General features: G+C 37.4%; 2 protein-coding genes across 3 annotated transcripts; both read right to left on the bottom strand.

Moving 5' to 3' along the window:
- Positions 1–358: 358 nt before the first annotated feature.
- socs5b (suppressor of cytokine signaling 5b) lies at positions 359–21825 on the bottom strand. Of its 2 annotated transcripts, none has more exons than XM_044135858.1 (2): positions 21788–21825; positions 359–8765 (listed from the first exon to the last, which is right to left on the bottom strand). In XM_044135858.1, the coding sequence occupies exon 2, from the start codon at positions 8726–8728 to the stop codon at positions 7058–7060; it is 1671 nt and encodes a 556-aa protein (XP_043991793.1). In that variant the 5' UTR covers positions 8729–8765; positions 21788–21825; the 3' UTR covers positions 359–7057. The 2 variants fall into 2 exon arrangements, with proteins under 2 accessions (XP_043991793.1, XP_043991792.1); XM_044135857.1 differs by lacking the exon at positions 21788–21825 and adding an exon at positions 19423–19995.
- An 8907-nt stretch (positions 21826–30732) lies between these two features.
- rhoq (ras homolog family member Q) lies at positions 30733–53109 on the bottom strand. Its single transcript, XM_044135860.1, has 5 exons — positions 52434–53109; positions 52085–52143; positions 37342–37506; positions 33390–33485; positions 30733–31705 (listed from the first exon to the last, which is right to left on the bottom strand). Exons 1-5 carry the CDS (start codon positions 52573–52575, stop codon positions 31544–31546), a joined length of 624 nt encoding a protein of 207 aa, XP_043991795.1. The 5' UTR covers positions 52576–53109; the 3' UTR covers positions 30733–31543.
- Positions 53110–53836: the final 727 nt, after the last annotated feature.

A 53836-nucleotide genomic window follows, 5' to 3' on the forward strand; every position in this document is an offset into this window, starting at 1 on the left:
CGCTAGTCTAGCATGTCTGCTTTTGTTGTATTTACCCAGAATGCCCTGTGTTGTATTTTTTCTAAAACAGAATGATTTTAGGAAAAACAGTGAAGGCCTTTTTCTGCCTTCAGTGTAGCTAAATAAAACTTTATAGCCAGTGATCTGGAAAAAAAAAAAAAAAGTCATAATGTTTATAAACAGCCAGTACAGGAAATGTGTAATAAATTAGTTGAAGATTATTTTAATAATCGGTTAATCATGATTAATCATTCCACCCTTGTTCTATTAATGTTATAAAGGCCAGAAGCTTCGTTTAACTCACTTGTTAATCAACAATAAACGCATAATGACACAAAAACACACAGAGATTTGTATCTCTTGGGCCAGTGTGGATTACACTTAACAGTTTTATTTGGAATATTAAGACAATGAAGCATAAGCCAAGCACCAAGAGTGACAGCTACAAGTGTCGCTTCGTACGGCTCTTATTAAAAATGAACAGATTAAACGACTGGATTTTTTAAAATTCTTTCTTAACTTGTCTCGAATGGTTAAACGGATAAACACAGAACGGACACTGAAATGTGAGACTAATAATGCCATTTACACGCTCCACATCCTATCAGACAGCAGAAGAAGAAGAAAAAAGGAAACAAACAGTGAGAGGAAAAGAAGCAGAAGAAAGGAGAGCGGCGGTTTTCGTCTGCCTGCGGCGGCGGCCCCCCAGGTTTGAATGACCATTAGCTCCCATCATCGTCAAGTCCTGCATCCACACTGCAGCTACTGTGCATATGCAGCATTAAAGTGACAGAGGATTGCAACCATTGTTAAACTACACTCCATTGCATATCAGGGAGAAGGAAAATAACTTTCATACATATTTTTCTTTTTCTGTTTGCATATAACCAAGCTGTTTTTATTTATTTTTTACAATATATCTTTGTGGGAAGGTAAGAAACAAAAATCAGAAGACGTACTGTTGCTTTGTGGCTGGTGGGGGTATTGCTGTCACTTTCAAGCTCAAATAGAGCGACCAAACTGTGTCATAACAGCAAAAAGTGGGAAAACAAACAAACATACAATAAGAGCTTTTATTTATTTTGTTTTGATGGTTCGACGTGTTTTGTACGACCGGGTTGTGTGTAAGAAGAAAAGCAGGTGAGGATAAAGTCCTTTTCTGTAAAACTTTCTGCTAAACGGCGAACGTGTGCTACGGTTAATGTCGGACATTTCCCATGGGGAAAACTGGGCCTGAGGGGGAAACGACGGGGAGCAGAGAGGTTCACAGGGGTCACGGAGGTCACCCCTCACTTCGCTGGCTCCGTCCACACGCCACACACACCGTGAAATATTTCTGGACCCCCTGCCTATTTTATCCACATGGCAAAAAACACCAAACTGCACCAACTCTGTTTAGTCTCGTTTCTAATGCAAATATCTATTTAGACTTGAAACAAAACAAAACTAACTGACAAGAAACTCTCCAGCAAGATATAGGAGCTTGTTTAAGGTAAATTCTTCCTTAACATTGAGGAAAAAGTTCAATTCCCCTGGTACTTTGGCAGATAAATGTACTGAAGACAATTCCTCCATGTTTTACGTGCAATAATCCGACAATGGAGCTGGCTCTTTTTCATCAATATTAAGGATAAAACAGGCGTCAAACTCTTAAAGGCCAGAATGTATTGATAAAACCTGTTCACAAATTGTTAAATTAAATGATATTATTGATCATCTTTTCGGTCCCTCCAGGATTTCATGATTCTTTTTTGCAATAAAAATCCAAGTGTTTGGAAATATGGTAGTAATTTGGAAATATCTGCAATATTTCTGGCAGTAAATGCAACTTTTTATTACTCTATGTAAAGATCAAAGATTATAATCTCAAATTAATTAAAGCTGAGGCAGCTGTTTAGTACAAATAAAGTTCTTGACAATTTTTGAGAAAAATCTGCAATAAACTCCCAATTATTAGTTCAGATATGCAGGAATTTGTTGATTTTGCATAAATTTTTACAATAATTGTCAGCAAACTGGAGGGACTGATTGATAAAATTTGGCAATAAACAGATAAAAACTGAATTGATTTGATTGATAACATTTAAACACACTTAATGTTTAGTCTAGAGTGTAGAAGGCCACATAAAAAGCTGCAGTGGGCCGGTTTTGGCCCACGGGCCTCGAGTTTGACACATGTGACTTAAAACAAGCTTCCTGATAATTTACTTCCAAGTTAGTTTAGTCTTAATTGAAGTGTAATAAGATATTTGCACCAGAAATGAGATAAATACTTGGTAAGATTGTGTGTTTTTGCAGTGAACACATCTCATGGTTTCAGCTCACGGATTTGGTCAGAGAAACATTTTCGCCGCTTTGTTTGCTCTCTGCTGGATATTGGATCCGTAAACTGAGAAATTATGGTAAAATTATAATTTTTCTTTCTTTTCTAGATGAGTTCAAGTCCAATATTCTGGGGATTAGAGCAAACAAACGACAAGCGTGGCTGACTGAACACTTTCAGACACAAATACAGGATTAAAGTGCTATTTACTCAAAGGAATCTCTTGCCTTCTATCTATACGATACTACACACACTTTGTTGCTTTTTGACTGAGTTTTAGGACCTACCTGCATTTTTTATTTTTTATAAATAGACAAATTTAGGTGAAACAATTTTAAGAACACGCCAAAGTACCAACAGGATGCAAAAACCTGCAGAACACAAAAGGCTTCATGTTTGGACAACGCAGTCGCATCGGCCTCCCCGTTGAACAACAACTAAAGATTTTTTTACTTTAAATTATAAAAATAAGTTGCAATATCAGAAGAATGTTGAAAGATTACAAGAAGAAAGTTGTTTTATGACAATAAAGCTTTGATCCTGATCAAGTCCATGTGTCTATTTTTAAAGTTTGGCCACTGATAATTTGAAGCTGATGTTTTAAAAGATTATTCCTCATTTTAAAGTTTTTGTTGTAGAAGTTCCTGAAGTATTATTACTTTATTATGGAATTATTACAACTATTGTAATTTACAACTTTATTCTAGTAATACTACAAATTTATTTGTGTAATTTTCCAACCGTATTCTTGTAAAATTCCAACTATTTCTGTATCACAAGTTTATTCTTGTAAGATTATTATCGTAATATTACCACTATTATTATTATTATAAAATTACATCTATTGTACGACTTTATTCTCATACGACTTCGCTTTTGTACATTTTATTCTTGTAAAATTTCAACTTTATTCTTGTAATATTACAATTTTACTCTTGCTATAATGCAATTTGATTATTGTACAACTTTATTCTTGTTTGACTTCATGTAATATTACGACTTTAATTTCATGATTTTATAAACGGATCTCAGGAGTGCCATGAAAAAAGAGACCGGTGGACGTCAAAGTGTCACATTAAAAAAAGTCAACAACTTTGAACATGATGAAGTGTGAACATAAAGCTGAAAACCGGTTCTGTCCGGTTCAGTCTTTGCATGACGTATTACTTTATCTTTAATTAAAAACATAATAAAATGTTACAAGTCTGATGAATAATTTAATTCTGTATAACTTTCTTATTTCCATTTATTTAGTTGTTCATCAGCCGACTGATTGGGATCAAGACAAACTTTTGATCTGAATCTGTAATAAAAAAAAAAACTGCTTCGGTAACGCTAAAGCTTTTCTTTAAACATAAGGAAAATATTAAAATGCATGCATCATGTTGACTAAAAAAAGAAAGATGGCGTTTTCCAGACTTGTTTTAAACGGATTGCATGTTCACACATCCTAGGAAGTTTCACTTTTGCATTTTCTTGAACAGTTGGGGGAACCAACACGGTTTCCTCATGCAGCTCAGTTTTTTACTGGGAAAATACAGTGAATTCAAACAAACCTGCTGCTGTATTTTCTATAATACTTGTTGAGTTTTACATTATTTGGTTAAAAACGCGCTCGCAGTAGAGGATAAACTGCGTTTGTTGTTCCAGCTGCAGACCAGAACCTGTTGGACCGCAATGCCTACAGCAGAACAGCAACCTACTGACCCACTAACAACCTAACACTATGTGACAAAAGACTAATGCATGCATTAGTGAGTGACAACAGTAACAAACTAACCTAATTTAACGATCAGCTCCTAATTAGACGTAGCACCACTAAACTCCAATCTTTAATGTGCAAGAAAGTTAGTGAGCTTAAAGCTCGCGCACCTCTTCACGGTTATTCGACCGGTCTCATCTGAACGGACCGAGTTAAAGCACCTATTGCTCCAGGTTTAGACTATCAAGCAATGAGACCGATGGCTACTGAAAGGCACAAAGGTAAAACTTATTTACAGAAGTGACAGGGCAGCCAGCAGCACCTTCAGGCCAACTCACACCTAAAATGTTTGAGGATATGCTAAAAAAAATAAAAAATAAAATCTTTAGGTGCGAAAACAGTTTGGACTCAGAGCTATACTTTGATTTACAAAACTCTGTTTTCCAACATTTTGCATGTAAAGACGAATGTAAGAGCAGAACAAAAGCAGAGAGAAGGGATGTTTTCCAAATAAAAGTCTGAAAAGTGTGGCGTGTATTTTTATTCTGATACCTCTAAATAAAGACCAGTTCTTCCACAAGAATCAAAGAAGTTATGTTTCACTTTTTCCTCAAATCAGGTTTTATCTATATTAAAATAAAAGTATTCATTGAATACAGGCAGCTATGTAAATAATTTTTGAATTGAAAACTTGTTTCAAGACGTTTTTCAAAAGAGAAGTTATAATTTTAGATAATAACTACTATCCATATTTTTCTAATTTAAAGTAAAGAAACATAAAATTTTGCAAAAAGATTTTTTTGTGAACGGTAGAAAATGATATAAGAAATAAGTTCACATAATTTCCATAAAATAAAATCATTACTGGTACAAATTCAATGCAGATATTGCAGGAAAAACTTAAAACCCTGCATTCCTTATTACATGTTTATTTAAATAATTAGTTAGGTCTTTATAATTTTTAACCAACGTTATAAAGAGCCATTGTGGAAGGTCCAAAGACACACTCAAAGCTTTGAAATCGCAGGTTGCTGACCTCTGGTCTAGTCAAAGTCTAGAGCTAGAACCTAATGAGAAGCTGAGGCACAAGTTAAACGCTGTTTATAGTCGTTCTCCATCTGATTTGCATGAAGAATGGAGAAAAAAATTCAGTCTGTAAAGTTGGTAAACGTATCATTAGATGCAATAAAGTATTCACTCAGGGGGGGCAAATACATGCCACACTTCTCAGATTTGTATTGTTTAAAAAGACAACAAAAAAACAATAATAATTGAGCTGCTTTCTGCTTGCCTGTCACACAAAATCCTAAAAGAATACTGAGGTTTGTGGTCATAAGGAGGCAAAATGAGGAAAAAGTTGAAGGTGTGTACATGACGAGACCCCGGTTAGCAACGTTAAACGTTCTCACAGAAATGGACAAGAATGAGAGAAATGGATGATGTTACAACCCAAAGCCACAGCGGTTAACTGCCCAGAGCCACACGACAACCTCAGGGCGAACCCTGCTTGGGGTCAAAGGTGAGATTTTCTCTTTGAACGATGGTGGGTCTGACAGAGGCGTTCCCAATATCATGGCCGACTGGCGTTGTGTTAACTTGGCAATGAGTGGACGAGATTTTTGGGTCAAGAAAGCGGAAATGAAGGCTACGCAACAGCTTGAGACACACAACACTGCAGAGTTCCTGACTGTTGGACGATCAGTGAAGATATGACTGTCATAATGAAGAGAGGTTCTGGAATAAATCAGTTTACCGATCTGAATCCCTATGCCTGGATTTTAAAGGGGACCTATTATGCAAAGATTTTGTACTTCCATTTGTGTCTCAGCTGCTTCTGAAAACAACCAACGCTTTAAAAAAAACAAACAGACGTTTTATGGTGTCGGGAAAATGAGCCATTTCAAAAACCTCCAGATTGTTCAGTCACATTCCACTAGCACTGTGCTGCTACCTAGCAACTCCATCCCCGTTACCTAGCAACCCAAGCAGCGCTGCAGCACGTTTGGTCAGCTGGTTTTACCGCTGTATTTTTTGTTGTTGAGTTACTATTCAGAAACCACTTGCCACGTTCACATTCTTTTTGACTTCTGCTTTTCAAAGATGTACAGTTGTATAATTGTGCATCTGTTTGCAGCCATTTTTACATAAGAGTGTAAAGATTGAGTTGGGGGGGCAAAGGGATGGCAGACAGCAGCTTATTTAGATTTAAAATGACGAGAGACCACAAATCAGCTCATTCTAAGCAGAACTGAAAAAAAAGAGAAAGAATGGAAATGTTTTGTATAGACCAGGGAATGCCCAAAGTTGGTCCTTGAGGGCCAGCATCCTGCATGTTTTAGATCACTCCCTGCTGGTAGTAACAACCTTCTCAACATATCAATGCTCTTCTTAGGCCTTCGAATGAGCCATCATTTGATCCAGGTGCGTTAAACGCACCTGAAAGCATTACCTATGTACCTGAACTAAAACATGCAAGATGCCGGCCCTCGAGGACAGACTTTTGCCACCCCTGGTATAGACCATAGATCTATCCTAACCTATTGAAGGAAGTATAATAGGTCACCTTTAAAGTGGCTTAGCTGATCTCATGCATGCAGACAGGAGGCAATGAGTGCATCATAAATAACAGGAGGCGCCTGCAGTTGCCCTCTCCACTCTAGTAAGGTGCTCTATGAAGTGTTTCTGAAGGTAAATAGGGACGCACAAAGTGAACTGTTCAGCATGAAATAGTAATTTGCTATGAAGAGAGAAAGGGGGGGCATGCAGGCAGGTGTACGAGTGGGTTGGTGGTCGTGGTGGGGGTTCAGCACAGACGTTCAGCACAAAAATAGGAACCTGTTCAGCTTAAAAACGTGCTCGACAGACAGCGTTACACCGAATATAATCATGTATTCTCAGTGATGTAAGTTAATACCAAAAACAGAGATTAGAATGAACTTTAGCTTGTTATACTTGATTCTATTCTCCAATAGAGAGGAAGCCAAGTCAGTATGACCTGTCAACGGGTGAAGAAGTTCTGTAATCAGCCCGACTTATTTCACCTTGAGTGGCGGCTCCCTCTCTAGCCAGCGGACTCGTACTTTCTGTTTATAGTGATACTCCTTGAGGAAGTCCTGCAGGGCGGGAGGCAAAGGCAAGGAGCCAATCCCATCGTAAGTGGTCCATCGGCAGATGGCGGCGCGGGCCAGGTGCTGCAGGGTGAAGGGGAAGGTCCGGTTGAGAGGCACCGTAAGCAGCGGCTCGAAGAACATGCAGGCGCTGGGGTCCTTGTAGTGCTCCAGAAGTCCGGTGACGGTGGAAGAGTGGAAGACGCACGGGTCGTGGGCGTCAAAGCTGAAGTTGTGGTTCCACTGCTCGATGCGGGCGTGCAGCGATCGGTTGTAGCGCCGGAAGCTGACGGAGAAAAGGTAGTCCTCCTGGGCCGAGTCACGCAGCAGGAAGGTCCCCTCCGGCCGGCCGTCCAGCAGTGCCTCGGCCTCATAGCGGTCCATCACGCCCCAGTAGCAGGGCAGGGCGGTGATCTGCAGCAGGTCCGGCACCAGGCAGTGGATGTAGTCTATCTGGGTGTGGACCTTCCAGGGCCCGGGCTGCTGCCGGCTCTGGTGGCCGTCTCCGGAGGCATGCCGCTGCTTCGGCCTGCGGGCTTGAAGACATAAGGTGGTGGAGTCTTCCTCAGAGTCGCAGTCTTGGGACGCCGCCGTAGCCCCCAAAATCGATCCGCACGCCCCCGATGATGCAGCGCCAGCTGAGCCGGACGCTCCGCTGGTGCGCGCTTCCCCAGAGACCTCGCCGATGCTGGGAGCCATCTTTGGTCCAAGTTTGTAGAGAGAGGGGCCCGGCACTGAGGCCTCCAGAGTGTGAATCTGTGCATTAGGAGGTGGGTCAACGCCTTCCTCGATGCTGAGCCTGCGGCGCTCGCGCAAGCGCTCTTCTTCGTCCTCCGGCGATGGGTGAGCCGGGTCAAAGGCGTCCAGCAACGCAGTGGAGGAATGAGGGCTGACTGGCGCCGTGTGCTGCTTGATCAAGTGCCACTTGTGTGCAAGGTCGGAGCCCGGCGGGAAGGGGCAGGTCTCCAGCATAAGCTCGGTCAGGTGGATTTTCCGTTTGGAGTTGATGGGGTTCTTAGGGTGCGAGCGCTGCCGAGCAGGTAGGGGCAAGCACAGCCCGACCGTGTCGCTCAGCCGCTGGCGCAGCGAGCGAGTGTTCAGGCTCCGTCCTCCGGATACAGAGTCGTTGATCTCCTGGATGGAGCTGATTCCGTAACGCCGGTCACGGCGGTTCCCACAGCCTCTCAGCCGCCCAGAACGCCGGTCCGCCTCCAGAGAGCTCTGGGTTTTTGTTGAGCATGAGTGCTTCTTCTTGCCCCCCCAAGGAGCATGTCGGGAGTAAGAGTCCCTCCGTGCCATCGGGACACCACCAGATGTTCCTCTGGCATCCTCCGACTCCTTATCGATGGAGATCTCTACGATCTGAGGGATGTCCGACACGCAGTTATGATGGCGACGTCCTGTAACGACCACCGGCACTGGCATGAGGCTCCATGACGGGCTGTCGGTGGCGGCGGCAGGGCCCCGGGTCTCAACCTCATTGTCTGCCTCACCCAGATCCACCACACACTGGACTGTTTCTACCTCTACTCTGCCTTCAGCCGATCCCGTGCTGTGGAAGAGAGTCTGGCATCTGCTCTTCAGGCTGCTCCACATGTTGCCCACTGTCGTCAAGAAAAGGAGCCCCTCAGACCTGAGAACAACAAGAGATGAGGCAGATTAACTCACAACTTTATCCAAAGCAACAGCATAGAGGTGCATTCACATCAACCCTGTTTTGTCCGCTTTAATCCGTTTGCCAAGAAAGTTTGGGCATTCGTTTGGGAATGTGTAATCGAAAATTGATGCAGACCACAAAAAGCGAACTCTGGTCTGCCGCTAAATCTCTGTCGATTCGGTCGAAATGAACTCTGGTATTTTTTGAATGCTTATGTGAATACCAAGCAGACCAAAGACCGCTCTAGAACCAAGAAGCAGCCCAGCGTAAGTAGGGCAGTCACAATGACAAATTTTGCTTGATGATAATTTGTCTCAAGGGTTATTGTGAGAATATTGTTGTTTTGAGACCATTTTCAAGTAATATGATATTAAACTAGAAAAAGTTTTCATTGACCCACAATGGGAATATTTCTGTGCAACAGCAGCAAGGTGAAAGGCAATCGAAGCAAATAGAAGCACACAAAGATATTGATTTTTAAAAACAGAATAAAGAATAAAAATGCTGTACGGTATTGGCATAATAATTCAAGCACACCCTCTTACAGATAAACTTTCAATTTAACAAATATTTAACATTGGGACTGGAAGACCTTTTAAACCAACTAAAACAAAAAATAAAATAGATACTGAAGTCTTTATACAAAGCTGCACTTCAAGAAAGTCTAACAAATGCACCAGTCTAAAGACTTATTATGCTATCTATTAGAAACAGAAAGAACAAAAAACAGTCATGCAAATGGAAGTTATTTTAATTGATCAAGCCTTAGTGTGCGACAGGTTTAACTGCAGGGCATTCTGGGTAAATACAACCAAAACAAACACAGGGGTCAATCGCTAGCGGGAGAAATGACTCATCGTTTTTTGCTGAAAACAATAAAGAGAAATTTTACAACAGCTAAAATCTGACTCTACTCCATATTTATTTACATTTCCTAAATCAAAAAGTGTCTCCTTCAGAAGCTTTTGTGCAGTTTCCTTCAGTGGTTCTTGGTGCAGTGCCCCCACAGGCGAGGAGGGGAACAAGTTTTTCAAAGGCTTTGGCAGTGTGAAAAAGAACAGCAGCAGCTGAAAATGTGACAAATGTTGCAACTTTGGTCCCAATCAAATCAAGTCAAAGAAGCGTGAAAACAGCCTTAAACTGCACAGAAGATCCAGAGGAATTCCTCCGTTTCACTCTTCAGGCTACTGTGTGTGCAGTAATTAGACATGGTTGAAGTGTAACAGGGCCAAAGTGTCTGAGAGGTGGGGGAGCGGTGGTGGTTTTAACAGCAGCAGATTTAGGAGTTGCCAGGCAGACGTGAAGAGACACAAGGCCACGGCTATAAATGAACCTGGGATCTGCTCACAGCTGATCTGCTGGTATGTACTGTATTACAGAGCCAGTCTAGACCTGACCCGAAACTTTCTCTGCAGCAGCAGACAGACGGGGCACAATCGCATGCTTTCTCTCCGTCTGCCCCCTCCCTTTCTCACACACTTACTGCTGATTTATGACATTCATCGCCATTAAGGTTTGACAGGGATTTGGAGGGAATGAGACGAGACTTTTCTGGGAGCGATACTTTTAACATTTTTTCCCCTCATGAAGTGAATTTAGTTCATAGGATTAAATTCTATGAAGGCATTCAAAAACAGTGATTTATTTCATTGAAAATTAACGTGAAGTAACAAGCTTATAGAAAAAGATATAGTTACCAAAAAATGACAACTACTGAACTATTTTTTTGCATGAATCAAACAAATTAGTGCATGACTGTAAAGTGGAAGGAAAATAATGCATAGACTTCAACATGTTACAGACTCTAAAGTGTTAATTTAAACCTTTTTAATACAATTAATCACATTTTGTTTTCTTTTCATTTTCCAAACAAAAGTTCCGGTTGGAACTTTCGTGTTGCGTTTCTGGTACGCCAGTAAATCTGACGCACATATAGATAGAGAACCGTTACTGATACTATTACAGGAGCCACTTTCTCCACTGTGAAACACGGTGGTGGCAGAACCATAACGCGGAAATGCTTTTATTTTATTTTTTTTGCAGTGACTGGTAAGCTAGTAGCACTTAGTGAGAAAAAATTGAAGAAAATCTGTCAGGAGGTGGAAACAAATAGAGACTGGATTTGAGTCGTCTTCCACATGCAACAGATCAGATGCATGTGAGAAATATCTCCAAATATTAGAGGCGAAAAAAAAGAAAGAAAAAAAACAAACCTTCCTCTCTTTCCACGTCACTGTTTTGTGATAGTCTGTCAAATAAAATGCAAGACATTTGTTGCGACCAAAGTGTGAAAAGGGCAACGTATTTGAGTAAAGGTTTTTGCAACCTTCAAATTAAGTTTGATAACTAGGTAGGTTGTGTTCGCTAAAACATGCTTTAAATATAGAGTAAAAACAAGATGGCAGAATAGCAGAACTGAAAGCAACACACTTGTATTTAATATTTAACTCTTTTAAAAAAAATATATAATTTATAAATAAAGGAAGATGGGACAGATTGACCATGGAAAAGATCTGAACATCTTTAATAAAAGATATAAATGATAAAAAGGATGGTTAAGAATTAAAAACAGTGACATAGTGGTGCATAATAATATAGAAATTCAAAACTCAGAATTTGACTCAAAAAGATTATTTGTTTTTATAAAAGCGCTATAATGAATTGCCCAAAAAATTACATCAAGTCATGCAAGATTCTCACACAAATACAATAAATTCCTCCAAGTTATGGGGAGTATCAACCGCTAAAATATATGTTTATATATTTCAATACTGATTAAAGTTGACCAACTTATTTTTTGCACAGCAAAAAAGCAATATGGATTATCCATCCATTTTCTCCCAGGTTGCATTGGGTTGGTGCTGTTGTTAAAGGACAGAGGCAGAGCCTTTCAGATGGAAAATACATTTTTAACAAGGTATTTTCAATAATTAATTAATAAAAGCTGTGTTTAGATTAATATTTGAGAGGGGATAGGGGAATCTGCTATTCTGCAGGGTTGAATTATGCAATCATTTTTTGGAATTGCTCAGTAAAGCTGCAGTGTTTTAGAAAAACATGTAATTCCAGTAACGTTGTTGTTACTAAAACCTCTGAGGTGTTTTCACCAATACATTAAAATCTTATCCAGCTGGCTCAATATATCTGCAAGCAGAAAATGAATGAATTATCCCTTTAAATCTAAACCTACTAAACCTAAAACTGGTATTATTAGACACTTTTTAAAATGGGTAACCAAAAAAGCAAAATATGGATTCAACATAAATAGAAACCACTTTGAGTCAAGTTAAAACTGAATTTTTTTCTAATGTTGATGAGATAAAGTTTTAGTTCTATCAAATAGAACATTTTGGAAATGCTTTTAAACACCTTTTAAAAATGTTTAATGTTCTCTTGAACCACTAACGACAGTAAATGTGAAACTCTGGCTACAATTCAGTCCATAATTAAATAAGCTCTGGGTTGTAAAATATGGTTATAACGGAAAATAAAAACAGAAAAAGTCAAATTTCGAAAATAATAAAGTGGATTTCATACAAATGAAGTGATGCAGATATCTTCTCCAAATCTATCCAAAAAAACCTTCAGTGGGGTTGCAGGTGTGGGTTGATGCACAATCTCCTTGTAATTAGTGATGGCTCAGTCTGCTACACTAGCTATGATGCGAGCCCAGTAATCAGATTATGTAAGGGTCAGACATTATTGACAGAGGAATGTTGCTAACTAAACTGACTGAAATCCCCTCTGCTGCCACAGAACAGCGTTATTCTCAGGCCGTCAACAAATCAGTTTGATCTTTATCATGATTTTGTGATTTTTACAATTAAATTAGCAAGATTAACTGGTGTCGTCTCCAATAGAAGTCAGACATAATCAAATTAAGAACAAAAAATTATTGTCTGACCAAGACGCTGTGATGAACTGGTTGCTGAAATGACAGGATCCAATAAGTGCCAATAATCTGTTGATATTAATGAATGTAGCCTAAAAAGCAACAGAAACTACACCAAAGTTATAGCTTCCAGGTACAGAAGTTTCAAATTATAATAGACTGGAAATCAATTTAATGACTCACCTAGTCGCAGATTTTTCCGTAGAGAAAATCTAAAATATCTAAAATATTTAGAAGAAAATGCAGAAATAGAACAAACATAAGACACTAGATATTGGCTTTGATGGTTTTCACTCTGCGCATTGATACATATTAAGGTATATTTGGTGTTTGACAGATAGCTATAAGTCCTATAGCAGATCTTCATGGTCTGAATCTCAACCCTCTGCTCCATAAAGGTGTTTTTTTAAAACCCACCCGTCCTTAGCATTAGCGATGCACCAACTTATCTGTCAGATTGAATTCGACAACCTTTCCTCTTCTTATCAATGATTATCAAGTCAATCTGACTTTTTGCCTTGGATCAAACAATAATTAAATTTTCAGAGTTTAATAAAAATAAGATCAAATCAAAATCAAATCAAACTTTATTTGTATAGCACATTTCAGCAGCAAGGCATTTCAAAGTGCTTTACATCAAATCAAACACAAAAAAATACAATGCAACATAGAATCAACAATAAAAACAATATCAAGTCCGATTCTGTCAATGAATTTGCAATTGATTACGTTTCAAATAAAACTCTAAACAGTTGGGTTTTTAGTTGAGATTTAAAGGAAGTCAGTGTTTCAGCTGTTTTACAGTTTTATGGAAGTTTGTTCCAGATTTTTGGTGCATAGATGCTAAATGCCGCTTCTCCTCGTTTGGTTCTGGTTCTGGGGATGCAGAGCAGAACCAGAACCAGAACCTGAGAGGTCTGGAAGGTTGATACAACAGCAGCAGATCTTTAATGTATTGTGGTGCTAAACCATTCAGTGATTTATAAACTAACAACAGTATTTTAAAGTCTATTCTTTGAGCTACAGGGAGCCAGTGGAGAGACTTTAAAACTGGTGTTATGTGCTCTATCTTCCTGGTTTTAGTGACAACGCGAGCAGCAGCATTTTGGATCAGCTGCAGCTGTTTGATTGATTTGTTGGACAGGCCTGTGAAGACGCCGTTACAATAATCAATACGACTGAAGATAAACGCATGGATGAGTTTCTCTAGATCTGGTTGAGACATTAGTCCTTTAATCCTACAAATGTTCTTCAGGTTATAGAAGGCCGTCTTTGTGACTGTCTTTACATGGCTTTGAATGTTTAGGTCAGAGTCCATCACTACTCCCAGGTTTCGGGCTGATCGCTGGTTTTTAGTTGTAATAAGCTAAGATAAGCTATGGACCTATGTGCTGATGGTTAAATTGGGATAATCTTGCTATTCCTTGAGATTCTGTTGGATACAGAGCTGCCACTTCTGGCAAACAATCTGAAAAACAGTTTTACTCTTTTGTGCTGTCTCGTGTTTGAAAAATATGAAATTAAAACCAAAATCCAAAAGGTCAGAGCTGAAAGAAAACCAGAAGTCTATTTCGGGGAGAAACAGCCTGATTGATGGAGGTCTACTCAAGAAAAAGAAAAAGTTGCTTTAGTGACAAAAATGACCAGGAATCAAAAAGAGTCAAAATGATAAAGCTTTGAAATCTTTTAACTAAACTAGAAATTATTTGATTATCTAAACAAGCCATAATGCAGAATAGGAAAAACATAAAAGAAATCTTCAGACTAATCAAAATATTTGTAGTAAGTTGTTTTTTTTTTTTTTACTCCAGCTATGATACGAATAGATTTACTCCCATTAAAAACATACATTTCCATAAACTACAATATGAACTACGGATTTCTCCGACTGGTAGAAAAGGATAGTTTCAATTCTTTATAATTAGGGATTAGTTTTAAGAGGCTTTGGCAGCAACAGACTGAGGTCAGCACAAAGTTGACTTGAAGAAGCAGGAAGGATTTGTGGCGGATCATCCATCCTGATCAAAGGTCAGAATAGATGATTTTTCAGCATCAAATCTCTTCCTGGGCGTCAGATGTAAAGTTTAAAATAAAATAGCTTAGAATAATCTGCATTTTAACCTCTAAAATGCTGATTATTTTCATCCAGGTGAAGAATCTCATCCAGTAGACAGTCACTAACTAGACACAAATCAAATTGGTCCAAATCTCCTTTCTATTAATGATTGACCATTGATAGGAAGGTCAAATAAAGTCAATTAGTTTTTCTTTCCTAACCAGCCACAATTTTCTTAATTTTGGTAGAGAAGTGATTGCCCAATACTTACTTGTGAAGCTGATCTTATCTACCTGTGAGGTTGGTCATCCCACTGTTGCCAACTCAGCAACATTCTTGCTATATTTAGCAACATTTCAGACAAAAAGAAAAAGTGCATCAGCAAAAATTGGAATTGGCAGGTCAGGCTTTTAAAAGTAATGTAATGGGCGATCGGCCAGAAAACTGCAATCGTTGCACCGCTAAGAATCATTAAATGCAACCAAAATGAAAATCAGGTTTTTGAGTCTGTACAGAAGACAACAAATAGTTGTCTGATATCTCATTTTCTTTCGCTCTCCCTCTTTCTTTTTGCCCCGGCTGCTAAAACTGGCAAATTTTAACTCCTGGCGGGCCACAAAGTTAATTAAATAAACAAAGCAAAACTGGGTTTATTGGGGTTTTTTTATTCCTTTTTCTTTAGCTTTGCCTGCTTAGCAAAAGGCCTGTCATGACACATTTTATATTGTTTCAGAAGTTATTGCAATAAAAGATGAAGTTGTTTGTTTGTTGTTTGTTCTAATTTATGTGATTAATTGATTTATTGCTTATTGTGAGAGGCGTACTTAACTATAAGCAAAAATATTTTAAACCTAGATATTATTGACATAAAGGCTTTGTCTTGTAGAAAGAAAAGTAAACAATTTCCAAATTTTTTGTGTCATCAATTACTTTCCATTTTGTTGGCCAAATTTGTTGCCATCTTGACTTGTGCTCAAGGGACGAACAAAATAATTTCAAGGGCCACACATTGGACACCCTTGCTTTAGTGACCAATTATTTGATGCTTTTAGTTTTTGCCATATTCATGACTACAACCGAGGAACTCCGACATCATGGTCAACAATCTGTTGTCCTTTTGGCGTTTCAGACAACTTTATGAATTGAGTATGATCTACAACAACCATGAAATCGTTTCTGTCAACATACATCTACGCTGAGAGAAAGCCATTGTTCGATTCCTCCTAAACAACCATGACGGTCACCAACAGCCACAGAACTCGTTGCCCGATCTGGTCCACATTCATTTTGAGCCATCCTGAAACTGAACCAGGCTACTTTTGTTCTCCAGCAGCCCAACACGCCCTTCCTCCTGGGAGCACAGCAATCTAAGAGAGGACTGGTGAAAAGACGAGATTCAGGGAGAGAAAACGCCTTCCCCGCTCACGCCAGAGTTAATGAGAGCTCTGCGGATGCCTAACATTTTTATTTTTTAACAAATACACGAGATGGAAGAAAAACATCTGGAGTAAACCATCTAGTTTTTATTGTGTGCGTCATGGAAATGTCATCCAGCAATAGTCGCTTTAATAACTTCACATTTTATTTAAATTGATATAAATGTTGAGGATGTAATAGCAAAAGTTGTAATTTGTTTGCTTACAAAACCTCTTAAAACATGTTATTCAACTTAAAATACCTTCATATTAGTAGATTATCATCGTTCATTTGATCCAATCTTATTGGAGACACGTAGTTCAATATTTTCTGAAAGTAGAATCAGATCTTTCAGCCTTGAGGTGGAAACTTTCTACTTTAAGTTTAAAGTGTGCTTTATACTGCATGTGAACCATTTTCTCAGTTTTAACATGATGGACATTCCTAATTTATTGGGTATAAACAGCACATAATTTTGTTTGGAGATACTAGTCTGGTCATTGACTTCCCATGCAAGTTCCCTGGATTCTCATCTCCCTTCAGCACTCTGTCTGGGATTTCTCCCATTAATCTAAATTTCTCCAGATGAATTTCATCCTGGGCCAATCAGTGAACAGAAGGAGAAGTTCTGAATGATGACGTCCATTTTCTGTGCCGCTTTTGAATCATAGATTACCGGTATAGAGTTGTAGTTTGGTGACGGCAGCGGAGGAAGTGAACAAAGCTGTTTACAGCGATGGCAAGATGACAGAGTTCGTGTCCCTAAAATAAATTTTTGTTCCCCTGTTTTTTAATAGTAAAAATGCTCTAAAGGAAAGAATCTTTCCTTTTGCTTCAGTAAAATGAAATATTAGCAGTAATTACATATATTACAGTTGGTGGATGCACTTAAACACACACACACACACACAAAAAATCAATAGAGTTCTTAGTTTCGATGTATTTTATCAACAAGAAAAAGCAATTATTGACCTGCCGACCATCAGAGCTGATTAAAGAAAAATACCTGACTGGAATTCAAAGATTTTACACCCAATCTGCCCTAATCAATGATCAAAAACAAATAATCACTTCTAGGTCTGGGAGATGCAACATTGGATTAAAAAAATCCCCTCAATTCTCTATTTTCCATATCAGTTTCAATCAGAAAGTCAAAGGAAGCATAAAAGTGTGTCTGGCTGTTTCAGCGCAAATAGAGCTGCAGTGATTTGTTGACATAATCAGTGAAGTTGACTATAATAACACATTAACACAAAGTTCAATACATTTAAACTGTTTTTCTTTAAAGATGTAACATTTTCATTGTGGCTTTGTAGCCATCCTGCATCACTGAAACACAAATGTTCCCCAAAATAACAAAAATCCCAAAAGGTTGAGAACAGAACAAAACTGCAGCGATTTTGTTGTTTTTGGGGAGGATTTAGAGAACAAAAGGTACTTAGAGAAAATATTATTTTCCCTAAGTCAGCAAATAATTAACTAGATGCTTAAAACTACATGACGACCACTTAAAGTCAAAGAGTCGGATCAGAAACAGGGAGAAACGCAAGCTAGCATGCTAACCCTCAAACATTCAACTAAATCAGTAAAAAATTATTTACTTGGAAAAAAAAAAATCGCAGGTTTGTGTATTTTTATGAGATATAATTTGGTATCGAGTTAAACTAATGGCATTAAAACATGTGAGATCATTTGATTTGCACACAAATAATCATGTTCTACAGCAAAATATTTGTAATGTTTTGCAAAACCACAACCCTTGTGTTTCAGTGATTTGTAAAAGTGGAATTCAGGAAAAATTAAACTGAAGAAAAAAAACAGCTGACTATGGGAAGAAAAAAAAAAAAACATGTCCCTACATGTTTATGTTCACCTGGGCAGAGCAGGTGAACATACGGTGGTAAGCACTTCACATTTGTAAAGTCCTTAGAGAGGCCAGTATGACTAGAAAAGTAGTACATAAAGTCCAGCTAATTTACATGTAACAAAAAAATTGAGTTTACTCTAAATTGCTGTGTGAAGAGAGTCCCCTGGTGTTTATACAAGTGTGTTTATAAGTGTGTTTAAAGCAAATGCTTTAAATCTTTACCATTTGTGAACGATTGTGATCACCAACCCTTGATCATTATATTTTAATGTTACAATTTCCAATATCACATTTCATGTAGAAGATGTAATTAAAATATTTTATGTTTTTACTTGGAATTGCACTCTCAACTGATACAAAGACATGTGATCACTCTGAATGTTAAAGATTTTTTAAGTTGGAAGTGCATAAATGATTAGGTTTAAAGCACACATCTCTGAAATGCAAAATGTAATTTTCAAACAAAAGTAAAAATGCCCTTTTTTGAGCATTAAACTTGTCAAAAGACAAGCTGTAAAAACTTGTAGATGCAGCAATTGGACCATTTAGAAACATCAATATGCCCTGAGAGTAGGATAAAAAAAGGAAAAATGCATTATCTGTTGAAATCTACATTAGCAAGTCTGAGCTTTACAAAAAAAAATGGTGCCTGGAAATCCCAGTTTCTTGCCAGATTAACTGCTGCACTCTACTTTTCCTAACTGAATGAAATGACTAAAATCACTGATGTAATATAAATAGGATTGATTTGAATGTGAATCCAAACGTATTGCATTGGAATGATTTTAACTAAATCAAACACATTTGGACTGAATTGCACTGCATTGCATGCAACTAGGTGTGCATTTAAGTTTGTCGCGTAAAGTAACCAGACATCACTCACGTTGTGAATTGGTGCTTTATAAATAACCCGATTGTCAGTAAAAATATCTATAAAAGACATGAAGCGATCATAGCGGGTGTACAGAAACCGTAGGGCGGCCTTCGGGTTTCTGGAGGCCCCATTTTCCTCCTGTCACTTCCAAATTAGCAGAGCTGCTAACCCGTTAACGACCGACAGCAGTCCCAGCACACCACTAAATGTAGCTACAGACCTAAGATAACATTATCGGCGCTCGCATTCGACAAACTAGCCTGATCGGTTCAGACAAACGCATAGAAACAGCTCCGTTCAAGGCCTAAACGGGCCTTAAACTTAGCAGTTAACAGTTAGCATTTCCAGAATAGAAATTTCCTAACATTTTAGTTAGCTTTAGCTAGCGAGGTTAGCATGCTAGCTTGTGACAATTATCGACAGAAAAATGTAGAAATTAAACAAGCCGGTGTAGAGTGGTTTTAGGTTGTCAAGGAAACAAAGGTGACACGTTAGACAGGTGAGATGCTGATTGAATTAGTGACTCACCCCTCTCTTTCTGGAAGCCCTACTCAACGGCTCTCTTTGTCTGTAAAAAATGGCTATGAAGAAAAGTCGGGCATATATCCCCCCAGAGGACCACGGCGTCTGACGAAAGCGCAGAACGAACACTGATTCTTGATGGTATCATCCCGAATATTAACAAAATAAATAGTAAATCCCTAAAAACACTGGTCAGACCGATCTGAACGCTAAACTGATCTTTAACCGCCACGACAGTCCGTTCCTCATCATGGTGGGGCTCCTCTTCTCTGCCTGGAGCAACCAATATGAGGGCTGTCTGAGTAGACACGGAGCCGGGGAGGAGGACGGGGCTCAACGTGAGGCAGCCTCGACTGACAGGGGCTCGGGCCAATGGAGGGCCGCGCTGGGGTGACTACTTCCTTCGGAGCGGATAGGGAATGCCCGGCACCGGCTGAACTCAGGCGTGCCCGGCCACCAATGGGTGTGAGGCGGGGGAGGAAGCTCTCTGCTGGCTGCTACTTGGAAACGTGGAGCGGCGAAGGGGATACTGGTTCCTGCATATCCAGGCCAGGCCGAGGGTGATGCCAACAGGGGCGGTCCTAAGGCACTTTTACCAGGGGCCCCAGGGTGCGCCCAGGATTTTCTGTTCTGTTTTTATTTATTTATAAAAAAATTTAATTTTATTTTTCAATTAACTTCATGTGGGGCACAAAACAAAGGACTCAAATACATTTCAAAAAGTCAATATTTAAAATGAGCATTTTGATATAATTCTCTTAAAACAGGTTTTTCCAACTTTATATATCCTTTTTATTTGTTATTTTTGTATGTTTCTTATTTTTATGTATGAAATTAGGGCCAGACAATTTATCGGCGCTAATTTCCTTAATTTGGAGGAATCAGTGATCGGCCAATCTGCCTGAATTTGATATTTTGTAATCATGTTATTTCATTATTTTAAATAATTTCACCACAACAGCATTAATTTTAATGATTATGATAAAATTATTTTGTTGACAACCCATTTTTTATGATGATAACGAGACAATGACAAAAATTATGACGTGTCATTGATGACTATAATGAGAAGTCTGCGAGTTCTTGTTGACGAGACAAAACTGGACGAACATTTTATGCTCTGTTAGATATAGGACATTTCAGAATAATATAATTAGAATTTTCAGGCAGTCCAGGCTAACTGGTTGACATATTTTGTTATTGTTGAAAGCAAAGTCAGAAAAATAGACGTTTGAGGAAAAGTAAAATCTGTTTTTTTAATGTATACAGTATATATTCAGACAATAATACTTGTAATCATTATACTCCTGTGAATGTGACCACATCTAAAATAAATAAAAGTTGTATTTTGTTTGAATTACCTTCCATGTTTACAACATTTGTTTGTAAAACTAAAGGAATGGTAGTATTGTGTCTTTATTCTGCAAATATTATGACTTTATTGTCTTAGTTTAGATTAAAATCTGTAAGTTTGGCCTTCATTTCAAATCTGTATGTTAGGTCATACATCTCTTCTGCAAAAACATCTTAAAGACCAGAAAATAAGTGATAATTGTTAATAAACTCTGAACATTTCAGTCTGCCCTGGTCCTCTAAACAAATGAGTGAATAAAAAAATCATTCAATGTATTTTCTTATCAGATTTTTCTGAAATTTTTGCAACATTTTGCAGCAATAAGAATTTGGTTAAAAACTTGGGAGAAATACAAATAGGTGTCAAAAAATCTGGTGACATCATCTTGTGTGATGTCAGTCACCAGAGGCATAGAAAATGGTACATCTTATCCATCTAATTTTGAGATTAATCTCAGAAATTTCCTAGAAGAAATGTGGACATTTCTGAGCTTTAAAAGCCAAAAATAACTAGAAAACATTCAGATTTTTTTTAAATTAATCTCAGAAATTTTTCTAGAAGGAACATGGAAATATCAGAGTTAGAGAAGTCAAACATTTTCTAGAAGAAAGATGGAAATTCAAAAGTCTACAATTTTCCACCATTTAAACAGAAAATTAGATTAAGCTGAAAAAAAAGTTTTGGCAAGAATTTACAATTTTTTTTCTATCGTTAATGAGCCCAATACACTGTCATAAAAACAATTCAAATCCATAAGGGTAGAAATACTTTAGTATTATTTAGTAGTAAAGCGGGGCTGAGGTGGAGAGCAGAAAAAACCTCCACTGGTCAGAACAAATCAACTTCTACATATCACTAATACTGATCTGATTTGTGTGTATGAAAGAAAAGAAAAAGGAAATTGGATTAGCACTAATTTCTCCATTAGAAGTAATTTACACTATTTTAGTCTCAATGCAGATCTCTCTGGAAATGTTGTTTCGTTTCCAAATCATCCATTATAAAAGAATGACTCACCCGGTTGATGCAGAGGCAATGTTAGCAGCATTATGGACTCACACTGTATTTATTTTTAAACTTTAATTGAGAAATGCATCTCTAAATGTCCAATCATCAAACAGCTTATGCTTCCAAGACACCTTAACTGACCCTCACAATCAGAAGGAGCAATCTAATAATCTTTTATCTATTGCAGTAAGCATCTAATCCACCTTCAAATAAATACATTTAAAATAATTAGTGCTGTCAGCTAACATTTGTCCCTGTGTATTCACTTAGCACAGAAATACATCTGGATCCAGATCAGACGCGATTTGGATTAAAGGCCTAAAATAAAATTTTCCATTCCACAAAGTAAATTTCTGTATAACAGGGTTTTATTTTAGCAATATTATATATATGTAGTTTGTCAGAATTGGCTTATTTATTCTTTAAATAAATTTTGTTCGGTAAAAAAGTTATTTTCATCTCACATTGCTGCTCTTGACGGATGATGGTTACCATAGCAACCAGTAACTGACAGCTCGTCCCCATATTTCTGTCGGTCATAACCGCGTTTCCTTTACAAGTGTTATATTTGAACACGTATTTTATTTATACTCAGAATTTCGTCTGTAATTTTGCCATGTTTTGTATATGTTTTTAACTGTTAACATCACTACTATTGTGAGTTTTAGCTGTTTAATTTTACAACCGTTAGCTGCTGTTAACTGACGTCAACCAACTACTTGATTTTCTCTCTTGACGTAATATAAACAGTGAACCTGAGTATGTTAGTTGTGAAGTCAGCCTTCTGGACCTGAAATGAACAAAGTCTCAGGTCTTTATATACAGTATATAGCTGTAGATATTGGAAATAAATCAAATTTAATGATGTCTATGAAAAAAAACAACAGGATATAAAATAATGTTAGTTATGGTGTTTTTACACGCCATAACTAACATTATTTTTTCACAAATGCCATTAGAAACAACATGAATGAATTAGCTTGTGAAACAGAGCTCCCAGAGGTCTACGCTGTGGTAACAAAGCTCCTGTCGCCATCTTGTGGCTCTAGAATGGAAACATTTTCAGGAAAGTTTTAATGATTAAAAGCAAGTTATAAAGAATATTTAGTAAGGGTTCTAAAGTAGGGTGACCAGACGTCCCCGATTTCCGGGGACAGTCCCCTGTTGTAGATGGCCAGTCCCCGGCTGAAGACGTCCCCGGAAAAGTCCCCGATTTTAGCGTTTTATGAATGAGAAAAAAAAAAAGCTTCCAATAGGTTGTTATTACGGTAGGCGCAGACTCCATATATGAGGGAGTAGAAAGAGCGAGTGAGCGTGTTGCACGCAGCAGTTATGGTAGCTTCTTGCGCTACTGTTAACGTTACAGAGAAGAAGAGCAGCAGAGCCAACCGCCAATAAAAATCAAGAAGAGCAGCGCGCGCTGCCAGAAAGGACGACAAGCTGGAAGAGGAGAGCTGGAGTTTTGACCAGCTTCGAAGGGGAGCTAGCTTGATAAACTGAGGGAAGCTGAGGGTTAATACAAAAGTGATGCGATGTAAAACTACTATAGATGTTCTCTTTATATTGTACTCTATGGCCTTATCTCCTGCCATAAGGGATTTGAATATTTACAGTCCTCTTAGTGCAGCGTCAGGGCTTATTTCAAGAGGGAAGTCTGAAGGCGCTCCGTGGCAATATGTAGAAAAGTAGTTCCCCTCTAAATCAAATGACTTCTTGTGTCCCCCTTGGCAGCAACAACTGCCATCAAGCTATATAATGCTATATACTGGCAATAAGTTTCTAACCTCACCGGGGAATTTTAGTTCAGAGAAATGTTTGGGTTAAAGTCATACCATAAAAACTCGATTTGATTTTAAGTTAATACTGCAAAATCTTATGAAAAAGTACTAGTGCCATAGGCAGATTATTTCACTTCTAACAAGACATTTTCCCATGTTATAACTTCATGTATCTCCCAATGAAACATGTTTTTTCATCAAAATTAAAAAGTCATTGACTTTATATCTGCTAAAACGTTACTTTTAAGTAAGTTTGTCTTATTTCAAGTATATTAAGACATTTGTCCGGGAAACTAGACCAAAATACTTGGTAAGAGTTTATGTTTTTGCAGTGTAGTCTTTGACTAGACCACTTCAAAAGTTTCCTGTTGTTTTTTCAGCCATTAAATGCAGCATGTTTTTTATTTAATTTTTTTGTTACAGGAACAGTGCATATTAATAACAATTCTGTAACTGTGCCAGAGTTAGTCAGAAGAATATTTTTCATCTTCCTACACTGAAAATAGAGAGTACAACTCCATCTTTAAACAACTGAGTTAATTTGCTGCATGTAATCAACTTAAGTTTTTTACACTAAATTTACTTACGTTTCCTTAACATGACAACTTAATAAACTCAATATGTTTACTTGGATAAACTTAATTTGACTACCTTTAACAAAATAGCTCAACATTTTTAAGTTGAATCACTTACTTTTTTTTTCAGTGCAGATGAAGGGATTAAAAGTAAAACTACATGAACAAAATAAAGGATTGTTGTCATGTGCTTGGAAATTTTGGTATTTTAAGGACAAAAATGACAATAATTCATATAAATAGCAAAAAATAAAATCAGGCAAAAGAAAATTTTTCAAAATCATTTTCTTTCATTAAATAAACTTATGAAACTTAAACAAAAACTGCAAGTGTGTGTCTGAGTCTGGTGAGTTTTAGGCCATAAAATCCAGAAATTTTACTCAAATAAGAGTAGAAATACTTCATAATGAATTTACTCAAGTAAAAGTAAAAAGTACAGCATAGTGAGAAACTCCTAAAAGTATATATTTTTTTCATAAAAGTTACTACCCAACTTTGCTGCAGTGCCTAGGAAGAGGTCATACATAGCTGCATACACTGCTTGTCTTTGGTGTAAATTACAGGATGTAAACATAGGAAAACTCAAAAGCACAAAGTCATGAGTGCTTCGTCTCGAACAGTGATTGAAACTTTTCAAACGGTAGATTTTAAGACCATTTTGGTTTTGCAATTATCATTTAAGCTTTAAATAAACAAACATTACTAAATTAAGCTGAGGAGTTAACAATGACCCTTGTTTAAATAATAATAAAAAAAGAAAGTGCAAATGCAGTATATGTTTTTGTTAGTTGCTTCTGTTGCTTTTCAACAACGGTAAAACTGGCTCTTACTTCTGCATGATACATGCAGGAATGTGGTCTCTAAAATTATGTTCACAGATACTCTAACACGGTACATGAGAGAACTGAGGTCAAAGTAATTACACTTCATCATCTGAGCTCCAATTATCTCATAAAGCCCACCTGTTGGGCTATAATTATCATTATTATGGTAAACATATAAACCTATTTTAGAGATCCTGCAAAAGAGGAATAATAAACAGATGTCCATCAGACATATTTGACTAAACCGAGCTGATGATAAGGTCATTTGAAATCTAAAAACAGGTGTGCAGTTTGAGTGTGTGGGTTGTAAAGACAGGTCCAGCACTGAAATATTATATGCATGGGGTGATACATGCACTCTGCCACAGCGTATCACTCTTAGATATCAATGTAGGAAGTGCTCTGTTTGAGGCAGATGGTGCAAGCAAGAATTTCGAAAGAGGAGGCAAAGCGCTAACTGCTCACAGTCAGAGAAATGATGAAACTGCACTTACCACATGAACCTCAAGAACATCCACTTTTAAATTTCAGCTGCATACACTGAAAAATCACCAACTTTTAGCAAGTATTTCTGTCTGTTTTCTAGAAAAATTGTCTTAAAACACTTGAAATAAGAGGGTACTAACTTACTAGTAGCTCTTCATTAATACGTCAGAGCTTGTTTTAAGTCAATAATTCATTAATACTGATAAATAAAAGTACTAGTCCAAATGGCAGAGTTTTTTCACTCTAGTTTTAAGTGACAGTAATACTTTTGTTTTTATCTAAAGTTTCCATTGACCATATCATTGCACAACTGAAACTTTGAAAAACAAATTCACTTTGTGAAAATACACCTATTTTGAAAAAGCTCGCGTTTTTTGATAAAATGTTTTTTCAGCAGGATGAGGTGGGTTTTTTGGCTAGTATTACACTAATTTAGTGTAATTACACTATTAGTGAATTACACTAAATTAGTATAATTTTATGTAATTACACAAAATTTGTGTAATTCGCAAAACTGCAATGGAAAAACTTTTTTGCATCACATAAGTCGCATAATCAACGAGCGGATGTTACCACTGGCAAAAACGACAAACAAGACAACAGGAAGTGGTAGGAAGATGATGGCGCTGGATGTTTTCTAATGACTTATTGTGTGAACAGAGTTATTTATGTGTGATTTTAATTGAGTTTCTTATTTAAGAAACAAAATTCTTAAATAAAAATTGTGTTTTTTCAACATTATCAGAAAATCATCAGAGTTTTGTGTACATTTGTAACGGACATCCAGGTAATGTTAAGGAATTGTTGACTTAGAACAAACTTCTATATTGTGCTAAAAAGTTACTTGTAGCTAAGTTTTGTCTTATTTCAAGTGTACTAAGATATTTGCACCATTAATTAGACAAAAGTACATGATAAAATTTTATGTTTTTGCACAAAATTAGTAGCCAGTTAACTAAACCAAAACCAATCCACAAATTGAAAAACATGCAAACTTCACCTATAAATATAGTAGCCCTTTTAAACATTTTTATCTGTAAGACACCAATTAACTGCTGCCCCCTTTGTCTCTTTATGAACAAGAAAATCTGCATTTCCAGGAATCTTCACAGCAAATGTCATAATCACTCATTTCCTGCAGCTGATCGATCTTTTGCAGAATTAACCAAGGCCAAAGCCAGACTGTTAACACAGGAAACATGTTTATTGAGAAAAGAGGATCGTCAATGGGAGAATGCATTGCTGGCTGTGGCACTTCGGTCCTTGATCCTGAGGAGAGGGGGGACCTTCACATGACAAAAGCGAGCAAAACTGTCCGAGAGGCTCGGCCGCTCCTCGTGCAGTGATCAACGCCGCTGACAGGACCGTTACACAACACAGGCTGGGACAGCAAGAAGAAGCACCTTCAACGTTAAAGCTTTAATTAATCATATGAAACAAAACAACAAGGAGAATTGGCACCTTTGAGAAATGTCTTTAAAAATGCTAGAAAAATTAAATGCTTTTTAAATAAAAAGGGATAAACCTTTTAATATTTGGCTGGCCAAGAAAAAAAACATCCCTTATAGTTTCCACTATAAGTTCACATCTTGTTTCTGCCTAAATTCTGTTGAATTGACGTTCCTAAATTGGATAGCACCAGCTATTCTTTTAAAGCATTAGTTTTTGATTATTATTCAAAACTTGTGATTTACAATTACACCAATTAAAAGCAAAAGACAAACAACTGACAAAAACAAAATGGGATTGCTGCTGTTGGACAATATTCAGTCTTTTCAAATCAAAAACATGAAAATTAACGCGTTTTCTGGTAACTCGAATTCATTGAGGTGTGGATTTTATTCTCCAATGTTCTTTCACAATAGCTGATAAATCAGCTCTTCCCATTTAAAGCGTATGCTTCCATGGTTGGTGGACTGATGCATTATAATCCTGAACAGTGAATTAATCGCCATCTCATGGAATGAGAAAAGTGTCCAAATTTATGGAAATGTGTGTTACTTTCTTTGTGCAGTTGTCTTTACGAGTTTTATGGTGATGGCATCAAACAAATAATGGTTTCCTCAAGATTTCCCACTGAAATCTACTTCTATTCGGTCTGATTCTTTTTAGACTACTGGAATACGGGGTTATTTTTGCCCAAAAGTCAGTTAATAGTTCCAGTTAGGCTCTTTCTCTATTTTAAAACCAGAACCTTCTTGTATTCTTGTTGGTCGACAAGCTGGAAATTAAGACAAAGGAAATTAAGACACGACAATGTCAATGAATGGTTGCAAATTTGTAAAAGTTCATTTGTGTGAGAAGAATAACCTTACTCCACATGTAATACTCCGAATATAGCTTTCATGCCCATTCTACTTCCTATTTCTATTCTACCATTACAGAAACTCTAGCATTAAGAAGGATCCTCACAATTTGCTAATGTTTTCTAAATATTTGAGAGGTTTCTGCTCTTCCACCAACAGTTTCAATCTTGATGTGAAAGAGGAAACGTTTATATACACAATTTGGAGGTGTGTGCGCACCTCTCCAACTCAGAGAGCACACCAATCTCCATGTCCAAAGGAGGACAACATGTGTTGTTTGTTTCAGTTGATTCATAAGGTGATGTTTTTTGAGCAAGAGCAATGCCGTGATAGTATGTGAAGAGGAGCTGGGCTACTTGTTGCAATTTCGGACTGGTGTGGGCGTTATAAGGATGTAGCCACTTCACAAGACCAAGACGGCCATTTCTTATTTAGTCTAGTAGATCTGGTCAAGTTTGAGAACATTCCACAAAGTAAAACTAAAGACAGACCTTCCAAGATTGATGTTTGTTTATCTTTTTGCCAGAAACAACTGTAACCTATATAAAGAAAGAAAGCGCTGTTTTTCCAAAGCAAATGTGTACCAGTACTTATGCTAACCCTAATCTTTTAACTTCTCTTGATTATCATTGTTAATATGATATTATGTGTTGAAATATATCTTCATTTTATAGAGCCTTTTGACATCATAACTTTGTCAACTACATTTTAAAACATACGGTAACTTAAGCTGAATTGGCATTGATTAGCTAGCTAGTTATCATTTGGCGCTAACAAAGCTAACGATAGCTTTGAAAGTTGTTTCAGTTAGCTAAGGTAAGGAGCTAAATGCCACCAACTAAGTTTTTAGGTAAATACTAGTGAAGATCTGATATTCATCCAAAAGTGGTGATTGTTTATCTTTTTGCCAGAGGTAAAATATACATACAACTGTAATCTATAAAAACAAGAAAGTGTTTTTCAAGGCAAAGAGCTAAACTGTAGTAATGCTAAACCATACTCTTTAACTCTTCTCTGTTATAGTTTTTGCAATATTTTGCGTTTAAATATATTCTGATTTCATAAATGTGTTTTAGAATAATTTGACATCATAACTTTGAACGCTACATTTTAAAACATACCGTGAATTATGCTGAGCTTGCATCGACTAGCTTGCTAGCTAGCATCAGGCGCTAACATAGCTAACATTAGCTTTGTTAGTTGTTTCAGTTAACTAAGGCTAAACAGGACCAACTAATGTAAATATTTTGGTAAATACCAAATGAAGAACTGATGTCTGTAGCAAAAGCTAACTCAATAATATATTAAATGTTATTGTTTCTAGCATTTAGAAAGCCAGGTTTCTAAATGTTTAAACTGTAACTCATCAGCTTATAAGGCAACCAAATTTCATTTTAATTGACATAGGACTGTTTCAATTAGTGTCTTTACTGTATTTGGTGACATTGGAGATCTACAAGAGAATCTTGTTGCAGAATTTGGGCATAGAGAACCTCTGATTGTTCTTGCTGACATGGTGTGCTATTCCTGCTGTGCCTGACAGAACCGTGTGCATCTTGTGTGCTTCAGACAGCTGTTCCAGGGACAATGGGTATGTTGGAAAGCCCAGGGAATGTGCATTGTTGTGCTGGGAAATGGAGCAGCAGCAGCTGTGCTTCATTGTTGTGCCGTAGACAGTATTGGGTCATAGTAGCCAGATGATTTTAAAAGGCATATATCATCAAATTTTAGAGGCAGAAAACCTAAAAATTATGAAAGAATGAAACAGAAATAAATCACAATCAGCATTCGGATGTTTTCTAAAGTGGATTAGTGATTTTGAAACACAATTTTCCCAAACAAAAATAATTTTTTGAGTAAACTAAAATTGATAAATACTAAAACAGAGGATGACTTTGGGATTCAAGGTCACCTATGCAGTAGAGTGGAAGTAATTGGGCAAAGAGAAGAGATTGCTTCTCACCCACAAAAACGGTCCTTCTGCCAGAAAACTTTTCACTCTGTGCTTTAAAACTATTTAATTTTAAAGGATGATCCAGAGTTTATGCTTTTGGCTAGGACAGCTAGCTATATTATGACTTTATTCAATTTATTACAACTTCATTCTTGTTTTTTCACATAATATTGACTTTGTTCTTGTACAAGTTTGTTGTGATAAATGTATTACTTTATTCTCGTGAAGTTTTAAAACCTTTTTTTAGTATAGCCCTAATACTCTGTTGTAATACAAAACCTCTGCAAATATCTGCAGACTGCATAAATCTAAGATTATTTTTTGATAATCAATATTTCTAGATATTTAGAGACAAAATTAGCTTTGTTAGCCATTAGCAATTGTTTTTTGTTTATTTATTTTTGTCTGAGCCAAATGGAAAAAAATGTCTCATTACAGCCGTAGTCTGACTATATGTCAGTATTTTACCTTTTATATCTTGATTGGTGTAGCATTAGCTTGACGTGACATTTTAGGGCAAAAAAATACAATGTTGTAGAAAAACTTATCTACAGAAAGGTCTATAGAGTCTGAGTGGCATGAGAGACCTCAGAGTAGCATTTTGACAGAATGATTATATGGAGAAAAGTGAGACTTTCCTTAACCACGGTCTCACACAGTTGGGAGAATTGTACTTATATTTGCCTACAAACAATAACAATACAGGTCTGAAAAAGAGCAGAAATTCTGGCTTTCTGAATGCCGAGTTATTGGCACAAGCAGAAATTTGAAACAGGATAAAATTACAGGCAGACTCAGCTTGAGACGGATCACCTTTAAATTTGTTTGTAGGGTGCCGGTTTGCTAATTACTCAAGTTACAGTTTCTCTAAATTCCTTCTTCTGACTGGATAAATCGGTGGATAAATTTGTTGAATTCAAACTTGAGCTCAAGACTTTGCCATCCCAACTATCATATGATGATCTTTATTTTATGCTACTAAACAAAATTCTTGATCAAAAAGTTTATAAAATGTTTAAAAAATATAAAAAAAAAAACGATATGAAAAACTTATGATATATGCCCTTTAATGAAAGATGTGCATTCTTTGGGAAATATACGAGTTAGTCTACAATTTCTCTCTTTAAATTGATAAAAACATAGCAAGTTACTGCATAACAAAATGTTATTTATCAGCTGATAAAATATGATCTTGATGATATTTGATTTAGTGATATAATCTTACAAACTCTAGATAATATAGTTTCTAAAAATGGATAATAAACATTTTCATTTTCTTGTGAACTCCTCAGTTTTGTTCTACCTTGGAGTATTTTGGCATGCCACACTACAAAACAACCTTAAAAATAACGCAGCTGTAGGTCCACAATTCGTCCGAATTTAAAGTTTTGAAATTAAAAATGTAAAACTGAGTCTCCCATGACAAAATTTCAAAGCTAAGAACTTCTTCTCTTCCATAATTTTGGAGATAAACTTAAAAGTAATTTCCAAAAACAATAGAAATACTTATGAATTAAGCATTCATATTAAAGCTGAAATGTCTTTCCTGTAACGGCATACAGCGACAGAAATAAACAAAAAAATGATTAAAATGGTTATAAAAGAAGGTACTTTTGAGGCAAAAGTCTTGTAGAAGAAGAGAATGATGGGTTTTGAGCTCCTTTGGTAAAAACGGCATTCTCAGCTCAGGAGAGACTTCTGGTATTTCAAGAGTCTCAGAGCTAGCTCCTGTTTTGTCCGTCAATCCTCCTGGTTTTTGTCTTTGCATTTTATCCATGTTTTGCCGTCAGTCCATGTTTGGTTTGTGGTCTTTCACAAGAAGGATTTGGAGGAGCCGCCACATCACGTGATCAAGCAGCAGTTGATACAGCGGGGTCCCAGTCTTCTCTTCATGGATCCCTTCTTCCTCTTGGGAGCCAGAATGGCGATGATGGCCTCGTCAAACACCGTCTTCAGGCCCTTCTGGGTCAGCGCTGAGCACTCCACGTAGCAACACGCCCCGATCTGACATGGAAAACAGGAGAAACCGTCACAATTTCAACATTTCTTAACACATAAGAGCCGACACAACAGGTTAAACTGTAATAAAGTAACACAGGAGAGTTCAAAGTGCGGCCCAGGGTCCATTTGTGGCCCTTGGACGGATTTTTTGTGGCCTCCAACTGCAGATGGAGGCTTTTTATTTGTAATCAGGGTAAAATTATGAACAACATAATTTTTGGTATGGAAAACATTTGGTTCAACGCAAAGTATTTGTGTTTTTAGAACCAGAAAAACTGTTTCTGATGGCTCCAACTTACATTTAAGACCTTTTAAGGCTCTTTAAGACAATTTTGAATGGAATTTAAGACCTATACCTCCACAAAAAAGTACAAACTTTCAGCCAACTGTGATAAATTTGCTTTTACCCATTATCAACACAAAAAGCTAGCTATCAAGGGTATATTGGCAGCTAGTTAGCGGTAGCCTCAGCCATCTTGAGTCACAAAATGCCATTCCGGCAGGTTTTTTTGCCTGATAGAAAAGCCCTGCAAGAGATAAACACACACATAGTTCTGTCAAGACAAAATTTAAGACCAGTACTTTATGTATTTAAGGCCAATTTATGCTTTAAAAATTAAATGAAGACATTTTAAGGCCTTAATTTTAGATACATGAATTTAATACTTTTTAAAGATTTGCCAGCACTCTGTAATATCTGGAGACTTTTACTGAAAAGCTGACAGCTGCACTCAGGTCAGCTTTTAATTTATTTTACTTGGCTAAATATAGCAAGAGTTTTGAAAGAAAGAGAGAAAGAAAGAGAGAAAGAAAGAAAGAGAGAAAGAAAGAAAGAAAGAAAGAAAGAAAGAAGGAAAGAAAGAAGGAAAGAATCTTTGTTTTCTTGACTCAAGTACTTTTGACTTGATTTAAGTACTTGACCTCTGACCTCAGATATGCAGCAGTCAGAAATTGTTTAGTTTTTTTCTGTGGCTTTTGAAGGGGAAATATTATTTTTATACTCCCATTTGGGTCTCAACTGCTGGGAAGATTGCTATTATTGTATTTTAGGCAATAAAATGTAAATTTTCTTATTTAAAAAGGAAGTAAATTATTTGAATGTTTGCATCTTTTAATGTACTTTTAATATTGTTTAAGTAAGTGGTTAAATAGAAATATGTAGAATGTGCCACATTTTAATAATTTTAAACTCCTGCTTTTATAAAACAAGTTATCAGGTCAAAGGTTGATTCAGTTTTCCTCACACAGCATTCTCCATTTTTAATGTTTAATAACAACATTATGGGAATCGGTTTTGCTGTCTTAAACACTTGAAGTTAAATAAAATAGTTTTTTAGGCCAGACCTTATTTTGGCCTCAGTTTTCCAGAAATGCATGGCGTGGCGAAGGAAGCTTCATAACAATTTATTATTATTATTTTTAAGTGGGTAATTCTTTGCAGACCAGATTTAGGATTTATATCCTGCAGCCCTGAACTCTGCTGGACGTCCATATTGACCAGGAATGTTTTCCTGGACTCATTTTACAGCAAAGAATGCTCAAAAGTCACATTCCAGAAATTAAACTCTTATGTTAACATTCCTGCATCAAATTCACACGCAGGAATCTAACAGAGGCCATCAGCTCCGTTCTGTGACAGTAAAACTGAACATAGCTGCTTCTCGCTCATCAATTGATCAATACGAACCTCCTTGGCCAGTTTCTGTCCCTGCTCCGTGGCGATTGGCTTCTCCTTCATGTTGTTCAGTTTTGCGATAGTCTTAGGATCATCACGAAGGTCAATCTGGAAAATATTAGCAACCTTTTGTCTGAGAGAGCCAGTAAAACAAATATATGCATGACTAATAAACAAACTGATTTCACTTGTTTATCTGCAACAGATGGAAGGTTTTTATTAAAGTGATTACATTTTACTACTTTAGAATGTGAGAAATAATGCATAATTAGTCCTAACTTTAAATATTAATGATTGTTTTGAGTAGGCCTGTCACGACAACAAACTTTGCTGGACGATTAATCGTCCCACAAGTTATTGCGATAAACGATAATATTGATTTAAGACTAATTTCAATGTAATGCACTTTCTCAAAGAACGATTAACTTCAAATTGTAACAAACTTTTAACATTGGGACTGGAAGACATTTTAAATATCCAAATTAAATAAACAAAACAACAGAAACTACAAATTGAAGGTATTATGAAGTCTCTTTAAACAAAATTATCCTTACAAAAACTGGCTAGGTGAGACCAAAGCAGCAGACCGAAGACTTTTGTCATCCAGTTTTTAGCAGAAAAGAGAGAAAAGAGAAAAACAATAATGCAAATGTAAATTATTGAGTTTGTTTTAATCTATCATGTGATTAATTGATTTATTGATTTATTGCAAGAGGTCTAGTTTAGAGTCTAAAACAAAAAACTGTCATTTGTAAAATAACATGAATGCATGCTTGGATCAACTAAAGTGATTAGAGCTGAAATTATTAATCAGATTAATCAAAATTACAAATATGAATATTTTTTTTTTAATTAATAAAATTGCATAATTACTAATTTCAATAAGAATAAATGAAATCTGTGGTAAGAAAATCAATAAAAAGCTAATCTAAAAGTGCCAGAGAGCTACTTAAAATTAGTGCTGCAACGATTAATCAGTTACTGAAATAATCGTCATCAGAATTAGTAACCCATTAATCGTTAAATGCCAGACTCTAAAAAGGTTGTTTGGTGAAAGAATAATACATTAAGACCAGTAATTTTGTCAAAACTGTACAAAAATAGGCATACATTTTGCATTTAAGATAAAAATGAAAAGCTTTTGTCTGTAAATATGTTCCACTCAGAAGTCCTCTAGTAGTTTAAGCTTCACTCGATTCTGTAAAAAACATTTTAAAAATATTTTTAAAGAACTCCAATTATTATAATCCCTAATTATTAATTGATTAATCCAAAAATATTCAACAAAAAATATTAGCGACCCTTTGAGTGCGTCAACAAAACAAGTCGTGATTCAGTTTTCAAATTCTGCTAAAAATTTAAAAAAATTAACAAAATCTCTCATAGAGTATCTTTTTCTGTCTAATTATTAATCTGTTGATTTTGAAAGATATTCAACAGATCAGGCCTGCGCTGTATGGATGTTAAATTAAGCAGAAACCGCTGAACTTTTCGCATGTTGACGTTAGAAGCTGTATTGTTGTAACCAATAGAAAAATTCAACTGCAGTAGCAGCAGCTCAACCCAAAGAGGGCAGCACTGAGGCAGTTTAAGGCAAATATCGAAGAATTAAACAAGTTTACACAAACATGTCACAGAAACATAAAGATATCACCCTTAATTTTACCTGCAAGAAAAAAAAGTTGATTTGAAGTTTACTCTTTAAGTTGATTATTAATATGCTTAATTATTGATTTTACCACTAATCCCTGTTTATTTTTCTAATAATCTTCAACTGAAGTGCAATTATTTTTCAAATAAAATAAAAGAATCATCACATTATTTTTCTTAAAAGGTGTAACAGACATCTGTCGATGCAAATTAAAATATTTGATCCTCCAGATTGATTCTGTCAGCTTGAGAGTGATTGGTTTATAATCTGAGCATAATTTTATGCAGCACACTCAGGTTTATGTACATTTTGCAGAGTCAAAAAGCTTAACTCTGCAAATGAAACTGGGATTTCTCAACTCCAAACATAACCATGCTCAGCTTCCCTTCCTGATTTTGTGCAGCACTATTTCAGGGCCAGCCACGCGGCTCCTCTCTGTGTTTTAATCCGCTGCAGTTCCCTTCACCTCCTCACCAGCGATAACAACCGTCTCCAATCAAAGCTTCCATCTGCTTTTCTTTTCTCCATCGTAAATGTCGTAGCAGCCTTCGCACACAGCCGCAGAGCAGCAAATGAGTCATGATGGGGACTGATAAAAGAGCGCACAACATCAGCTGACACAACATAAATCAGACACCCACTCTGTCCTCCTCATCGCCGCTGCGCCGGGGAACACTGACCAACACGCCAGCTAACGATAAAAGATGTCCGTCTGTTGTTTTACTTTATAAAACAATAAATCAAACATTATGGTGTTGTAAAACGCCAAAAAAAAGATCAATAAAACCACATTGTAGTAATTTATAGCAAGAAAAAAACTGCAGTGTTTGCGTAATCTGCATTTCTACAACAAACACATGCACAACTATTGATGCACGCAAGCACTCTTTATGCAATTTATGCAAAGCCTCTTCGATGTGGGGGATTGGAGTCAATCAATCTTTGTAGAGGACTTCAACACAACAAAGACAGAACAAAATGTTTTACATAAAAAAGAAAGAACACAGGGGGCAATGAAAAACAACTTAAAAAACAGAGGGAAGCGTAAAAAAACAGAAATTTAAGATAAACTTCAGTCTGAAAAACTGAATAAACCGAAATGTGTTGATGACAGTGATAGAGAGACTAAAATTTTGAGATTAAAAACATGGATCATGAAATGCCAGAGTGTGTTAATGCAAAAATACAAATAGTAAAAACCACAAATAAACAAAAATTGCTTATAAATGAAAACTGTGGTAAGAAAACCAATGAAAAGTCAATCTAAAAGTGCTGAAAAAAGACTAAAAATTTTATCTGAAACGATTAATCTGATTAATCAATTACTGAAATAATTGGAAACTAAATTAGTAATCCATGAATTGTTAACTGGAGTACACAGACTCAAAAAATGCCATTTGCTGAATAACACAATAAGAGCAGTAATTAAGGCAAACCTGTACAAAATAAACACATCCATTTTTCATTTCAGATAAAAAACCTTCTTTGTTTACCAAGATATTCTACACAGACCTCATCAAGTATCAGTTTTAGCTTCACCCGGTACAAATCCAGTAAAAAATCTCCTATTATCCACCTTTTGCCATCAAATTATTGATAAAAAAATATCACACGGCATGTTTTTAGCTGCTGATCCATCGTTTGCTGCACCTGATCAATGTTCACTAAAGGACAGCTATGTTACTGCATGTCAGTCAATAACATTTTGATTTTCTCATTTAAAATAGTTAATTATTTGCATCCTTTTAATCAATCAATCAATCAATCAAACTTTATTTGTATAGCGCATTTCAGCAGCAAGGCATTTCAAAGTGCTTTACATCAAATCAAACACAAAAACACAATGCAACATAGAACCAACAATAAACACAATATCAAGTCAGATTCCGTCAATAAATTTGTAATTGATTACGTTTCAAATAAAACTCTAAACAAGTGTGTTTTTAGTTGAGATTTAAAGGAAGTCAGTGTTTCAGCTGTTTTACAGTTTTCTGGAAGTTTGTTCCAGATTTGTGGTGCATAGATGCTGAATGCTGCTTCTCCTCATTTGGTTCTGGTTCTGGGGATGCAGAGCAGAACCAGAACCAGAAGACCTGAGAGGTCTGGAAGGTTGATACAACAGCAGCAGATTTAATACATTTCTAATACTGCATTAAAAGGCTTAAGTGGTTGAATTAAAAATCTGAAGAATGTGGCAATTTTTTTTAATCTGATTAATTGATTAATTATCAGAATAATTGATTACTAAAATACTCGTTAAATTAATTCATTTTAACAAAACTCGACTTCCTGGACAGGAAGTAAAGCTCTGACCTGGGTGCCAATCAGCAGGTAGGGAACGCTGGGTGCGTACTCCTGCAGCTCCGGCACCCATTCCTCACGCACGTTTTGGAAACTGGCCGGGTTGACAACGGAGAAGCAGATGAGGAAGACATCTGTCATCGGATAGGACAAGGGCCTCAGGCGGTCGTAGTCCTCCTGCAAAGACACACCAATGCAACGTCACCCTTCACGGACCAGGAACGTTTTGGTAGTTCATGTCAGCTCCTGAACATCAGAGGAACTAATAGTTATCAGATAGTATACTATCTCAGCAGCACTGTGAGAAACTCACTAAAAGCCACAGTGACAACTTTGTAAATTTTCCATTTCCACCCTGAAAATATCAGGGTGGAAACACAGATGTCAGATCAGATGCTCTGCTGTCCTCACTGAAAACTAAAAGTGTTTTCACCCCTTTTAGTTCTGCAGACTCGGTTCGATTGGGGACCAAAAATGAAACATTTGTTTTATTTTCAGCTGCTGTGGTTCCCTTTCACACTGCACTCAGTCAAAGAAACCAAACTCTTTTAAAAAACCTGTTCCCCTCCTCGCCTGTGGGGGCGCTGCACCCAGAGCCATGAAGGAAACGACACTGACGGCAACTTCCTTCCACCATTCCTAACTCCGACTTTGCATCCAACAGAAGTTGCAGTCAATGCTCCTCAAAAGGCAATCGATATTAATTGTGATTTCTTTTCTTGTCATTAGCTTCCTTCGTCTTGTTATGACGGTACTGTTCCATTGCTGAATAACTTCAAATTGATCAATATTCATTATTACTTGCTAAAACAGTGTGCTGTTGTGTGACGTTGATGTTCTTCTGTGCAGGGCAGAGAAAGACTTGAGGCTGGACTTGGACTTACCATTCAGAGACTTTTTAAAGGGACTTGAATTGACTTGAGAGAGATGTTAGAATTAAGGCTGTAACAATTCCTCGAATGATTTGAGTACCTTGATTATTAAAATTTCTCGGGCCACTTTATCAGCCTTGAAGCTTCGTTAGATTATGTTTTATTATTTAGCACACCGTTTTCCAGCAAGGTGATTATTTATGTTGCGCAACGCTCTCACTATGAGTTGTTGACGAAAGCTAAGCGCTAGCAGCATTACGTCCAATTTCCAAGTTTGATCAGGAGGGATTTTATCAATTGACAATAAAGTCCGGGTTTTTATCATTTTTTTGGTGGCCAATAAGCATCAGTGATTAAAATCAGTGATTTTAAGCACCCTTATAATCACTGATGCAACGCCTGGAGTACGACAGCTTCTCCCCCCGCAGCTGCTGCCTGGTGGCCGGTTCAGAGTGAACGTGTGAAGTGTAGCTTTACAGACGAAAATAAATTTCATGTCATCTCGGTCACAACAAATGGGTGGTGGAGCGTGCTGTGGCGGTACATAGCTGTCAGATGCTTTCTGCGTGTGACGAAGGAGCCAAATCCTGTCGTTCACATGGACACAAAAGCTATTAATGGCGGGCAAAGTGAGAAAGTGAGTGAGAAAGACGTAAGACTGGAAATAGACTTGTGGACAAAGATTTTAAACTGGACTTGGACTTGAAGAAGTGATACTCAAAATTCTCCTGTGGAGAAGTTTCTTGTCTCAAAGACATGAGACTAGAAATTTACTTTTGGAGGAAACTACTGGGCTTGACATGGTGGAGAAAGAAAAATAGACTTGAGAATGTCTCTGTCCTCAGCTAGAAAACTGAAAAAAGCCAAAAGTCATAGGTCATGAAGGTTCTTCTGAGTCTGACCCAAGACAGACCACTCCAAAGGAAGATTACAGACATTGTGTTTCCAAGGGAATGGACAGGATTTTTGTGACCGAGGTCCAATCCTGGTGCTTCTAGGTACCAAACTGTTGTATTGGCACTGATGACGAATCTATGATAACACATGCCGTCCTGGCAGTCCAAACTGCAGACGAGTCGACTTCGCATCAGTGGATGTGGGATGATGAGGAGAAATGATTCACCAACGTAGGAGCTGCCTATCCAATTACCTCCCAATGAGAACAGCAGGAGTTTTTCAGAGAACCGTCAGAGAGCTTTCAGGTGATGTGATGAGCGTTTGCACGTCTCCAGCGACCGACGGGTCTGACATGACGAGGATGAGAAAAACCTTTATTTGGTACCCGAACCAAACGTAGCTACTAATTAAATCCAGATGTTTTAACATCTACTTTGATGGATTGATGAGGCTAAAGATGCAGTATGGTTAGGATCAGTCCGATTCTCTTTTACAGAGGCAAGAGAACTGCAGTGTAAATTTTAAAAAACAGCCAAGATCACTGCTTTTCTAAAACCCAATCAGGTTTTTTTCCTCCCTTGTGTCCAGTACTGTCAGATATCTGCTGTAAATCACGCTCCTCCTGTCTCTCCATACATGGTACCTGCTACTCGGGATGATGAAGTGCACCGCGTCCTTTCTTCTTCTTATCCTTCTCTGAGCTGCAGACTGTAAGCCACTCAGCGGTTTACTGTAAACAGAACTGGAACTTGTCTGATTCAGCTCCGATTCCTCAGTAAACCTCCAACTCGTTACCAAACAGAGTAAAGGCCTCCGTACCCTCCAGGCAGTCCTCAGTTTAATCTGCGCTTCCCCCGCAGAAATGTTTACACTCCTGCCCAGACGCTTAGGATGAAAGTTTCCACCAGAAATAAGTCACAGTTTTATTAGCTCAGTGCAAGAGTTCATGAACGAGACATGGTGTGTCTGCTATAAGCGTACAAAACGGAGAAAAAATGGTCGACCAGCATAAATACGACATGGTTTTACATTATCGCAACAATTTAAAAGATTGAATGAATAAATGCTCCAATCTCTTTTTAAAACGTTTAGGTATTGTTACACCTGGTGGTCCGGCAGACTCGGTTTGATTGGGGACCAAAATTGCTGCAGTTTTTCCATTTTCAACTGCGGTTGTTTTTCACACTGCACTGCGTCAAACTGAACTCCTTGGAAAACCAGTTCCCCTCCTCGCCTGTGAGGGCGCTGCACCAAGAACCAATGAAGGAAAAAACATGAAAACCTCTGAAGAAGACACCAAGCGCAACTTATGTCTTCACGAAATGTAAATAAAAACGGAGCGGAGTCGGATTTTAGCTGTTGTAAGATTTCTCTTTTGTCTTTGGGAAAAGGCCACAGACTATTTCTCCCGCTAGCATTAGATTCTCGTGTTTGTTTTGTTTCTATGTACCCAGAACAGTTCCCTCTTTCAGCCAGCTGACTTGCAGTGTGTTCCCTCATCATACTGCTAAAGAAAATGCCACTTTCTCCACCAACCTCTTTAAAAGGAACGTAAATTGTAGGAGCGAGAAACCAGAGACAATCATCAGGTTGGAATCAGTTCAAATTGTTAGTTTATGATCAGAGCAGCAACTAACAATTATTTTACTTATCAATTAATTGGATAAAATAATTTATACACTCTGCAAATTTTTTATTTAAACCTCTTTTTAACACAAAATTAGAAACACATTAATAAACAAATAATTACATAAACTTTTTATTGCCTAAAATGCAGCAACATTACAGCATTACCTTGGTGAAATTTTGATCATTTCAGCCAAACAAATGCTTCTGACATCAACAGGTGAAAAGGTCAGACCTTCCTGCTTGAATGAGCATCAATACAGTGGATTATTTTTAAATTACCTGATTAATAAATCTACAGCAAAAGGGGCTGATTGGGAGATTTTATTATAAAATTTGAAAACCTTTTGAAGCTAAAAATACCACATATTTAGTTGTTTTATCTTAAATGCAAAATATTTAGATTTTCTGTACAATTTCGGCTTAATTACTGCTCTGAATGGCCTTTTTTTAGTCTTCATACTGCAGTTGATGATTAATCGGTTGCTAAGTTTGCTTGTGATTACTTCAATAATCACGATTAATCACAATTAATTCGATTCATCGTTTCAGTCCCATTTTATTCTAATGAGATGTTACTCTCTACCCTTCTTTTTAAATCTGAAAAATTTATTGCACTTGTAATAACAGAGGATTTAAAAAAAAAGTGGAATCCTTTAATTTCCTATTGTAAAACAAACACCTGCACAAGTCTGTGCTGTTGCTCTGTTCGCTGGAGTCTCAGAGATTAGTTTGTAACATTTTCCAGTTCCTCTGTTTCTCATTCGTTGTTGAATTTCTTTTGCTCTTTAGATATTCTAGCCTACTTCCTGTTGTCAGACAGGTTTGTGTTTCAGGTCTGGCAGTAATCAGCGGACTCATTTGTCCACAGTTTGAGCTTTGTGACGGTAGCATCGACAAGGGTGACACAGTGCAATGATATCAGTGAGTCACTCCCTCCTCCTCCACCTCCTCCTCATCTTCTCCCACTCTCTCCTCTTCGTCCTCGCCTCCTCGGGGCCCAGTAAACCGCCTACAGTAAATCAGCAGATTCAGAGACGCCTGCACCAACATGGCCGACGGCAGAGAGGGCAAGCCCCGACTCAGACCCAGCTACACTTCTGCTCCTCTGATGTGCAAATCTGCACATTTTAGACAGTCGTATCCAAATGCAAGAATAAAAGCGACGGTGATTAATGATGAATAATTACAACGCCATCTGTCTCAGCATGCCTGCATGGTGAGAACATCCCATCAGTTCAACACCAAAACACAATTTTACTTTTAAGAGCAAGAGAAAAGCCGCACTCTGCCTGGAAAAACTTGGATTATTTTGTTCGCCAAATTTCTCACTACAAAAACACAAAATCCTACCAAGTAGTTTCTAGTGGAAATGCCAAGTACACTTAAAATGAGAAAAAAGTAACTTTTCAGCAACATATAGGAGTTTGTTTTAGTCCAGTAATTTCTTTACTAGTTTCTTAACTAGTGAAATAATCTGCCAGTAGGACTAGAATTGGGTTGCTAGGCGACGGGCAGGGCTTGGCTGGCGTTGCTAGGTAACGACTGGGAAATAAGTGAAATAATCTGCCAGTGGAAGTAAAACTTTTTAGGATCAGCATTAAGGAATTATTGACTTAAAACAAGCTACCATGTCTTGCTGAAAAGTTACTAAAGTTTTTGTTTAAATTTCAAGAGCACCAAGACGTTTGCACTACAAACCAGACAAAAATACTTGGTAAGATTTTGTGTTTTTGCAGTGCAGGTTTACAAAGCAGAACAGTTTTTTTTTTCTGTATTTTTTTTCTGCTCTTTATGAACTTGAATGTCAAGAGCCGAATCATCCAGGAGTCAAAAGAGCGGAGACATGCTAACATTAGCACTTTGGCTAACTAGCTTGTTTTAAGTCAGTAATTCCTTATTAATAGAAAAGTACTTGTTTCACATGCAGATTTTTTATTTATTTATAACAAGACATTTTTTCTATAAGTGAAATAATCTGCCAGTGACTCTAGAACTTTTTAATCAATATTAAAGAATTATTTACTTAAAACAAGCTCCTATGTGTTGCTGAAACGTTACTTGTAAGTTAGTTTAGTCTTACTTTAAGTCTGCTAAGTTATTTGAACTAGAAACTGGACCAGAAATCATTTTTGTGTTTTTGCAGTGCTGATGACTTCATCACACGTTTTGTCAAGTTACAATTTATTTAAAAATGGAGCTTTGTAAACTCTCTTTTTTTAACACTAAGAATTAGAAAACAGAAATAATCATAAACAGCTAGCCTGCTGCCCAAACAGACGTTGGAAGCACAAAAACGTGGCATCATTACCGACGCCCTGACCGGATCCAAATGTGAGCAATCCTGCAGCTGCAAAAAAATCTTCCCCCCCAAAAATCTGTGTGAACGGATTCCGGCCTGGACAGCTGATTAGAGGAAGAAAGGCAGAATGATACGACTGCAGCAGAAAGTTTGGATTAATGCTGGAAAGACCAGAACCGCCATGGAGGGTCGGCATGACGACTGCGCCAGCCGAAAGAGGATTCAGTGTTTCTGGATCTGGACCAACGCTGCGTAATAAATGAGGTCAAATTTTTGCTCCGACTTTCAGCCATCGGATGGAGACGTTAGCTAGACATTTATCAAACAAACATGGGAAATTATTGCTGTTAGCTTGTAAAGTGTGAGAATATTTCATATTCAGTCAAAATGTATGAAATGCCATCTAGTTGCAGATTCATTGCAGGCTCATTTAATGCCACAGTTTGACATTTTCTCTGGGTTTGCACTGGGATTAAATGACATTTTATGAACAGGACCAGTAATCCCCTGGAGTACCGACTGGTTGCCAAGCAGCTGGTTGGTGGGAGGCTGGTTTGTCAATGCTGGTTTGTCAACAAGGCGACAGTTTCCTCTGAGCAAATTATTCTACTCTTCAAAACGCACTTCATTTAAATCACCGATCATCTGTATAAAAGCAAAAAGCAGAAGGTTTGCAGCCCTGCAGAGTAAAGCTGCGTGTAAAAACATGATGCCAAGACGAAAAGACGGCAGCAAAGGTCAAAGGGCTCAATGCACATGAAATGTCTCCATCTCCACTACTACAGGTCGGTACAAACGTTATTTTAGTTAACTGAAATAAATAAAAATGGAAATTAATTGGGAAATCTGTAACTAACTGGACTCTGAAAGGATGGTAGTTTTAACTTGCACAACTTTTGCACTTTGGTGATAAAATAAATATTTTGCACAAAATGTTTTCGGTAACATTTAATGTGAAGGGCTGTGCATAAAACTGACAAACATCACGGATACTCCAATGTTTATTGTCATGAAGTGTCATTCGGTTAATAATGACACTTTTAATGCAAAGGCGCATTAAAAGTGTAAATTTTTCAGCGTTATTTACTTGCCAATTTTTGACTTTCACAACTGTGAAATTTCCTTTTTGTTTCTGGAGAAATCCTGAGATGAATCTAATAATTTCTGAGGGTTTTTTTTCTTGCAAATATTTTATTTTTGGGGCTCAGAAATTTAAAAAAATCTTTGAGATTAATCTAAAATGTACTGACTTTTTTCTCAAAAATGTCTTTGTTTTTCTAGAAAATATAAAAATGTCTGAGTTAAATAATGTCATCTTAATGCAGATTTGCATTAAAAGTATCAAGTTTTCAATATTTTCTCAAAAATGTTGACTTTTGGAACATTGAAACTTATGGAAGAATTCTGAGATTAATCTAATAATTTCTGAGTTGGTTTTTTTTTTGTAAACATTGTATTTTAGGAGCTCAGGAATTTCTTTGTTTTTTCCTCTAGGACATTTCTGAAATTAATCTCAAAATTTCTGAACGACATTTTAATGCAAAGTTGCATTAAACTGAACACAGAACGACACTTCAGGACAACGGTAATAAACATTTATAGACTCCTTCACGTTTACATGTCATGTCCGTTTTATGCAGCCCCTTCAAATAAAGTGTTATCCAGTTTTCCAACCAGGAAATGTCTGTCATGTCCTAAATTCATAGTTGGATGCTGCATTGGTGTGATTTGTCTCATCAGAGGAGACCGGCTCCAGCCTTCACCTCCATCCTGACCTGATACCCTGCAGGAGGCTTGAGGCTCTCCAGGCCTCAATCCTCCTGCAGGCGGTGCAGCAGGGCTGTTTGGGGATTTGGATTAATGGGTGAAGTGAAGTGGCAAAGGTGATTACAGGATGTGCAGCTGAGTGTGAGGGCATCTGACGGGCCGAGCGAATGAGGAACAGGCCAAAAACAAAGTGTGGGTTAATAGGGCAGCGAGATACGGGTCATGGCACCTGAGTTTCTTTTCCCCGAGGCGTTTCCATGGGCACCGCAGCACTTAGCATCCACTTCCTTCTCCTCATCAGGCGGGCAGCGCAGCTAGACGCGGCTGAGTGCAGCAGGAAGGGGAACAGATGAATAAGTAAAGACTTTCCCCTCTGCTCCCGCTCGTCGTGTTCAGTACGGATCGGGTCAATAAGCAGAGCGGGACTCTGGATCAGAACCTCTCAACGAGTCCAGAAACAATGATGGGACACGCAACAAAGCCCCATCATTCAGCCAATACCTTATGGGACGGCAAAGCATTGTGGGAAATTCGTCTGTCTGGGGAGTATAAATGTTACAGACTATGAGATGAAGATGAGGAGCATCGACTCAGACGAGGAGATGATGAAGACGTTTTACAACTTTTTCATCGCTTTGTAACACAAAACTCCACGTATGTCAACACAGTTCACTTTGCTCACTTAGCTTTCACTTCACAGCAGTATGAACAGCCAAATTTAGACATTTTCACCCCAAAATAATAATAAAATCAGATACGTATCCGATTATTTTTAAAGCGCCTGCAGTCATTTTATCCAACTTTTACATCATAAACATGAGACCTGCGTCACATTCCTGCACCAAAAGAAACCAATGTTTTTTAAAAAAAATGCTCAGAAATGACCCTATTTTTTGTAAAAAAAAAAATCATAAATGAATAAATAAAATAAAATCTGAGGTTTCATCTCAGAATTTTTCAACTTTTCAAACTTAGAAATTTCCGAGTTTTTTCTAGAAAAATTTTGAGATTAATCTAAGAATTGATAAGTTTCTCTTGCAAATGTTAAACTTTTGGAGGTCTGGAATTTCCTTGTTTATTTCTGAGAATAATCTCAACATTTCTGAGGTTTTTTTCTTTGCAGATGTTTTATTTCTGGAGCTCAGAAATTTCTATGCCTTTTCTAGAAGAATCTCAAAATTTCTTAGTTTGTTTCCTGCTAATTTGTAATTTGGAACTCGAAAATTTTTGACAATTTTCTGAGTCTCAAAATTTCAGATTTTTTGTTTTTTACGCAAATTTTTAACTTTTCAAACTCCAAACTTTTCCTATGTTTTGAAGAAAATTGCTGAGACTGATCTAAAAATCTCTGAGGTTATATCTCAAAAAAATTCATCTTTTCAAACTCAGAAATCTCCAAGTTCTTTCTTGAAAATTTCTGAGATTAATCTAAAACATTTTGATGTTTTTTCTTGCAGAGGTTTGACATTTGGAGCTTAAAAATTCTCTTGTTTTTCTAGAATATTTTGGAAATTTACTCCTCCATTTTTTTTATCTTTAATGCCCCTGATGCGTCGTTGTAGTAATGTGACAAACTTAAAAGAGGTACGAATACGTTTCAAAAAGCAGTCACAAAATTTATGAGCACAATTAAAAGGAAAATGAAACTGATGAGCTGAATTTAGCCACTTCAGAGTGATTCCTTCTCTTCTACCTCCTCCCGACCAAATCGGTCTGTCTCTCTTCCTCTTTCTGACTCCGTCTCGCTTTCCTCTCCTCCTCCTCCTCCTCCTCCCTTTGGGGCTCAGGGTCTTTGATCAGACTCTGAAGCTATAAACATTACCAGCTGGCCTTTCGCTCCACATGAGGAGGTCAGCCGAGGCGGAGGACGGAGGGTGGGGGAGCGGTAACTCTACTCTCTGCGGGCGGCGGCATCCGTAGCAGACATCTGGGGGAACTTCTCCATTTCAGAGACACTCTCTGATTCAGCTAAAATCAAACCGTCCCCCAAACACACACTCACTATGAAACTGACAAGAAGGTGGCCTTCTGCTTTTCCCCAGCCAGTTGTAACACTTCTGCCATCTGTTTTCTTCAGCGAAACAGTAAAAACAAAGCTACAAGTTAGCATGCTAGCTAGCTAGCGATGTAGCTTCGTAATAACCGTCGCGTCTAAAACAAAGTTGAAGTTTTGAAGCTCGTCAGTTTTGAGATAAACAGATTGTCTTAAGTGTAAACGGTTCACCGTTCGCCATATCCAGTTTTAGGCTGCTGGGGGAGATAAAAGGGCAAAGGTCACACCGGCTGAGCTGCCTCTAGTAAATCCTGCCTGCATACATTTAATGTTTCTTATGTCGCACTGCCTGTAGGCCCAAAAATGCTGAATCCACTTCCTTCCTCATGCAAAGTCTCAGAGCTGATTTTTTTCCTCTTTAAAAAGATAAAACCTAAAAATAAATGCTGTTCCTGCACCATTAACCAGAAGTCTTCTGATCCGTTAATGGTGCAGTACTAAGTTTTTATTTTAGCTAGCATCAGCAGGAGGAAACTCCTAAACAAACTAGAACGCCTGAGAGAAAAAGCTGCAAATCTATTCATTTATTATATAATAATGTAAAAACATCATTTATTATGCTTCAGTAGGGAAGTTCAGGTATACCAGCAGCAAACAAATATAAGACTATAAAAAGAGAAGTAAAATTATCAAGTTGTCCAGGAAGAGCAACTTTACAGTGTTGGAAAATACTGTGCAGTTGTTAAAAACAGCAAAGTTCAACGGACCAAGATGTGCAACTGAGTAGAATAACTTAAAAACATGTGTATATTGGAGCATAAAACACAATAAACTGTTTAGAGGAAGTGAAAAGAAATTTGCAAACAAGAATGTGTAAAAAATATTAAAATATTATTTGAAATTAAATGAACTACAGGAAGGATCTATAATAACGCTCCTTTGTCCACCAAGGATACAGAAGTTTAAGAGTGCAAAGAAGGATCAAAATCTAGAAAAACAAAGAACAGTGGTTGCTGTGTGTCAGTCAGTTTCTGTGCTTAGAAGTTTGACAGTGCACATAAAATCAATCCAAAATCTAATCGCAAGGTTTCATTTCACATATTTTAAACAGAGAATCACACTTTAAAAAGAAGCTTGGAGACCGCAGGCTCTGATCAGCAACTTCAAATTTTACAAAAAAACAAAAATGTAATCCAGTTTGAAGTAAGCAGTATCTTGTCAAGATCTGAAGAATAAAATCTCCCATCTCAAAAATTTTCCACAGTAAACCTGGTTAGATTTTTTTCCCCATTTTTAAATTTGTTTACTTTTCTATATTAGGGCCACTGTAGATAGAAAAAGGAGGAGTACATTTCTGCACAAAAAGTTGCACGTTTGTGAGAAACAAAAATCTAAAATTTTGTGATTAATCTCAGAAATTTTCTAGGAAAAACTCAGAAATTTCTGAACTCAAAAAGTCATACATTTGTGAGGAAAAAAAAAAACTCATAAAATTTGAGATTCATCAAATTTAGGACATTTCTGAGCTTCAAAATTATTTGAAAAAAGTTTTCTGTGGAACATTTCTAAAATTAATCTCAAAATTTCTGACGTTTTTCTTCCAAATTCTTTGCAGAAATTTGCTCCTTGTTTTTTATCTACAAACTAAGACGTGATGCAGAATTCTACATGCAAATATTTTAAAATGTTCACCATGAAAGCACCATTTCTATTTACTCCCTTGATTATTCATCCTTTATTGAAACACCAACACAAAGCAGCACATGTTTGTAAACAGACTCATGTTGTTTCTTTTTAAACTCTTTTGCAATTAAACATTTGAAAATGTGGCAGCCATTTATACTCAGGCATTCTGAGTCAATATGTTGCAACAACAGCTGCATGTCGTTTGTGGTATGGCTCCACCAGCTTCGCACATAAGCAGATTGAAACCCGATAATTTTAATTTGCATGATTGTTTCTCCTTCTACCAAAACCGGGTGACAAAGTCTTCAGTCTGGAGCTTCTAAACTCTTTTTTAAAGGGAAGTTTTGTTTACAGAACCTTCAGGATCCATTTTATTTGCTGTGGGATTGCTTTATTTATTTATTTTCGTTATTTAAAATGTCTTCCAGTCCCAGTGTTAAATATTTGTTACAGATTAAAGTTTATTTATTTCTTTATTTTCAACTCCTGCCACCAATTCTCAATCGGATTTGGGTTTATGACTTTGACTAGACCATTCTAACGCTTGAATAAGCTACTTTTTGATGCTCTGACCGTTGGTGAAGGTCACAGTCCTGCTGGAAGGTCAACTTCATCCCCAGTCATTCATCGTCTGAGCGCCACACTGCTGGACAGGATAATCAGCATGATGCTGCCACCACCATGTTTCACTGTATGAATAGCGCTATCAACGTCGACCAAAAAGTTCAGTTTGGGTGTCAAGCAGCTTTGTTGACTAGTCCTCATTTATACTGGCTTGTGAAAACCATCAAATGAAACGTCTACACTGCAAAAACACAAAATATTACCAAGTATTCTTAGTCTAATGTCTAGTCCAACTATCTTAATACACATTAAATTGGATAAAACTAACTCAAAAGTAACTTCTCAGCAACATACAGCAGCTTCTTTTAAGTACATAAATCCCTAATTTTGATTAAAAAGTTCTAGTTCAACTAATTATTTCACTTACAGAAAAAATGTAAAGTAATTTGCCGGTGGAACTAGTACTTTTTCATCAATACTAAGAAATTATTAACTTGCCAAAAAGTTACTTATAAGTTAGTTTTGTCTTATTTCAAGCGTACTAATATATATTTGGTGTAGAAACTAGATCTTGGTAAGATTTGGTGTTTTTGCAGTGTAATCAGTCAAATTCTCAACAATCCTGTTTTCATCGTAAAACAAAGACAACGAATGTCGCAAACGTCTCGCAGCGAATAAACCAGCGCTTTGTCTTCTTCCGTCTGTGCTGAAGACTGGCTGCGCTGCTGAGGGGGAAACATTATTGTGTGTGTGTGTGTGTGTGTGTTGCAGTCTTCAGCACAGTCTCAACTCCTGAACACCCACTGAATGACACATTGTGGAGAGAAAGCCCAAGCATTAGGCAGCAAAATCTGTGACATCAGTACCGGACATAGGAGCCCTGTTCTGCGCATAATAGAACTATTGAAGCCCCTCGCTGCCATCGCTGTCCACGACACACCAGAGTCTGGCAGCAAACCCATGTGTGAAAACCATCACCTGTTGCAGCTTAGTGGCTGGGAGCCCCGTGGGCGTTTTGGAGGCCCGCTTGGATAGCTTTTGGCCCATGGAAGAGCACATGGGAAAAGTGCTAGACAGACGGAAAACACGCAGCGCTGAGGAAAATCATTATTTACCCCCTTCTATACAGCACAGGAAAAAAATTAAGACCACTTGAAATAATCAGTTTCTCTGATTTTACTCTTTATGTTTGAGTAAAATGAACTTTGTTCTTTTATTCTATGAACTACTGACAACATGTCTCCTAAAATACCAATCAAAAATCTATTATTTATTTGCAGAAAATGAGAAATGGTCAAAATAACGAAAAAGATGCCGTGCTTTCAGGCCTCAAATAATGCAAAGAAAACAAGTTCATATTGATTTAGAAACAACAATACTGATGTTTTCACTCAGCGAGTTCAGAAATCAATATTTGATGGAATAACCAGGAGGTTTTCAGTGGGGTTCACTGAAAAAAACTAAATCTTACCAACTGCTTTTGGTTTAGTTTCCAATTCAAATATCTTAAAACCCTTGAAAAAAGACAAAACTAACTTAAAAGTAACTTTTTAGCAAGAAATAAAGCCGATGGAAAAAGTACTGGCAGATTATTTGATTCATAACAAGACATTTCTTCCATATTGTGAGTTAATTTATCTGCCAAAGAAAAAGCACTTCATCAACATTAAGGGATTATTTACTTAAAACAAATCTCTACTTCTTGCTGAAAAGTTATTTGTAAGTTTGGTTTGTCTTATTTCAATAAGATAAACCAATTGAAATAAACTTGACCAAAATTACTTGGTAAGATTTTGAGTTTTTGCAGTGCTCTTAATTTTTTCCAAAGTTTCAGATAGTAAAACTTGTTTCCATACTTGTTAGGTTGTGAAGTAAAACTAGAAATTTTGGAAAGTATACCCGGGCCTGATTACAGCCACAACAAGGCGTCACTAAACTACGTTCTCAAAGCAAACAAACGCGACCCAAATCTCTTTTGGGTCCCCAGTTTTGGTTCAATTGGACACCAAAACAAATGTAAGATTTGTTACATTTTCGGAGCAAATTCCTTCATCACAGAATGTGAACAAAAATGGCGTCAGATTTTAGCGGTTGAAGGATTTCTCTTTTGTCTTTGGTCAAAGACCACAAGCCATTTCTCTCCGTAGTGCGTTTGTTTTTGGTTACATTTACCCAGAATGCCTTGCACTGTAGTCCACTTCCTGCTTTAGGAGGATCTCTGATCTACTTGGTTTTCACACATGCATCGAAACGGCTGCAGAGTTTTGATGCAGCGTTCGCTTCAACCGAACCGAAGTTGAGATTTTTAGGCAGATTAGAGTTCAGTTGAACAAATTAAAATGTGGATTCACCACAAATGAATCCGACTTTCTAGACAAACAAACTGGAGTTGGATTAAAGTGGACCAAACACAGTTGCTGTGAATGCTCCCTTAGATCACAGTTTTAAATTAAATTAAATTAATTTAGTGGATGATTATTTCAGTAATTGATTAATCCGAATAATTCTTTCAGCCCGACTACATTTTATATTTACTCAGTGTATCTTTAATGAGCTGAAATATTTAAAAACATGCCCACAACAGGCCTGCCACAATAACAAATGTTGCTGGCCGATCTATTGTTCCAGGAATTATTGCGATAAACGATAATATTGTTATTTTGAGACATTAATGGCATAATAATGCAAGGACACATTGTGAAATAAAGTAAACTTTAAATTTTGATGAACATTAAACACTGGAACTGGAAAACATTTTAAATATTAAAAATAAATAAACAAAACAACAGAAACAACAAATAAAGTGAATTATTTTTTCTCTGGAAACAAAACTGTCCTTCAAAAAATGGGATAGTTGAGACCAAAGATTTTCATCATCCAGTTTTTGGTAGAAAGAGAGAAACAACAAATTTGTTTTAATATTACATGTGATTAACTCATTTATTGCTTATTTTGACAGGCCACAAAACAAAAACAAACAAAAACTGAAAGGAGTAAACACTTTTTTTCCACAGCACTTCATGTGACAGAGGGAAACTGAAAACATACCTGGCCAGCTGTGTCATACAGTCCCAACAAGTACTGCTTCCCTCCAACGTTGACGCTCACTGCAAGACAAATGACAAGAGCAGTTGAAAGGTGAGGGTGGCGCCAGGGCTGCTGGTCTCAGGGACTTCCAGCGCCTCTGAGGCAACGGAAAGCCGAACAAGTGGTTCTGATTACAGCAACAGATGCAATGCAGTTGCAGAAAGAGTGGCAGAGAAGTCAGGGGGGATTCAGTCACGCCTCTCTTCCCAGCTTATTGCACTTCAAGCTGGGAAATTAACCCCAAACAAAGAGAAAGGAGCAGCTCAGTAAGTCGTGATGTCATGGTTAGGAGAAAGAAATGTGACCCCACCTGCATAATGATCAAACACCGTGGGCACATACTCCTCTGGAAAGGCGTCGTTGGCATAGCTCATCAGGAGACACGTTTTACCCACTGCGCCGTCTCCAACCACGACGCATTTCAGCATGATAGAACCGGTTCCGTTAGCCATGATCCCGGCCGAACCACCACCATCTCCCCGACGCCCTGTTGTTCCGACCTGCTGCCGCTGCAGCTGGGTGGGGATCCCCGCACCGCGGCGGGCATCACCAGCCTGGGAGGCGGACTGCGCGGTGCACCGTGTCGGGCTGGAGCAGCATCCCTCCTGCCCGCCACTGGCTACGGATCCAACCCGGAGTTTGTTCCGATGTATCCACCGGATCGCTCGGTCTGAGGAGATGTGTGGGGGTGTTTTCCCCGTGAAGGCAAGGAGGGATCGAGTTTTGTGATCCGGCGGGTCCGCTCCCGTCCGCGGCGTGTCCTGCTGCCTGACGCTCCCCGGCGCACTGAGCCGCCGCCGGCGCCGCTGCTGCTGGACAAGCTGGGTGGAGAGGCGGAGCCTGGCTTTAAAACCGAAAAACCAGCCTGCAGTCCGCCTGCTGGGGGATCCTGGGTTACAGGACTAGGAGGAATTACATCATTAGCAACACATCGGAGGAAAAAGCAGGGCCGTCTCTAGAATTGTCGGGGCCCGAGGGGAAAATGTTGTTTAGGCCCCCCCAGTTTAACAAACTACGACAAATAGATTCTTAAAGGGGCAGAACGTAACTTTTATTTATATATATATATATATATATATATATATATATATATATATATATATATATATATATATATATATATTCTTGTTTTTTTAAAACAGAAATCTGTTTTTAAAAAAACAGATTTCTGAAGAAAAACATTCAGAATTGAACATCAAAACCTGCTGTGTGAACTTAGCCTAACACCTTTTAATTTTGGGGTCATATCAAGAATATAAATGTATTAATAAAATCCATTGACAAAAATTAAATATCAAAGTGAATTAAATATTCATATTTAAATAAATCTTGAAATTAATTAATATTGAATAACATTGAATCCCTCCAGAATTTTGTGATTTTTTTTTTCTTTACTAACAACATCGATCACAAACTAACTTGACATCAAGTAAGGCCAAGGCAGCAGTGAGGTAGAAGTAAGAAATACTGCCCCCTATTGGTGGGAGTTAGCATAACTTAAACCCAACGTATTTGACCATCTTTGTGAAAAATTTGCAATAAACTAAGTTATGAATTAGCGCAACAAAATCTGTTGATAAATGTTTGGAGTCTGGAGCCTTGAGGGCTTATAAAAGTTTGTGAAATGAGACGTCAGAATGTAAAAAAAAACTCATTTGGGGATTGAACTTTAGTAACCTACTGTCTCCATTTTTTAATGACTTTGTGTTTTTG

Source organism: Gambusia affinis, linkage group LG13 (genome assembly GCF_019740435.1).
Source record: "Gambusia affinis linkage group LG13, SWU_Gaff_1.0, whole genome shotgun sequence".
NCBI lineage: Eukaryota > Metazoa > Chordata > Actinopteri > Cyprinodontiformes > Poeciliidae > Gambusia > Gambusia affinis.

Coding starts and splice junctions, on each gene's coding strand:
- socs5b (XM_044135858.1), bottom strand. CDS start 8,728: ATGTGGAGCAGCCTGAAGAGCAGATGCCAGACTCTCTTCCACAGCACG.
- rhoq (XM_044135860.1), bottom strand. CDS start 52,575: ATGGCTAACGGAACCGGTTCTATCATGCTGAAATGCGTCGTGGTTGGA. Junction 52,144..52,433: donor GGTGTTTGATCATTATGCAG/GTGGGGTCACAT, acceptor TTTGTCTTGCAG/TGAGCGTCAACGTTGGAGGG. Junction 37,507..52,084: donor TGTATGACACAGCTGGCCAG/GTATGTTTTCAG, acceptor GTGTCTTTGCAG/GAGGACTACGACCGCCTGAG.